The sequence below is a fragment of the Diabrotica virgifera genome, chromosome 10, assembly GCF_917563875.1.
Source record: "Diabrotica virgifera virgifera chromosome 10, PGI_DIABVI_V3a".
NCBI lineage: Eukaryota > Metazoa > Arthropoda > Insecta > Coleoptera > Chrysomelidae > Diabrotica > Diabrotica virgifera.
The window spans coordinates 56,130,949-56,203,037 of NC_065452.1; positions in this window are offsets into that span (position 1 = coordinate 56,130,949).

Below are 72,089 nucleotides of genomic sequence, written 5' to 3' on the forward strand. Positions count from 1 at the left end.
CTATTATACACAGGCGTTCGTTCATTATGTCCAAACTAGTAAACCTCTAATTTTTACCATGCAACTCTCAATATTTACATTATCTCTCCCTAGGTGCAAAATGTCAGTATATGAAGCACAAATATATGCAAGCCACTAATTGCTAAATCTATCATTATATCGCTAATACCTACAATACATATCAGATAAATTCTTTCGCTAAGTCCAAACCACCGAAATTTCTCATATTATTTTCAAACCAGATTTAGAGTTCAAATCAGTTGGAGAATACAAATTTTTGTTTTAAAGTACGTTTTAAATGTGATCTCAAATAAAATCCCATGCACAAAACAAATTGAATTCATCGATATGAAAAAGAACTTAAAGAATGACAAAGACAAAAAATATATCTAAAAGGAAGATATCTAATAGAAATAGGTCGCAAATTTTCAAAGCAAAAGTCTTTTTGTATAATTAGAGTAATCCGATTGAGAAAATTACTTATTAGGGGTATACACAAGTTAATAATAAGCAAAAAATCGAACTTCTATTGATCCAATCGAAAAAATCAAATACATTTGTACTATGAGAATGATCTCCGAAAGGGAAATCGATAGGTCAAAATAAACTCATTTTAAAGTAAAAATGTGACTTATTCACAATAAAAATAATAAATCTTAAATTTTCTTGCGCTCCTTATTGTTTTACGAAAGATACAAAAAAAACACGAAAAATACACGATACGTAGGTAGAAACTAATGGCATTCTTAAGTATGACTTAATCATTCTTTCGAATGTTTTTAGTACGCATGACTCTAAGAATTTACCCTGGTATGATTCTGGTTTCGAAGGATCTTTGGACGGTTTTAAAATAATTCGAACTAAATATATTCTTACCAACCATCTGGAAACTTAAGGTGTGTGTCGATATAATTATTTATTTGCACTAACGCCATTACTACAATCGGAAATTTTCTTAATCATTCTATAAGTACAGTATTTTAATTGCATTTTAAACAGGTTTCTAATTCATTTATGGAAAAATTAGAATTAGAATCAGAATCAGATTAGAACTTTCATATTGTGATACATTTGTCTATGGAAGAAAATAATACGGTATGTACAAGATACAAAATTCAAGCATTGGAAAAGCCATACAAGAGGCACACCAAATTCAAAAATCTTGACTATTTAGTCTAAACATGAATTAAAATTTCTAGTTCTATCTTCTAGCTTCTCATCCAGCTTGAAATAGGATATTAGTATTCATATTTATTATTTCAAATATTTTAAGATATCGTGTCTTTTGTTGTAGGTATACTGTCACATTTTCAATACATATTACCCAATTTTTACTTACCCATCATCGAGTTAATTTATAAATGCAATAAGTAACTCCTTAAGATATTATGCTTTCAAAAAACGATACCAACCAATCTCCTTCATATTGGCTAGTTTCAAATGTATTTCTACAATTACACCATTATTTACCGAAATATTTTAAAGCAGTGTTGACAACGTCTAAAAAACTGTACATAATTTGGTACATAAATATCAAAAATGATGATCAAAATTGCTTTTATTGGATGATTATTAGCTCTCTTTATCCAACTAAAATAAAATAAATAAAGAACTTACATCGTCATATCCATATACTGTTTTGAAAACCGAGGACTTTGAAGCTCCAATAAGTCATAACTCGAAGTTTGAAATAGTAAATAGTATATCAGTGAATGTTTATGCTTTGGAATTAAATCAAGTTGAGGAAAAATAATTTTACGAATTAGTGCCTGCTTGCCTAAACAAAACAAACTTGATAGACATGTAAATTTGAATCTTATTCAGGATAAATATTTTCTAAAGTTAAATGATTACCTACGAATCTCATCGTAGTGACGATGGAAATATTGAAATAAAATATCATTACTGCTGGAAAAAAAAGGTGTCTAGGTTGTTACACTATATAACCAAAAAAAAAAACTAATTCACCCAGATTTATTGGAAAAATTTACTGTTTCACCGTATCATTAAAATCTTACAAAAAAAGAAATATCGAATTAAATAAACAATACATAATAGAACTAAGAAGTAAATTACGAATATCAGAGTGTATGAGATACGAAATAAACATCTTACAAGCAAAACTATCGATACAACAAATACATATTATATACATTATTCACCTGAAAATTTTAAAGTAATGTTGGCTGAATGTCCAAGAAACTGAGTATATTTAGCCTCTTTTACAATATTTCTGAAAAACTTCAACGAATTTGTCTATTTAGCGAAAAAAAAAATCTAATTCACGCAGTTTTATCGGAAAACTTTGCTATTTACCATTTTTATTCACTGTCTTTTTAATCTGTTGAGTAACATCTTTAATTTATTTTGATTTTTAAGAAGTTTTCTAACCTCCTCTAATTACGATTTTTTGTAGAATTTGGACTAGTTGTATTGAATTATGATAGGTATGTGTATCTGATCACGCAATAATTTCAAAGAGACATTCTTTGTAGCTTAGTATAAATTGGTCTTTTAATACTAAAATATTATAAAAAATAATAGAGTAAAGCAATACAGGAGACTTAAAAAAGGTTTAAAATCTCTTGAAATCTTGTTTATTTAGTCTAAACATGAATTAAAATTTACATTGTTCATACCTATTATTTCAAGATTTTTAAGATCGTTTCTAATTATCCATCATCCAGTTAATTTATAAATTATGAAATAGGTATCACTATGATATATTATGCAGCAATAACTATGTTTTCAAAAACTATACCAACCAATCTCTTTCATTCTGACTATTTTCCGATGTATTTATACAATTACAACATTATTTACTTAAAAAGTTTAAAGCAATGTTGGCTGAATGTCCAAAAAACTGAGTATATTTAGCCTATTTTACAATATTTCTGAAAAACTTCAACGAATTTGTCTATTTACCGAAAAAAAAAATCTAATTCACACAGTTTTATTGGAAAAATTTACTATTTCACCATTTTATTCACTGTCTTTTTAATCTGTTGAGTAACATCTTTAATTTATTTTGATTTTTATGAAGTTGTCTAACCTCGTGTAATTACGATTTTTTTGTAGAATTTGGATTGGTTTTATAGGATTATGATAGGTATGTGTATCTGATAACACAATAATTCCAAAGAGACATTCGTTGTAGCTTAGTGTAAATTGGTCTTCTAATACTAAAACATTATAAAACATAATAGATTAAAGCAACACAGGAGACTTAAAAAAGTGTTAAAATCTCATGGCACAAAAAAGAAAATGTCTCGAGTGTGAATTTAAAAATGGAGTTACTACAAAAAAGAAGATGGTACATACCTTTGAATATTAAAAAATATTTGAAAAATTTTAATTTTTTTGTAGATTGTGTAGTTAATACTAAAAATTAGTAAGGAAATAAAAATGATTATAAATTAAAAAAATCTTCGACGTTTGTTCTTAGAGCATGTGAAACATTAATAATTACCAAAAAATTTCAGTAGGTACCTTTAAATATTAAAAGTATTTGAAAAATTTTAATTTTTGTAGATTGTGTAGTTAATACTAAAAAATTAGTATGGAAATAAAAATAAATATCAATTAAAAAAAATCTTCAGCGTTTGTTCTTAGAGCGTAGTTCGAGTATGCCCGAACTTTCCCGATCCCCAATATATCTACTTCTTCTTCTTGTAGTGGTCATCCATTTTGGATGTTGACGATTATCCTAGAGATATATACTTTGCATACTAATGCACTGAAAAGATTTGTAGTTGTTGTGCTGCACCACATATATAGATTTTTTAGCCAGAAAATCCTTCACCTTCCTGGTTTTCTTCTACTTTTCTCTGTAAAATTAGTTGCAGCAGTTCATATCTTCGCTCTTTCTTACAATGTGTCGGATGTATTCGATTTTAACTGTTTTATTGTGGGTACCAGCTCTTTTTCTTTTTTAATTCTTAATAAAATAATCTAATTAGTTACGTGATCGGAATAAGATATATACAAAAATAAGAAAAAATGTTTTATTTCTTTGGAATAAAATAAAAAAGCCAAGTTGGTTTATTGGTTTAAAGTATTGCAGTGCAGGGGATTTGAACCTATGATCCAACACTTACTTATTTTCAATGCAATGTAACAAAGTCTTAAATCACTCGACCAACGTGGCTTTGGAACTTTGCTCTAAAAAACAACGATGATATTCACATGTTATGACATTCCTATTGACAATAAAAAGAAATAAAATGTTTTCCAAATAATATTTTATTCAAAATACTGTTATTTAGAGTGTGAGCTTTATGATTATAAATAAAAAAATCTTTGACGTTTGTTCTTAGAGCATGTGAAACATTAATAATTACCAAAAAATTACGGTACCTTTAAATATTAAAAGTATTTGAAAAATTTTAATTTTTTGTAGATTGTGTAGTTAATACCAAAAATTAGTGTGGAAATAAAAATAAATATCAACTAAAAAAAAATTTTCAGCGTTTGTTCTTAGAGCGTAGTTCGAGTATGCCCGAACTTTCCCGATTTCCCAATATTAGCTGTGAGTTTTGGCATAGGATACCCATATAAAAAGCATGGAAAACGGAAAGTTTCAGCGTTTGTTCTTAGAGCGTAGTTCGAGTATGCCCGAACTTTCCCGATTTCCCAATATTAGCTGTGAGTTTTGACATAGGATACCCATATAAAAAGCATGGAAAACGGAACAAACGCTGAAACTTTCCGTTTTCCATGCTTTTTATATGGGTATCCTATGCCAAAACTCACAGCTAATATTGGGAAATCGGGAAAGTTCGGGCATACTCGAACTACGCTCTAAGAACAAACGCTGAAAATTTTTTTTTAGTTGATATTTATTTTTATTTCCACACTAATTTTTGGTATTAACTACACAATCTACAAAAAATTAAAATTTTTCAAATACTTTTAATATTTAAAGGTACCGTAATTTTTTGGTAATTATTAATGTTTCACATGCTCTAAGAACAAACGTCAAAGATTTTTTTATTTATAATCATAAAGCTCACACTCTAAATAACAGTATTTTGAATAAAATATTATTTGGAAAACATTTTATTTCTTTTTATTGTCAATAGGAATGTCATAACATGTGAATATCATCGTTGTTTTTTAGAGCAAAGTTCCAAAGCCACGTTGGTCGAGTGATTTAAGACTTTGTTACATTGCATTGAAAATAAGTAAGTGTTGGATCATAGGTTCAAATCCCCTGCACTGCAATACTTTAAACCAATAAACCAACTTGGCTTTTTTATTTTATTCCAAAGAAATAAAACATTTTTTCTTATTTTTGTATATATCTTATTCCGATCACGTAACTAATTAGATTATTTTATTAAGAATTAAAAAAGAAAAAGAGCTGGTACCCACAATAAAACAGTTAAAATCGAATACATCCGACACATTGTAAGAAAGAGCGAAGATATGAACTGCTGCAACTAATTTTACAGAGAAAAGTAGAAGAAAACCAGGAAGGTGAAGGATTTTCTGGCTAAAAAATCTATATATGTGGTGCAGCACAACAACTACAAATCTTTTCAGTGCATTAGTATGCAAAGTATATATCTCTAGGATAATCGTCAACATCCAAAATGGATGACCACTACAAGAAGAAGAAGTAGATATATTGGGGATCGGGAAAGTTCAGGCATACTCGAACTACGCTCTAAGAACAAACGCTGAAGATTTTTTTTAATTGATATTTATTTTTATTTCCATACTAATTTTTTAGTATTAACTACACAATCTACAAAAATTAAAATTTTTCAAATACTTTTAATATTTAAAGGTACCTACTGAAATTTTTTGGTAATTATTAATGTTTCACATGCTCTAAGAACAAACGTCGAAGATTTTTTTAATTTATAATCATTTTTATTTCCTTACTAATTTTTAGTATTAACTACACAATCTACAAAAAAATTAAAATTTTTCAAATATTTTTTAATATTCAAAGGTATGTACCATCTTCTTTTTTGTAGTAACTCCATTTTTAAATTCACACTCGAGACATTTTCTTTTTTGTGCCATGAGATTTTAACACTTTTTTAAGTCTCCTGTGTTGCTTTAATCTATTATGTTTTATAATGTTTTAGTATTAGAAGACCAATTTACACTAAGCTACAACGAATGTCTCTTTGGAATTATTGTGTTATCAGATACACATACCTATCATAATCCTATAAAACCAATCCAAATTCTACAAAAAAATCGTAATTACACGAGGTTAGACAACTTCATAAAAATCAAAATAAATTAAAGATGTTACTCAACAGATTAAAAAGACAGTGAATAAAATGGTGAAATAGTAAATTTTTCCAATAAAACTGTGTGAATTAGATTTTTTTTTTCGGTAAATAGACAAATTCGTTGAAGTTTTTCAGAAATATTGTAAAATAGGCTAAATATACTCAGTTTTTTGGACATTCAGCCAACATTGCTTTAAACTTTTTAAGTAAATAATGTTGTAATTGTATAAATACATCGGAAAATAGTCAGAATGAAAGAGATTGGTTGGTATAGTTTTTGAAAACATAGTTATTGCTGCATAATATATCATAGTGATACCTATTTCATAATTTATAAATTAACTGGATGATGGATAATTAGAAACGATCTTAAAAATCTTGAAATAATAGGTATGAACAATGTAAATTTTAATTCATGTTTAGACTAAATAAACAAGATTTCAAGAGATTTTAAACCTTTTTTAAGTCTCCTGTATTGCTTTACTCTATTATTTTTTATAATATTTTAGTATTAAAAGACCAATTTATACTAAGCTACAAAGAATGTCTCTTTGAAATTATTGCGTGATCAGATACACATACCTATCATAATTCAATACAACTAGTCCAAATTCTACAAAAAATCGTAATTAGAGGAGGTTAGAAAACTTCTTAAAAATCAAAATAAATTAAAGATGTTACTCAACAGATTAAAAAGACAGTGAATAAAAATGGTAAATAGCAAAGTTTTCCGATAAAACTGCGTGAATTAGATTTTTTTTTTCGCTAAATAGACAAATTCGTTGAAGTTTTTCAGAAATATTGTAAAAGAGGCTAAATATACTCAGTTTCTTGGACATTCAGCCAACATTACTTTAAAATTTTCAGGTGAATAATGTATATAATATGTATTTGTTGTATCGATAGTTTTGCTTGTAAGATGTTTATTTCGTATCTCATACACTCTGATATTCGTAATTTACTTCTTAGTTCTATTATGTATTGTTTATTTAATTCGATATTTCTTTTTTTGTAAGATTTTAATGATACGGTGAAACAGTAAATTTTTCCAATAAATCTGGGTGAATTAGTTTTTTTTTTTGGTTATATAGTGTAACAACCTAGACACCTTTTTTTTCCAGCAGTAATGATATTTTATTTCAATATTTCCATCGTCACTACGATGAGATTCGTAGGTAATCATTTAACTTTAGAAAATATTTATCCTGAATAAGATTCAAATTTACATGTCTATCAAGTTTGTTTTGTTTAGGCAAGCAGGCACTAATTCGTAAAATTATTTTTCCTCAACTTGATTTAATTCCAAAGCATAAACATTCACTGATATACTATTTACTATTTCAAACTTCGAGTTATGACTTATTGGAGCTTCAAAGTCCTCGGTTTTCAAAACAGTATATGGATATGACGATGTAAGTTCTTTATTTATTTTATTTTAGTTGGATAAAGAGAGCTAATAATCATCCAATAAAAGCAATTTTGATCATCATTTTTGATATTTATGTACCAAATTATGTACAGTTTTTTAGACGTTGTCAACACTGCTTTAAAATATTTCGGTAAATAATGGTGTAATTGTAGAAATACATTTGAAACTAGCCAATATGAAGGAGATTGGTTGGTATCGTTTTTTGAAAGCATAATATCTTAAGGAGTTACTTATTGCATTTATAAATTAACTCGATGATGGGTAAGTAAAAATTGGGTAATATGTATTGAAAATGTGACAGTATACCTACAACAAAAGACACGATATCTTAAAATATTTGAAATAATAAATATGAATACTAATATCCTATTTCAAGCTGGATGAGAAGCTAGAAGATAGAACTAGAAATTTTAATTCATGTTTAGACTAAATAGTCAAGATTTTTGAATTTGGTGTGCCTCTTGTATGGCTTTTCCAATGCTTGAATTTTGTATCTTGTACATACCGTATTATTTTCTTCCATAGACAAATGTATCACAATATGAAAGTTCTAATCTGATTCTGATTCTAATTCTAATTTTTCCATAAATGAATTAGAAACCTGTTTAAAATGCAATTAAAATAATGTACTTATAGAATGATTAAGAAAATTTCCGATTGTAGTAATGGCGTTAGTGCAAATAAATAATTATATCGACACACACCTTAAGTTTCCAGATGGTTGGTAAGAATATATTTAGTTCGAATTATTTTAAAACCGTCCAAAGATCCTTCGAAACCAGAATCATACCAGGGTAAATTCTTAGAGTCATGCGTACTAAAAACATTCGAAAGAATGATTAAGTCATACTTAAGAATGCCATTAGTTTCTACCTACGTATCGTGTATTTTTCGTGTTTTTTTTGTATCTTTCGTAAAACAATAAGGAGCGCAAGAAAATTTAAGATTTATTATTTTTATTGTGAATAAGTCACATTTTTACTTTAAAATGAGTTTATTTTGACCTATCGATTTCCCTTTCGGAGATCATTCTCATAGTACAAATGTATTTGATTTTTTCGATTGGATCAATAGAAGTTCGATTTTTTGCTTATTATTAACTTGTGTATACCCCTAATAAGTAATTTTCTCAATCGGATTACTCTAATTATACAAAAAGACTTTTGCTTTGAAAATTTGCGACCTATTTCTATTAGATATCTTCCTTTTAGATATATTTTTTGTCTTTGTCATTCTTTAAGTTCTTTTTCATATCGATGAATTCAATTTGTTTTGTGCATGGGATTTTATTTGAGATCACATTTAAAACGTACTTTAAAACAAAAATTTGTATTCTCCAACTGATTTGAACTCTAAATCTGGTTTGAAAATAATATGAGAAATTTCGGTGGTTTGGACTTAGCGAAAGAATTTATCTGATATGTATTGTAGGTATTAGCGATATAATGATAGATTTAGCAATTAGTGGCTTGCATATATTTGTGCTTCATATACTGACATTTTGCACCTAGGGAGAGATAATGTAAATATTGAGAGTTGCATGGTAAAAATTAGAGGTTTACTAGTTTGGACATAATGAACGAACGCCTGTGTATAATAGTGTACGAAAGATTTGGATGTTTCTCAGTAAAAACGAAAATACTACAGCTCTTTTGACATGCTGATGTATTTGATTTTTATGCCTGAGTAGAACTCTAAATCTGGTTTGCATACAGAGTGAGTTTTATGTATGGAAACACTCAATTATCTCGGAAACGGCTTGCAAGATTTTTATAGATTTTGGTGGGTAAGAATTTTCTGAGGCGGTCTATATTATAGTGACAATGAAATGTTGTCAGATTTTCCGTTTTTCTGGAAATCCAATGAACTTCCGTATTTCTAATAGAACACGAAGTCGTTATTTGCGTTTTGAAGTCCTAAAGAAATACTGATTATTTTTCATGTTATTTTCCCTATACCTAAATGCCATAATTTCGAAGTTATTGCTACATTTATAAAAAAAATTTAAACAAATTATAAAAACCAATAGTATACAAAAGTATACGACACGATAGTATATTGACGTTTGTTCTTAGAGCATGTGAAACATTAATAATTACCAAAAAATTACGGTACCTTTAAATATTAAAAGTATTTGAAAAATTTTAATTTTTTGTAGATTGTGTAGTTAATACCAAAAATTAGTGTGGAAATAAAAATAAATATCAACTAAAAAAAAATTTTCAGCGTTTGTTCTTAGAGCGTAGTTCGAGTATGCCCGAACTTTCCCGATTTCCCAATATTAGCTGTGAGTTTTGGCATAGGATACCCATATAAAAAGCATGGAAAACGGAAAGTTTCAGCGTTTGTTCCGTTTTCCATGCTTTTTATATGGGTATCCTATGTCAAAACTCACAGCTAATATTGGGAAATCGGGAAAGTTCGGGCATACTCGAACTACGCTCTAAGAACAAACGCTGAAACTTTCCGTTTTCCATGCTTTTTATATGGGTATCCTATGCCAAAACTCACAGCTAATATTGGGAAATCGGGAAAGTTCGGGCATACTCGAACTACGCTCTAAGAACAAACGCTGAAAATTTTTTTTTAGTTGATATTTATTTTTATTTCCACACTAATTTTTGGTATTAACTACACAATCTACAAAAAATTAAAATTTTTCAAATACTTTTAATATTTAAAGGTACCGTAATTTTTTGGTAATTATTAATGTTTCACATGCTCTAAGAACAAACGTCAAAGATTTTTTTATTTATAATCATAAAGCTCACACTCTAAATAACAGTATTTTGAATAAAATATTATTTGGAAAACATTTTATTTCTTTTTATTGTCAATAGGAATGTCATAACATGTGAATATCATCGTTGTTTTTTAGAGCAAAGTTCCAAAGCCACGTTGGTCGAGTGATTTAAGACTTTGTTACATTGCATTGAAAATAAGTAAGTGTTGGATCATAGGTTCAAATCCCCTGCACTGCAATACTTTAAACCAATAAACCAACTTGGCTTTTTTATTTTATTCCAAAGAAATAAAACATTTTTTCTTATTTTTGTATATATCTTATTCCGATCACGTAACTAATTAGATTATTTTATTAAGAATTAAAAAAGAAAAAGAGCTGGTACCCACAATAAAACAGTTAAAATCGAATACATCCGACACATTGTAAGAAAGAGCGAAGATATGAACTGCTGCAACTAATTTTACAGAGAAAAGTAGAAGAAAACCAGGAAGGTGAAGGATTTTCTGGCTAAAAAATCTATATATGTGGTGCAGCACAACAACTACAAATCTTTTCAGTGCATTAGTATGCAAAGTATATATCTCTAGGATAATCGTCAACATCCAAAATGGATGACCACTACAAGAAGAAGAAGTAGATATATTGGGGATCGGGAAAGTTCGGGCATACTCGAACTACGCTCTAAGAACAAACGCTGAAGATTTTTTTTAATTGATATTTATTTTTATTTCCATACTAATTTTTTAGTATTAACTACACAATCTACAAAAATTAAAATTTTTCAAATACTTTTAATATTTAAAGGTACCTACTGAAATTTTTTGGTAATTATTAATGTTTCACATGCTCTAAGAACAAACGTCGAAGATTTTTTTAATTTATAATCATTTTTATTTCCTTACTAATTTTTAGTATTAACTACACAATCTACAAAAAAATTAAAATTTTTCAAATATTTTTTAATATTCAAAGGTATGTACCATCTTCTTTTTTGTAGTAACTCCATTTTTAAATTCACACTCGAGACATTTTCTTTTTTGTGCCATGAGATTTTAACACTTTTTTAAGTCTCCTGTGTTGCTTTAATCTATTATGTTTTATAATGTTTTAGTATTAGAAGACCAATTTACACTAAGCTACAACGAATGTCTCTTTGGAATTATTGTGTTATCAGATACACATACCTATCATAATCCTATAAAACCAATCCAAATTCTACAAAAAAATCGTAATTACACGAGGTTAGACAACTTCATAAAAATCAAAATAAATTAAAGATGTTACTCAACAGATTAAAAAGACAGTGAATAAAATGGTGAAATAGTAAATTTTTCCAATAAAACTGTGTGAATTAGATTTTTTTTTTCGGTAAATAGACAAATTCGTTGAAGTTTTTCAGAAATATTGTAAAATAGGCTAAATATACTCAGTTTTTTGGACATTCAGCCAACATTGCTTTAAACTTTTTAAGTAAATAATGTTGTAATTGTATAAATACATCGGAAAATAGTCAGAATGAAAGAGATTGGTTGGTATAGTTTTTGAAAACATAGTTATTGCTGCATAATATATCATAGTGATACCTATTTCATAATTTATAAATTAACTGGATGATGGATAATTAGAAACGATCTTAAAAATCTTGAAATAATAGGTATGAACAATGTAAATTTTAATTCATGTTTAGACTAAATAAACAAGATTTCAAGAGATTTTAAACCTTTTTTAAGTCTCCTGTATTGCTTTACTCTATTATTTTTTATAATATTTTAGTATTAAAAGACCAATTTATACTAAGCTACAAAGAATGTCTCTTTGAAATTATTGCGTGATCAGATACACATACCTATCATAATTCAATACAACTAGTCCAAATTCTACAAAAAATCGTAATTAGAGGAGGTTAGAAAACTTCTTAAAAATCAAAATAAATTAAAGATGTTACTCAACAGATTAAAAAGACAGTGAATAAAAATGGTAAATAGCAAAGTTTTCCGATAAAACTGCGTGAATTAGATTTTTTTTTTTGGTAAATAGACAAATTCTTTGAAGTTTTTCAGAAATATTGTAAAAGAGGCTAAATATACTCAGTTTCTTGGACATTCAGCCAACATTACTTTAAAATTTTCAGGTGAATAATGTATATAATATGTATTTGTTGTATCGATAGTTTTGCTTGTAAGATGTTTATTTCGTATCTCATACACTCTGATATTCGTAATTTACTTCTTAGTTCTATTATGTATTGTTTATTTAATTCGATATTTCTTTTTTTGTAAGATTTTAATGATACGGTGAAACAGTAAATTTTTCCAATAAATCTGGGTGAATTAGTTTTTTTTTTTGGTTATATAGTGTAACAACCTAGACACCTTTTTTTTCCAGCAGTAATGATATTTTATTTCAATATTTCCATCGTCACTACGATGAGATTCGTAGGTAATCATTTAACTTTAGAAAATATTTATCCTGAATAAGATTCAAATTTACATGTCTATCAAGTTTGTTTTGTTTAGGCAAGCAGGCACTAATTCGTAAAATTATTTTTCCTCAACTTGATTTAATTCCAAAGCATAAACATTCACTGATATACTATTTACTATTTCAAACTTCGAGTTATGACTTATTGGAGCTTCAAAGTCCTCGGTTTTCAAAACAGTATATGGATATGACGATGTAAGTTCTTTATTTATTTTATTTTAGTTGGATAAAGAGAGCTAATAATCATCCAATAAAAGCAATTTTGATCATCATTTTTGATATTTATGTACCAAATTATGTACAGTTTTTTAGACGTTGTCAACACTGCTTTAAAATATTTCGGTAAATAATGGTGTAATTGTAGAAATACATTTGAAACTAGCCAATATGAAGGAGATTGGTTGGTATCGTTTTTTGAAAGCATAATATCTTAAGGAGTTACTTATTGCATTTATAAATTAACTCGATGATGGGTAAGTAAAAATTGGGTAATATGTATTGAAAATGTGACAGTATACCTACAACAAAAGACACGATATCTTAAAATATTTGAAATAATAAATATGAATACTAATATCCTATTTCAAGCTGGATGAGAAGCTAGAAGATAGAACTAGAAATTTTAATTCATGTTTAGACTAAATAGTCAAGATTTTTGAATTTGGTGTGCCTCTTGTATGGCTTTTCCAATGCTTGAATTTTGTATCTTGTACATACCGTATTATTTTCTTCCATAGACAAATGTATCACAATATGAAAGTTCTAATCTGATTCTGATTCTAATTCTAATTTTTCCATAAATGAATTAGAAACCTGTTTAAAATGCAATTAAAATACTGTACTTATAGAATGATTAAGAAAATTTCCGATTGTAGTAATGGCGTTAGTGCAAATAAATAATTATATCGACACACACCTTAAGTTTCCAGATGGTTGGTAAGAATATATTTAGTTCGAATTATTTTAAAACCGTCCAAAGATCCTTCGAAACCAGAATCATACCAGGGTAAATTCTTAGAGTCATGCGTACTAAAAACATTCGAAAGAATGATTAAGTCATACTTAAGAATGCCATTAGTTTCTACCTACGTATCGTGTATTTTTCGTGTTTTTTTTGTATCTTTCGTAAAACAATAAGGAGCGCAAGAAAATTTAAGATTTATTATTTTTATTGTGAATAAGTCACATTTTTACTTTAAAATGAGTTTATTTTGACCTATCGATTTCCCTTTCGGAGATCATTCTCATAGTACAAATGTATTTGATTTTTTCGATTGGATCAATAGAAGTTCGATTTTTTGCTTATTATTAACTTGTGTATACCCCTAATAAGTAATTTTCTCAATCGGATTACTCTAATTATACAAAAAGACTTTTGCTTTGAAAATTTGCGACCTATTTCTATTAGATATCTTCCTTTTAGATATATTTTTTGTCTTTGTCATTCTTTAAGTTCTTTTTCATATCGATGAATTCAATTTGTTTTGTGCATGGGATTTTATTTGAGATCACATTTAAAACGTACTTTAAAACAAAAATTTGTATTCTCCAACTGATTTGAACTCTAAATCTGGTTTGAAAATAATATGAGAAATTTCGGTGGTTTGGACTTAGCGAAAGAATTTATCTGATATGTATTGTAGGTATTAGCGATATAATGATAGATTTAGCAATTAGTGGCTTGCATATATTTGTGCTTCATATACTGACATTTTGCACCTAGGGAGAGATAATGTAAATATTGAGAGTTGCATGGTAAAAATTAGAGGTTTACTAGTTTGGACATAATGAACGAACGCCTGTGTATAATAGTGTACGAAAGATTTGGATGTTTCTCAGTAAAAACGAAAATACTACAGCTCTTTTGACATGCTGATGTATTTGATTTTTATGCCTGAGTAGAACTCTAAATCTGGTTTGCATACAGAGTGAGTTTTATGTATGGAAACACTCAATTATCTCGGAAACGGCTTGCAAGATTTTTATAGATTTTGGTGGGTAAGAATTTTCTGAGGCGGTCTATATTATAGTGACAATGAAATGTTGTCAGATTTTCCGTTTTTCTGGAAATCCAATGAACTTCCGTATTTCTAATAGAACACGAAGTCGTTATTTGCGTTTTGAAGTCCTAAAGAAATACTGATTATTTTTCATGTTATTTTCCCTATACCTAAATGCCATAATTTCGAAGTTATTGCTACATTTATTAAAAAAATTTAAACAAATTATAAAAACCAATAGTATACAAAAGTATACGACACGATAGTATACGAAAAGTTTGGATGTTTCTTAGTAGAAACGAAAATACTAAAACCCTTTTGACATGCTGATGTATTTGATTTTTATGCTTGACAAGAACTCTAAATCTAGTTTGAAAATAATGTGAGAAATATCGGTGGTTTGGACTTAGCGAAAGAATTTATCTGATATGTATTTTAGGTATTAGCGATATAATGATAGATTTAGCAATTGGTGGTTTGCATATATTTGTGTTCCATTTTGATACACTGATATTTTCTAGGGAGAGATAATGTAAATATTGAGAGTTGCGTGTTAAAAATAAGAGGTTTACTAGTTTGGACATATAGAAAGAACGCCCGTGTATAATATTTTACGAAAGATTTGGATGTTTCTCAGTAGAAAAGAAAATACTAAAGCCTTTTTGACATGCTGATGTATTTGATTTTTATGCAATTGTATTTTATTGGTTGAGGTACTGTAAGTTACGATTGGACGGAAAATACGTATCTAAGACCCTTTTGACATGATGTATTTTATTTTTCTGTACTCTATTGGTTAAATCGTATCATTTTAGAATTCGTATGTCCCTATTGGACCAAGAGGACGAAGATACGTAACTAAGGTCCTTTTAACATGATGCTGTATTTGATTTTTCTGGATTAGACCAATAGGATCGAAGATACAGAACTCCTTTTTAACATTCTGCTGTATTTGATTTTTCTGTGTCTGATGGTTAAATCATTTGTATCTAATGTCTTTATGGCATAATGTTATGTTTAATTTTTCTATATTATTATATATCTCTCAGAGAGGGATGGATTGGACATATCACAAGAATGCTTCTATTATATCTTATACGTTATCAGGGGCATTAGTTACGTATTTTCAAGATACAGCCAAAAGGGCATTAGTTATATCTTCTGTTTTATTGGTCCAATCGTGACGTAAAAGTCGGGCCTCCACCACAAAACGAGACAAAAATGAGCAGAATGGACCTTAAATTTTTTAAAATTTCCCCAGCATCTGGGGAAAAATTGATTTTCTATCTAACTCTAATACACAGGCTCTTATGGGAGGCGCTGTTGCCAGATGTTGCGAAATGCCCAGTTTGTCAGTAGATCTAAGGAAATTTTTTTGTGCGCCCATACCGGTGGACACTACATACCTACAGCTTTTATTGTCTATGCCTCTCTACGTTATGCCATTTAGGCATGCCTACAACCTTTATTGTCCATGTCTCTCCTTACGTTTATGTCTCTCTACGTTAAGCCGTTTAGGTACTACATACCTAAACTTTTATTGTCTATGCCTCTCTTTTTACTTGTGTATATATACTTTTCTCAATCGAATTACTCTAAAAGACTTTTGCTTTGAAAATTTGCAATCTTTTTCTATTAAATATCTTCCTTTTAGATTTTTTTTTGTCTTTGTCAACTCAGTCGAAGTTCTTTTTCATATCGATGAATTCAATTTGTTTTATGTATGGGATTTTGAGATCATATTTAGAACGAATTATGGTAGATTCCTTCAACGTAATATCTGTATCAGGACAAATTGGAATAAAAATAGCGAATTTAACTAAAAATACTGAAATTGAATAAAAATGGTGAATTGGAATAAAAATGGCGAATTGGTGGCACCAAATGTTATGGCCGTAGATAAAATATAGTATGCAGCTCGTAACGGTTAGTTTATGGATTAAATAACATATTCGATACTCCCCACACCTTTACCGTATGACAATCTCCAATCAGACCAATGCTAATGAGATGTCACCATCGCTTACACATAAATTATGTTACGGTCGTAGATAAAATATATGCCTCTCTCTACGTTAAGCCGTTTAGGTACTACATACCTACAACTTTTATTGTCTATGCCTCTCTTTTTACTTGTGTATATATAATTTTCTCAATCGAATTACTCTAAAAGACTTTTGCTTTGAAAATTTGCAATCTTTTTCTATTAAATATCTTTCTTCTAGATTTTTTTTTATCTTTGTCATTAGGTACTACATACCTACAACTTTTATTGTCTATGCCTCTCTTTTTACTTGTGTATATATAATTTTCTCAATCGAATTAGTCTAAAAGACTTTTGCTTTGAAAATTTGCAATATTTTTCTATTAAATATCTTCCTTCTAGGTTTTTTTGTCTTCGTTAACTCAGTCGAAGTTCTTTTTCATATCGATGAATTCAATTTGTTTTATGTATGGGATTTTGAGATCATATTTAGAACGAATTATGGTAGATTCCTTCAGCGTAATATCTGTATCAAGACAAATTGGAATAAAAATAGCGAATTGGAATAAAAATGGTAAATTTAAATAAAAATTTACTAAAAATGGCGTCATGTAGCGGTTAATAGCTAAACTATGGTAGATTTCTTCGACGTAATGTCAAGGAAAATTGGAATAAAAATAGCGAATTGGAATAAAAATGGTGAATTTAAATAAAAATGGTCTAAAAATGGCGTCATCTAGCGGCTAATAGGTAAACTATGGTAGATTTCTTCGACGTAATGCCAAGGAAAATTGGAATAAAATGGTGAATTTGAATAAAAATGGTGAATTGGAATAAAAATGCCGAATATGTTGCGGTCGTAGATAAAATATAGTATGCAACTCGTTAAGCTTAGATTTCTGCACGTGATTGGTTTAAATAACATATTGTGTTATGGTCGTAGATAAAATATAGTATATGTAACATGTCGCTTTCCAACGATCCCTTTGTACGTCACGAGCCAACGCGCTCCTTTCCAATACCTCACACGTCGAACCAATAACAACGGAGATATGCTTTAGTGCCGTTTTGGCTATGCCGCCATCTTTGTTTTTTGTGTTAACGTATTCGTTACCCCCTCCCCTTTCCTATGATACCTCACATGTCACGATCGAACCAATAACAACGGAGATATGCTTTAGTGCCGTTTTGGCTATGCCGCCATCTTTGTTTTTTGTGGTAACGTATTCGTTACCCCCTCCCCTTTCCGATGATACCTCACACGTCACGATCAGACCAATAACAACGGAGATATGCTTTAGTGCCGTTTTGCCTATGATACCATCTTTGTTTTTTGTGTTAACGTATTCGTTACCCCCCTCCCCTTTCCTATGATACCTCACATGTCACGATCGAACCAATAACAACGGAGATATGCTTTAGTGCCGTTTTGGCTATGCCGCCATCTTTGTTTTTTGTGTTAACGTATTCGTTACCCCCTCCCCTTTCCGATGATACCTCACACGTCACGATCGGACCAATAACAACGGAGATATGCTTTAGTGCCCTAATGTCAAATGGAAAAATACTGAAATGGAAAAATACCGAAATGGAAAATACTGAAATGGAATAAAAATGGCGGATTGGTGGCGCCATCTAGTGGAAAATAACTACACTATTCCATCGCTGTGACGTCAGCATCTATCTCACTCTTACTCATTGGGAAGGTACTTCTCTCTCTAACACATTGATTTCCCTATCTCTATAGTCATGCCCGCTTTGGTTATCTACTCAAGTCATCCGCTGAATATGGTTTAGTTTGTAGATCGCTGTTACCTGGAGCGCTTTTGGTACCCAAGCAATAGCTCCGTAAGTTAGCATTGACAAAATGACGGTAGTGTAGATCCAGGCGTTCACCCTGAGCGAAAGGTCCCAAGTGCATCCGACCGTTCGCCGACACTCTTCGTAGGCAATATATGCCCTTTTAGCTCTATTTTTCTAACTTTTCCAAACTTTTCCGTAGGCCCTGTAGTCACATGTTGTCATTGTTTCCAAAAGGCTTCCATTCACAACTTCACCTATGGTCTTTACCGGTCGAAAATGGAGGGGAAAGAACATATCTCTTTCCACATTAAATGCGCTTTTTAAAATGAAGTTGAACGAGGCAGAAATCTGATTTTTTAGATATCGAAATTGAATTTTTTTATTTTATGATACATTTAACTGGTTAGCCCAATAAAATAAAATCAAAATGTAGTTCCGTACAGTTTGGAATAAATTTTTTATCAAAACTTAGGTCAAGACAAAAGATATTTTCAAGAAAGTATGATTCATATGAGGGGATCATTGTTTATATAATTAAAAATGGGTATTTTTTGCACAAAATTTACTTGTTTATCTGCTGCGGCAATTCATGTTTTTATTAAGATTTTAACAACTTTTTTCTGCAATGCTTAATAAACATTCTTTTATATAAGACTTACTAAATTAAATTTGACCCTTAGTTTATTAAATAATTGTAAATCAAAATTGAAAAAAGAATTCCTAAAGAACAGTAATCTGAATTTATCAGAGTAAACGTAAAACTTACAGTAAATGCAATAAAAAATGCAAAAATCTGATGCTAATAAACAAGCCCAAGCATTACTTCTGACTAAATTTTGTTTTTATGGTGACGCGATCATTTAAAAACGAATTTTTATTTTTACAAATGAACGTCTCTTATGAATCATGTTTACTTTCTCCTTATTAAACCACTATAAACTGAAAATATTTAGAAAACACACAAAATGCAAGTTTCTCCTATAATAGAACTAGGTTTTATTAGAACAGGTAATTTTGGCTCTATGACATAAGGATTTAATGATTTTGTTTTTGATTTGACACCTTAACCTCATATCCAATATCCTACTTTGAGATTAAAACATTCGGGAAAGGTAGGACGTTGTTATTATATTCCTTTTATTTTGGTAAATGCTATTTTCTTCTTTTCGGGTTATAATATTCAGGAGTCCAATGAGTCTGATCCATGAGGCCATATTGAGAACATAATATATATCATCTACCTACATCAAATCTTCATACATATCTTCCTGATACTGTGGGTTCCAAATTTTGTTTACAAATAATATTTTTTTGAAATTTTCCCATAAAGATATTCCCTAAAAATCCCTTTCAATCCAAATCGATAGAAATAGGGGAAATAGGGGAAAAATTGATCGATGATTGATGTTGGCACAGTAAACAAATACTGGAAAGAAACAGGAAAATAAGAAATGAATTTGTTCCAATTAAATAATAATAATAATAATAATATTTATTTAGGAATAACAATAAAGATTTACAAAAAATAAAAAGCATAATGAGTACTACCTAAATAAACATAAATAACTCACTGAAGTTGAGCTACCTTGTTTATATATTATTAATATACATACAAAAGTAGCACCCCTTGTGCGTGAGACTTAAAAATATAATATATTAACTTACAATATAAACAAAAACAAAAAATATTTAACAATTGTATAAATGTATACAGTTATATGGGAATTTATAAAAATACTAAAAACTCTAACATTAAATAAGAAAAAAATAAAAATATACTAATTTTACTATATGTAATTTGTGATATAAATGTGTCCATCAATTCAAGGAATGTTGCAGTTGATAATAAAAATCTCTATAGATGTAAACTTTATTTTCGATATTTATTTCATACTTAAGTTTATTTATTAGAATTGTCCATTAATAAGTTCTTCGCAAAATTTTGTTGATTTGCTCCCAATCCATTGTTTAATTTCATATTTATATCTATGTTTTTTATAATTTTTAAATTGTTTTAAATTATCCGGTAGTAAATTGTACAATTTGGGCCCTATGTAACCAACATATTTTTGGAGGATGGATTTATTACATTTTGGTAGAATTGCATTATGTTTTATATATTTAGTTTGATGGGCATGACTGTTAAAATTTAATATTATCTTTTTTTCATGTATATGTATAAGGGCTTTATAGCAGAATAATTTACGTACAGTTAAAAATTTACTTTCGTTATATAACAGCTCACTAGAATATCTTAAATTTTTCCCGTATATAATTCTAATTATCCATTTCTGAATAATATTTATAGAATGTAAGTAATTATTGCGTATTCCACCCCATCCTAAAAGACCATATGTGAGTTGAGATTGTATAAGTGCATAATAAATAATTCGTAAATGAGTTATTCCTAAAAATTGTTTTAAATATTTAAATCTTGATAAGAGTCCTCTTAATTTATTTACTATATTATTTGCTTGGGTGTTCCATCGTAAATGCTTATCAATTATTATACCTAGATATTTAATTTCGTATGTATGTGGAATTTAATTTTTTGCATCAATTTTTAACGGGCCAAGATTTGGAAGGTTATTAACATATGATGTAAATGGCATATATTTTGTTTTTTCTACATTTAAGGTAAGTTTATTAAACTGAAACCACTTTTGAATTGTAGCAAAATCTGTTTCAGCTTTTTGTTTTAAGTTATTCCATGTATTTGCATCATAGAAAATAGCTGTGTTATCTGCAAAACTTATTATCTTACCTGTGATATTTAGTCTAAATAGATCATTAATATAAATATTAAAGAGAATTGGCCCCAAGACTGTTCCCTGTGGTACTCCGTAAGATATAATTCTTCCTTTACCGATTTCTCCATCTATAGAAACATGTTGTTGTCTATTTAGCAGATAACTTTCTAGGATGTTATATGCAAGTCCTCTTATACCATATTTTTGAAGTTTATTCAGCAGTATTTTATGTGAAACCGTATCAAATGCCTTTGCTAAATCGACAAATATACAAAGAGATGGTTTTGCATTATCAAGAGCTTTGTAGATGTTAGCTGTTAGAGTACAGATTGCATCTTCCGTTGATTTTCCATTTCATCATATAAATGATTATATTGATAAAGTTTTTAAGCATAACGTAGCATGAAAATAACGAAGACAATTTAAAAAAAAATAAACAAACAACTGGTTTTGTATTTTTTTTTAAATAAAATAATCTCAAGATACGTTACCATTAATAACAGCTAACGTTGAGATAATCTGACTGAGCCTCTATATCTGGGATTGATAATATTCACTGGAATAAATTTGTCCGGTCATATGTTTACACTTCCAGCCTTAGAATGTCCCTTAGGATGAATACGACCGCTTACGGATGATACGTTTTCAACTGATATTAGATAAATTTACATATTTCAGTTCAACTTCTCGCAGTTTTCAAACTTTTTTGCGCCACTTCGAATCAAACTTTCCAGTTTATAACTTTTTTTTAAGAAAATGAAGTTAAGATAGGGTGAGAAGTGTATAAAGCTGTGTTTATACTGGAAGTAGGTACATCCGGAAACTTAATTTTCCTGTTTAGGAAAAATACTTAACGTTTTTTATTTTCAGAAAAATTTTATTAAATAAAACCTGTATAATGTATTCGAATATCGCCCCAGTATTTGACTGTTTCCTTGTAAGTGCTTAATTGTTTAGTATACTTGGCTAATTATTTACGTTTTTTAAGTGCATTTAATAGGGACAGATTTCCCCTCATTATTTTTAATGCATAATTTGTTCTTTTTCTTCTTCCTCTTTATAAGCAATTCCAGTGGCGTACTGAGCATGGTTTTGTGGGTTCCGCGGAACCAGGGCCCGGACCCCGCAGGGGCTCGCTATACGCCCTTTTTGCTTCTTTTGTTTCAAATTTGTTTGGGACATGTTGAATTACACAAGCTCACACTACAAAATTGCTTAATACATTTTAATTTTTGTGTAGGTATCTATAAATAAAAACAAAAAATATATATTCATCAAAAAATTTGAAAACCTTTATTAAGAAATACAGAGAACGCGATTGTAAGATTCCTTCGTTTTGGCTGCTAAATAAAGCCCTTGTCTAAACACTTGTTTAGAATAACCGCCGGTGCCTGCCTAAATAAGTGCTAACACAAACACTTTTGTATTTTTTATATTAGCACGATCTATGCGTTTGTAAACTGCAAAGTTACAGTAATTCGGGAACAGATCATTGCAAGTTTTATACGCTGGATCATAAAAATAATCCCAAGACGCTCGGTGTTCCTTTTGTTCGTATTTATAGAACCCTCATAACACTGCATAAATATAGACAATTATAGTGGTAAGGATAATAACGGTAGGATTAACATTAATTTACTGCTTTAATAGTCCATTCACTCTCGGTAAAATATTGCAAAACCTTCAAACCAACAAAATTTAAAAAAGGGCTTGGATAGACATGAAATTTGGCATACACATAGCTAATATGTCAAAGAAAAAAAGTGATATTGTGCCGATGTGTGCTTTTGTCCAGGGGGTGACTTTCGCCCCTTCTCGGGGTGAAAAAATATGCGTTTAAAATAAGTCCTGAATTGGATGAACTAACTAATAACTCCAAGCAACTTTTTTTCTATACTGTTTTTTCACTAAGTCATTACTTTCGAGTTATTTTCGAGTGAAAATGTAAGTAAGTTACTATCAAAGTGATGTTGGTCCCTTTTCTTTTGTTAGTAACAAAAAACGTGAAAATAACCCTCTAATTAGGATACGAAATAAAATTAATCGTTACCGCTTCACAAATTACTTTACTTATGTATTTTTTATAAGATCTGTAAGATTCATTGGTTCATAGGCTCCTTGGTTTATATTTTTGAAAAGGCTGTAGTTAAATGGGCTAAACGAGTCACTAATCACGAGTGTATACAAATTTTGAATAGCCATACCTTAACCAATTTTTGTCTTCAGGAAAACAAAAAGCCCAAAATATATACAATAGCAAAACCTATATTTTTTTACTACTTGAGATTTATGGTATCACCAATCATTTTTAACTTATTAAAAAAAATTTCATAATTAAAAAAACAATCTTTACTCAACCAATTTTTTTCAAAAATGAGAACCGACAAAACTTACAGATGTTATAAACACTACATAGTTAAGTCAAGTAACTTGTGAAGCGGTAACGATTAGTTTCATTTGAGATGCTAATTAGGTGGTGATTTTTACGATTTTTTTACCAAGAAAAGGGACCGACTTTGTTTTGAGCGTACCTTGTTTACATTTGATGCTAGAAACTAAAAAAAAACCAGAAATTCAGCTTTTTTAAACACTTTTAAAAAAGGTGTGATGAGTTAAAATATTCGATTTGGAATTTGACGAATAAGAACCTACTTTTCATTACCTGCGACTCTGCTCCTAATGGGTCTACAGAGGACTTTTTGAGTTATTTCCGAAAACCGTCTAGAAACGTAGTTTTTTTGTTGAAAAATGAAAATATGTTTCACACGCAAATAACTCAAAAAGTATTGATTTAGTGAAAACAATCTATGGAACTAAAGTTGCTTAGAATTAGTTAGTTTATCCAATTCCGGACTTATCTTGAACCTGTGACAAAATCACACATCGGCACAATATCACTTTTTTTCTTTGACATTTCAGCTGTTTTTGCCAAATTTCATGTCAATCTAAACGGTTCTTTTAAATTTGGAGCAAAAACCGTGAGTAAATTGAAATATACATTAGCTTGAGTTTTTATAAAAAATGTAAGATACATTTTATGATTATTATTATTATTATTATTATACATAAGCAAGGGCAGAGGGACAAGTCCCTATTATGTCCAAAAATAAAGAAATTACATAACTAACCTACTAGTAGATACAATATAAAACAAAAAAAAGATATAATTTTTGTTTACATAAAAAAAAATAAAATAGTTCAGCTATAATAAGAAACGGTCAAGTCTGTTTTTAAACGTGTTAGTAGAGGGGACCGTGACAATGTTATCACTAAGGTTATTCCAACTCTCGAACACTCTATTTGGTAGGAAGTTCTGCCTTGATCTCGTAGAAAAGTTCTCTTTTTTAAGTTTGAACTGGTGACCTCTGGGGCGTTCATCTTGGTTTATGGTAAACATTTCGTCGAGATTTCCGAAACTGAATTTTAATATTTTAAAAGTGGTTATTAAGTCTCCACGTTGTCGACGAAGTTCGAAGGAAGTTAGATTGGCCATACTAAGTCTCTCTGCATAGGAGGGTCTTCTCAGTCCCAATGGAATTCGAGTTGCTTTTCTTTGGACGTTTTCCAACAATGTTTTGTCTCGAACCAAATCAGGATGCCACGTTGGACCAGCGTATTCAAGAATCGGTCTTACGTAAATAGTGTAAAGTTTACAGAATGACTGCATTGAAACTCTCGCAAAACACCTCCGAATAAGATATAGTCTGGAGTTCGCACGTTTACAAATAGAAGTAATGTGGTCGGACCACGTTAGACTGCTGTTTACGATAACACCAAGGTCGTTATACGAGAACACTGAATCTAATGGTCGCCCGTTAACAAAATACGGCACAAGTGGGTTATTTTTACCAATTCTAAGCACTACACATTTTTCCGCGTTTAAGGGTAGTAACCATTGGGAACACCAAGTAAAGATAAAGTCCAAGTCCTTTGGAGGGTTAACTGGTTTGTCATAGGATTGGCATATATTTTTGTGTCATCAGCATAGAACGATATTTTACTGGAAACATAATAAGGAACATCGCTGGTATAAACCGCAAAAAGCAGAGGTCCGAGGACAGAACCCTGAGGCACTCCACTTTCCACTAACCTGTCCTGTGAGAAAGATTCGCCAACTCTAACTTTGTAATGTCGATCTGTCAGGAAATCATCTATCCAACGAAGTAAAGTACCGCGAACTCCGAAATGTTCTAGCTTATGTAGAAGTCTGCGCTTAGGGACATGGTCAAAGGCTTTAGAGAAGTCTAGATAAACAACGTCGACCGGCTGCGAACTGTTAAGGGATAGCGTCCAGTCGTTAACACAATGTAGGATATTGGTTAGAGTAGAGCGGCCAGACACAAATCCATGTTGTTGTGTTGGAATGACATATTCCTGGAGAAGGAATTTAGTCATCTCCTCGGAAATAATGGCTTCCATGACCTTACCAACTACTGACAGCAAGCTAATCGGACGATAATTGTTGGGATCGAGTTTGTTGCCTTTTTTAAAAATAGGGGTGACGGATGCTAATTTCCAACTAGGAGGTAAGGAATTCTGGGTAAAAGAAGTCTGCATAATTAACGTTAAAGGTATTGCAAGCGTGTCTGCGCATCTTTTTAACATTTTTGGTGTTAAACCATCTAAACCAGGTGAAGCGACTGTGCGAAGTTTCATTAAATGTTGTTTGACATGATCCACTTTAAATTCGACTTGCTCTAAGGATGCGCCGACACGGTTACACCTAATAGGAGGTAGATGGCCATCATTCGATTCTTTAGTAAAAACCTGTGAAAATGCTAAGGAGAGCATAAAAGAGCATAAAGTCTGATTAGGTTTTTGTAGTAAAGGTATGGACACTTTAGATGTCAATGAGGATCTTATATATTTGTAAACTTTTTTAATGTTACCGCTTTCAATAACACTTGTTTCAAAATTACGTCTTAAAGTTTTTAGAAATGTTTGTAAGTTATTTGAAAATCTGCGGTGGTTTTGAAAATCGCTGTAAAGCCCGGTCTGTTTAAATTTCCGCCAGAGATGTCGTTTGTGATTAATTTTTTCTGTTGCCGTTTGATTAATCCACGGTTTAAGATTGTTTTTAAAAGTCTTACGGATGGTAGTATTTTTAGAAATTATACTGTGGACGGTATCGAGAAATGCACTCCACATTGATGAAGGGTCGTTTAAGTCAGCAAAAAACAAATTCCAGTTGATTTGAGAGAATTCAGCGTCGACTTCAGAAAAATCTGTTGTGGTGTATGTTACAATATTATTTTTGCGGGGTAGAATTTGATTGAATTGGATGTGAGCCGTTATAACTGCATGATCTGACTTTCCTATAGGAGAGCTGATTTCGAGAGATGAAATCAGCTGTTCGTCGTTAATAAGCACCAGATCTAAAGTAGATGGTTGGTTATTAGTTCTAAATCTGGTAGGTTCTGTAATGAGCTGTATTAAGTTCGAATTTACTACAAAACTTTTAAATAAATTATGAGAGTTTTCGGTGTCAGATAACGAAGTTATTGGCCAGGTGATCTCCGGAAAATTAAAATCTCCAGTAATAATGAGATTATCGAGAGATGATAGTTCTTCAAGTTTAGTAAACATAATATTATCGTGTGCAAGTACTGTAAGAGGTGGACGGTATATACAGACTAAATTAAGGCAAAATGGATTTTTAGTAATAGACACGTGAATAGCATCTATTCCAGGAATATCTAATGGGTTAATGTTAATTTTGAAAGTTGTGGTAATAATATTAGATAAATAAATGCATACACCACCACCGACACGATTTTCTCTGTCTTTACGATAAATTGTATATCCATTGATGTTAACAGAAGAATCAGGAATTGAGGGTTTAAGCCAGGATTCAGCAATACAAATAATGTGTGGCTGAAGAAGTTGCACTGTGCATACAAATTCATCAAATTTTGCGGAAAGTGAATCTAAATTCGTATATAGAAATATCCAATCATTAAATCTATCGGTAGAAAAATTATGAACGAAATTTCGTGATGCTGGGAGTGCCATTAATGTATTTAATTGTTAAGTCATGTTCACCGTTATTTTTGCGAATTTCTAGTTCATTTCGGAGTTCTTTTAAGCGTGTTTGTTGGATGGGCGTCTTATCGTCAATTATTGAGAATTTTTCCGTGGCTTTGTTTTCCAAAAGTTTTGCTTTATTTCTCAAAATATCTTTAACGTGGTATTCCGAACTCATTACTACCTTTATCATTCGGGGAAAGCGTTGGTTCGCTTTGCCGACTCTGTAGAAAGTGATTTGCTTTTTCTGACAGCCAACAGTTTCCAAGACAAGGTTAATCTTATTTGCGTCGTCATCTTTTCTGCGTTGTGCATCCCCAGAGGAAGATTCTGGAACGCCTCTGATTAGAATATTCTTCGCACGTGTCATGCGATCTACAGCTTCGTTTGCAATATTATCCGTGAATTCGGTAGACTTAAACAAATGAATTTGGCTGAGCTTATTATTTAACTCAGTTATTTTACTTTCAAAATCATTAATTTTCGTACGAATTTCCATTTTAAAGTCCAGCAAAAGATCTTTTATTTCCGAAAAATTAGAGATATTTGAGCTGCAAGAATTACATAGGATACTTATCCCACGAATTTTCTGTCGAGTAACGCGATCGTCGGAAGAAAGATCCGTGCATGTGATATGTATTTGTCGCTTACAACCATCGCACTGAAGTTTACGGTCAGCTGTTGCTATGTTTTTGGAGCAGTTAGAACAAACTGAGGTAGAAGGCATGATCGGGTTTTTTACTGGTATGTAATTAGTATAGTTTGTTTTATTATTAATAAATTGTGAAATGGTACTCACAGTTGTTTATGTTCACTGTAATTGCACTTTTTTTTACACAAAATTTTTTACAACCACTAATGACTATTGGTATATGGAACTGGTATGCAAAATTTCTTTGCGAAATTATTATTATTTACAGCGTAATCTTGAAAATTACTAGGAGCACAAAAATGTACGTGTGTCGTTAATCTACTAGCGGAGACTCATGATATATGATATATACATGATATATGATATATGACGATCTATATTCAATGCTTATTAAAAACTTTTGATAGGTATACATTGTGTGATTTTATTTGGCAGGCGGGCCCGCATCCAAATTGGCGGATTGATACCTCTATGTCTATGGAAGTTTGTCACTCCATCTTTTGCGCGGTCGGCCGATACTTCTTCTACCGATTGGTGATTTATCTCTTGCTATTTTGACCACACGTGTCTCTGGAGGATAAAGTTGTCGTACGTCTTTAGTTGGGTATAATTTCTTATTTATCCATCCACATACTGCGCAAATCGTTATGGACTACCTTAATACTGTAGAAATTCCCTTTTTGGATTGGCCCATGGTACAAAGACGCCAGGTACGATAGCCGGAATAACCAAAATTCGGATGAGTTCGCGCATGACGTCACAATGAGGGTGATTTTAAATATTCCTCATTTAAAACATTAGATCTCGGAGCACAATTATTCTTAAATTGGTCATAAAGAGTCATTTTAATAGATTAATATAATTTCTGTTTAACTATTTAGGATTTATTGAAATGTAGGTGTTTTATTATTTTGATTTAAAAAATTAATTAACAATACAATGAACAAAAATACATCTCTAAAATAAATTTGTGATGTATATTCAAAATTTTTTTTGTATTCGTCGCTTTTTAAATAAATTTTACGAGCTTGTTTTTGATTGGCTTGTCTTATTTGGGGCCAGTGTTAATTAGGGGATCGAGCCATGGTCGTACATATAAAAATTTGTAGGGGGGCTAGACTTGAAGATGTTGCACATTACATTTTGTATACTTTGGATGACAATATATAGTTTAAACCACTCGAAAAGCCATGGGGGGCCACGCCCCCCTACCCATATCTATGAGAGCCTATGTATCGAGCCTTCATTTAGTTGCACGTAAACAGATGAAAATAATTGATTATTAATGGTGTGAAACAAAATCACAAAACAAATAAAACACAAGATTAAGTTACAATTTTCTTTCATTTTCTCTTACTTCTCATATTTTCTTAAAGTGTTAGGTTAAATTTCTTAATCCTAAAATACATGCGCGACTGAAAAAACAGGTGTCTGGTTTTGTAATCACATTCAATCTTTTCAGACAAATCAACAAGTCTTTGCAAATAATTTTTCCCTGACTTTAACTGAAGTCCAGACCCATTAAAATTATTAAATATAGTATTCAGTTGATGCATTTTTACCACCAATCCTTCTGGAGGTTTCCTTAGGCCCCCTTTGGAAACTTGGTCAATCCACGTGTAAGTGGAAGATATTTAATTACCCTATTTTTACCTGTAGCGGTTTAAACAAAAAAACTGCCATTTTTGACCCTTATTTGTTAATAACTAAATTTCCCTTATGAACTGTCACGGGCATTTTTGTATTTATAATGTATTAGGTACATAGTACCCAAAAAACCCATTTGCAACCTGGCTGCTCAAGTGTCCCGACAAAAATCTTATTTCTGTGGACTAAAATGGCAGCAAGTATATACATACATGTGGCAGTATCTAAATAGGTATTTATGTCAGAATTTTCTTTTGCGATATGGCAAAATTTGATGAATAAATAATTATTACTTTGGTCTTCAATATAAAACACTTACCACAGCAATTTTGAAATTTGAACTATTTAGCATAGGAAAAGTATTGATTAGGGTATATACCGACAAATATAGCGTAAATTGTAATTAAGAAAACTGGATATAATTTATATAGAATATTAAATCATCAATATTATACATAATTATATAGTTATCCATCTTTAAATTTCAATCATTTCTATAAAATTCAATAATTTGTCGACCGAATGAAATTTCAAAACTAATTTGTCCATTATTTATTTATTAACGGCAACCATTTACAAAAGTTTTAAGAAAGCTCTACTTTATAAACAATAAATTTTAAACTATCAAACATCTCAGAATAATAAACTACAACAAACTAATTTTAAGATACCCTTCAGTTGTTTTTTAAATAAACTAATTTCGTAGACAATACATTAAGGGGTAAATAATAATTATTTCACACTAACAAGCCTACTAATCAACTTAAATCTCACAAAAATCTCCCCAAAAGCTAAAAAATCGATAAAACTCCCATATAAACATATGTATTCCAACAGCGGCTACTCTCATTGTGACGTCGACAGAACGCGATCAGCTGATAGTCGCATGCGCAATATCGTACCTGGCGTCTTTGTACCATGGGATTGGCCCACTTGTAGTCCTGACGTGAATCCATTAGAAAATTTATTTCCATTATGAAAAATGATTAAAAAAAAAGAATCTATTGCCAAAAACGATTCAATAACTTGAATGAAGAATGGGATCATGTACCTACCGTAAGAACAGATTCAGCAATTTATTGCAAATATGCCTAGGCTTATTGTAATCTTCCGAAGATATACCAATACTCGACACTAAATTTAAACAACAGTTATTTGTGGGCAATTAAAATTTTATTTTTCCTTTTATTTAGTTTATCGAACAATGTTAATTTTTTTTGCGTTACTTATTACTTTCTTTTGGGTTACTTATTATTCCTATTATTATTTTTGTAGTATTTTAAATAAATAAAGATTTCTATTAATAATGTTTACTTCCTCCCCATTTATAGTCTAAGAGCTAGTGAACCCTCCGACTAACGGTCGTCCTCTAAGGCTAGAAATTTTTCTAGTGATAATTCATAGCACACCAAGGCTAAAAACCATGACCTGGCAGGCATCAGCCGTGCACGTGTATCTACCAGGTGAATCGAAAAGTGCAAATTTAGGGGGTAAAATAAACTTTCTCCTGTAAAGTTTAAATTTAAGTATGTGTTTGAGTAAGTCATTTAGAAGAAATGTGTACAATGACAGGCGATTCTGAAGAGCATAAGACCTTGCCAGGCGAGGGGAAAGATTAGGGGTTTTTCCTAAAATTATCTTTTTTGCATCGAACAAAGTTTTTTTAGGTTGTTTGAATCATTTCAAACAGAAAAGGTCTTTAGTAACTTTTCCCTTAGGTTAATAGTTTTTGTTATATAAGCGATTAAATATTTTGAAAATTGCGAAATCGTCAATTTTTAACTATAAATCGGACATTTAACTAAAAATGTCAATGTTGCCAAGGTAGGTAGATATTCTTTAAACATTTATTGATCAAATCCCGAAGAATTTTTTGCAATTCAATATCGAAAACCCCTTTGTTTTTTAATTGCTAATACTAGTACATATAAATGAGGACGTTTGAGTTTGCATAAATTCATTATCTCGAGAATCGGCAAATTTGAAGAGAAATAATCGGACAGGTCGATTTTTATTTTTAAATTAGGACTTTTTGGCATATATATATAATACTAGTGACGTCATCCATCTGGGCATGATGACGTAATCGATGATTTTTTTAAAGGAGAGTAGGGGTTGTGTGATTGCTCATTTGAAAGGTTATTTAATTTTCTATGTAGTAATATAAACATTAACATAATTATTTGTACATGGTGTACAAAAAAATTTTTTTAGTAAATTAATTTAGACAAAAAAAAGAAAAAATTTTTTTGTACACCCTGTATAAATAATTATGTTAATGTTTATATTACTAAATAAAAAATTAAATAACCTTTCAAATGAGCTATCACACAACCCCTACTCTCATTTAAAAAAATCATCGATTACGTCATCACGCCCAGAAGGATGACGTCATTAGTATTATATATATGCCAAAAAGTCCTAATTTAAAAATAAAAATCGACCTGTCTGAGGATTTCTCTTCAAATTTGCCCATTCTCGAGATAATGAATTTATGCAAATTCAAACGTCCTCATTTTTTATACTACAGTGTCGCCCCCGCTTGGTTAGCAATTAAAAAACAAAGGGGTTTTCGATATTGTATTGCAAAAATTTCTTCGGGATTTGATCAACAAATGTTTAAAGAATATCTACCTACCTTGGCAACATTGAAATTATTAGTTAAATGTCCGATTTAGGGTTAAAAATGGCCGATTTCGCAATTTTCAAAATTTTTAATCGCTTAATAACAAAACTATTAACTTAGAGAAAAATCACCAAAGACAAAGACCTTTTCTGTTTGGAATGATTCAAAAAACCTAAAAAAACTTTGTTCGATGCAAAAAAAATAATTTTAGGAAAAACCCATAATTTTTCACCTCGCTTGGCAAGGTCTTATGCTCTTCGGAATCGCCTGTCATTGTACACATTTCTTCTAAATGACTTACTCAAACACATACTTAAATTTAAACTTTACAGGAGAAAGTTTATTTTACCCCCTAAATTTGCACTTTTCGATTCATCTGGTAGATAAACGTGCACGGCTGATGCCTGCCAGGTCATGGTTTTTAGCCTTGGTGTGCTATGAATTATCACTAGACAAATTTCTAGCCTTACAGGTAGGGATGGGAAAAACCTACCGGTTTAAACCTAAAACCGGTTTTTTTACTTAGCAATAACCGGTTTTACCGGTTGTTTTTTTGTCCCGGTTATAACCGGTTTTTTCTTTTTAAAGTAAAAACCGGTTATTAGGTTTTTACGGTGATTAGGATTAGGTTAGGTATTATTTTGGATCCTAATCATAAGTGATATTCTCAAGTAATTATTCCAAACAAAACCATAATTCAAATTTTATTTTATTTTATAAAATACAGAAGCAAACTAAAAGTGCACACTGACATCAGCCAGAAACAATTATTAAGTTTTATTATAATATTTCCTTGAAAAGGTATTTGTATTCATAATATTTACATAAGTGATCTGTTTGAATTAGATGCAAACATCATCTATTTTTCACACTTAACTCTTGACATTGAAAGTGGGTGAATGACTTTTTCTGATTACCAAAAATAATGCTCTGAATATGAATATTGAATTACTGATTACGAATACGAATCTCCAAGAATTTCGCTACGTTTTCAAAACGATACACTCATACAGGAAGTATTAAATGAGTTAAAATGTACCTATTCTACAAATATACAAACGTGTTAAAAGTAATACATGTTCTTTTGATAGTATAATGCTAATTTTGATCATATTGGTATCGAGTCGAATGGAGTATCGCAAACTAAAGTGTATTGTAAATGTAACTTTGTAACCTATTTAACTAAAAAAAACCGAAAACCGGTTTTTCCAAAAACCGGTTTTTTTGGCCAGTTAAAACCGCCAGGTTAAACCGTAAGAAAAAAAAACCGGTATAACCGAAAACCGGTGTTTTGTCAAAAACCGCCATCCCTACTTACAGGACGACCGTTAGTCGGAGGGTTCACTAGCTCTTAGACTATTAAACCACTTAACAAGTACATCATTTAAAATACAGAAAAAAATTAAAATGTCCGAAACTTGTTGGCCAGGAGTATATTTTTAGTGGAAACTTTACTTCGAAAATGGAAGTGGAAATAGAAACCTAAAAATAAACATATTTTAATTGTAATTTCCAATAAAAATAGAAAGAAGTACATTAAAATATGTTCTTATTTAAATGCGACACGACACATAATATAAGTGAAATACAAAGAACTTCTCTAGAACTGTGTCATTGTAAGTTCAAAGCATATAAATATATTTGTGTAGAGGAAATAAATTTATTCTAACTCAAATTTACATGCTTTTACAACTGCAACTGGGTATGTGTCGGTATGTACGTTGTAAATGAAGTGAGAAAATAGTTGAATTTGCATGTGGGAAATTCAATATCAGTACACACACTGCAAAAAAATAAGAGTTGCAACATTGCACATTATAGAATTTAATGAATATTTTTCATATGTACAATTTTTTGGTTGAATTTATTTCAAATTTGTCAATCGTGCATTTTAACTGAGTGCTGTAAATAGTTGATTTATTCAAGTGTACGTGTACAGACCTTTACGATGCAAACGAATCAGTAGAAATGATACACAAAATCTTTATCAAGGTATGGGCCGACGAGGAGCTACCAAAGGAATGGAAAAAGGGTGTAATCATTGAGATGCCAAAAAGGGGCGATATAAGTAAATGCGAGAATGGGCGAGCAATAACACTGCTGAGTGCCACATCCAAAATAATGTCCAAGATCATACTGAATGAATAGACTGAAGCCAGAGCTTGACAAAACACTAAGGGCCGGTATTTCAATAGCTACTTAAGCTTTTGCTTAGCTAAGCCTGTGTCAAAAGTTAAGGAGAAGCTTAAGCTGGGTGCCGTATTTCCATCTTTCTCTTAACTAAACTGATGCTCAGCTGTAAAATTAATTGGTTTGGTACCTCTGAATACGTCAAAGTGCTGTTCTGAGGTAAAAACCACTACTGTTGACATTTAATTTTATCTTGTCAACTGTATCAATGTTATTTTTACTTCACTTAATTTTGTGTACATGGTACATGTGTTTTTAGTTTATTGTCTATATTTTCTCTGGTTATATTTTTATTGTTATTTTGCATAAGCAATAGATCTGTCTTTGTAATTTTGTTTATTGGATATATTCCTTAAAATGTCAAATTGGAATGTAAGTTTATTTTTGTAAAACAAATATTCCTACCAAGCATTGTAGAAATAAACAATTTTCATGTGCCTACACCTTCCAAAAGTAGTAAGAATTTTAATAATCGTTATTACGATTAATAAATTAATAGATTATTATTTAATAATCCAATAATAACGTTATTACTTAAAAGTTGGTTTTCAAAACAACTCTATAATTAATAATCTATAGAAATAACCTCAAAAAACAGAAAACAAATTTTAAGCAAAGGCTTAAACCAACTCCCGCGCGAGCTTAAAATTATTTGGTTTAAGCCTAGGCTTAAGCCTCAAATTGAAGTGGAAATACAGGCATCTAAGCTTAAGCAAAGGCTTAAAGTAAGCTTTGGCTTAAGTGAGGTTGGAAATACCGGCCCTTAGAAGCAACCAAGAAGGCTTTCGAGCCAAACGGTCGACTATCGATCACATTTGTATTCTAATAGTGATCTTGGAACAAGCTAGTGAACGACAAAGAAATATAAATGATATAATGTTTATTGATTTTGAAAATGCCTTCGATAGTATAAAGAAAGAGAGCAAATGTGGAAGATTCTGAAACTATATGGGCTACTGATCAAATACATATTAACCTGATCTGATTATTCTACAAGGGATATAGAGCTACACTTGAACATGCGGAAGAAATGGTAGAAGATGTGGAGTTAAACAGGGATGCGTACTGTCCCCAACACCATTACCAATCATAACGGATTGGATCATAAAAAAAAGTGAGCGATAAAAAACAGAAATTAGGCGGAATGCAGAATTAGATGCAAGCATAAGCAGTTGGAGGACTTAGAATTCGCAGATGACATTTTGTTTTCTAACCAAACATCGCAACCACATGCAGAAGAAGATCGCCAAGTTTGCAAAATACTCTAGTACCTACTACTAATTTTAATGAAAATGTTTTATCTCGCTTACTTATGTAATATTTACAATTCATTTAAAAAGTTGACCTGGATATTGCTCTGGATTAAGTATTTTCTATGGGAAATAAGCCACAATTTTACTAAAAAATGAATTTATTTACGTTTCGAAGCTTATTATTAATTAATTTATTATTTATTATTTTATTAATAAATAAATTTAAATTTATTTATTAATGAATTATTAAAAAAAAATTTATTTTATTTTAAAAAAATAAAATAATTTATTAATTATTTTTAAAAATTTTATTAAATTTTATAAAACCATTTGCAAATAATAATGACACATTTATAAAAAATACACAACATTTTTTAAACAAATTATTGAATTTAATCCAAATAATATTTTAGTAAGTTTTGACATAAACAGTTTATTTACAAATGTGCCATTTGATAAAACTTTAAACATAATTAAAACGAAGTTAGAAAATGATAATACATTGACAACTAGGACAAAACTAAATGTATCAGCTATAATGGAGTTTTTGACATTATGTACCTACTAATAATACCTATTTTCAACTAAATAATGAATTCTATAAACAAAATTTTGGTCTAGCAATGGGCTCTCCTTTATCTCCACTATTGGCTAATATATTTATGGAGGATTTCGAAACTAATATCATTTCTAAACAAAATTTAAAACCCACAGTATGGTGGAGATATGTAGATGATGTGTTTTCAATATGGCCTCATAGATCAGAATTGTTGGATACATTCCTGAATATTATAAACGATCAAGAAGAGACAATTAAATTTACAATGGAAAAAGAATACAATAACACTTTGCCTTTCCTCGATGTTTTAGTCTCAAAGAAGGATACTGGATATCAGACACAAGTGTACAGAAAACCAACACACACCAACAGATATCTCAATTACAAGTCAAATCACAACATCAACGTTAAAAAGGGAATCATTAAATCCTTATATGATAGAGCCAAAATTACTTGTTCTATCGAAAATTCATTTTTAGAAGAAAAACAATTGTTAACATCTGTTTTAATAAAAAATGATTATCCTTTATCGTTTATAAATAAGGAATTGACAAGATTGGATCGAATGGAACAGAACAACTACTTAGAACGGGATCCTAAAACATTCACAAGAAATAATACGAGGAAAATAACAATACCATATATAAAAGGACTATCCGAGAAACTTAAAACAATAGGAAATAAATTCAACATTTCAACAACATTCAAAACAACAAACACATTGAGATCTACTCTATCTAAAACTAAACCTAACAATGAACAAGAAAGAACAAAGAATTGCATTTATTAAATACCTTGTGAATGCGAACAATTTTATTTAGGTGAAACATCAAGACCACTAAACGTTAGAATAAGTGAACATCAGTCTTATATTAAAAATAGAGAATTTGATAGATCATAAATATATCAACACGCATGGGATAATGAACATAGAGTTCAGTGGAGAGATTCAAGTATAGTCCTGAAAGAATCAGATAGTAAAAAGAAAAATCAAAGAAGCGGCTCTAATTATGCAAAATGAAACCAAAATTGTGTCGCAAATTCCTCGGTAGAATGCAGTAGGATGTGGTTACCCATACTGAAAGAGGAAGTCGATAGAAAGAAAATACCACGATTAGTAAGTCAATAACATATCGAGTACAAATTTTATATTTTAGTATTATTTATTCTATATCTATGTATTATTAATATTATTTATAATTTAAACATATTAAAGTCAGAATTTGGTATTAGTTTTTTGAAGGTAAATTAAATGTAAGACCAAATACTTACGATGTCGGGATAGTATCACGAGGTTTTTTCCTGGTTTTCCCTCGTGATTTACTATGGAATCTCTAACGCGAGAATTTTACTGTCATCGTTGCATTTGGTTGTCTTTTTAACGACAGATCACATGCTATGATTTTTTTGCGACGGATATTCTTAGAGTTGGGATTGATTTCATGTAATCGAATGACCTATCTTTTAGTAAAGTCGTCCCAGGAACGCAACTCATAAATATTGGCGATATCATTTTAAAGTCTTCTACTTTAAAATGTATAATATACGTCTGAATTGCCAATATAAATGAGTCAGATTAAATAAATTATTAGAAGAATTTTTTTTACTTAGCAACAACATTTTTGTTTATTTTAATAGTATTTTGTATTTTGACAACGAAACCCGATTTGGGCTTCGAAACGTTAATAAATTCATTTTTTAGTAAAATTGTGGCTTATTTCCCATAGAAAATACTTAATTATAAAAATGCCACAAGGAAATAGCTTCAGAACAACATTAATCTGGATTATAATTATTATGGGTTAACTTTCTAAATTGATTAAAATTGATGAAAAGGGGAGTGATGCACCTTAAGAAATGTACAAAAACGATGCTTTGCAGCATTTGACATAATTTTACGGCATTAAAATAGCAAGTTTACATTTTTCTAATATTTTTTTAATCAATCAGCGCGTAGTGATAGAATTGACAGAATAACTAACGAGCAATACATGGTGATATATACTATTTTAAATAAAATGTCATTCTTTGTATCTAGCGTTAGTAATAATCTTCCATGTCAGTTTCTATTTTAAACAAATGCATAGTTTTTTTTTTGGGTACAATTCATCAATTTCATCTCCACATGTTAAAAATCGCCAACTCGTTGTTATAAAACTGAATACGAATGGCTATTAATTGACAGTTATTAAAAACTTCAATATTTATAAAAACATATTCCCCACATTTGATGCTTTTTAATAAATCTAATTTTTACTCGTATATACATTAAATATATGCAAAAAACTGAAATAAAACTGCAAAACCAAATCTTTTGGTAAAGTACAGTATAAATACACTAAAACTGGGTATAGTTCTGCAAGCAAACTAAGAGAGTCATAACGCGCTTTGTGCTTCTTTTGATTCTAATTTGTTTGGGACATGTTGAACTACACAAGTACACACTACGAAATGGCTTAATAAATTTTAATTTTTGTGTAGGTATTTATAAACAAAAAAAAAAATATCTATTCACCAAAAAATTGGAAAATTTTTATTAAGAAATACAGAGAACACGATCGCGATTGTAAGGTTCCTTCGTTTTAACTGCTAAACAAAGCCTTTGTCTCAACACTTGTTTAGAATAACCGCCGGTGCCTGCCAAATACGTGCTAACAGAAACACTTTTTGTATTTTTTATATTAGCACGATCTATGAGTAAGAGTTGTAACTGCAACGTTAAAGTAATTCGGGAACAGATAGTCAATGCAAGTTTTATACGCAGGGTCATAAAAATAATCCCAAGACGCTCGATGTTCCTTTTGTTCATGTTTATAACACCCTCATAACACTGCATAAATATAGACAATTATAGTGGTAAGGATAATAACGGTAGGATTAATATTAATTTACTGCTTTAATAGTCCATTCACTCCCAGTAAAATATTGCAAAACCTTTAAATCAACAAAATTTAAAGAACGGCTTGGATAGACATGAAATTTGGCATACATATAGCTAATATGTCAAAGAAAAAATGTGATATTGTGCTGATGTGTGCTTTTGCCCAGGGGGTGACTTTCACCCTTCTCGGGGTGAAAAAATATACGTTCAAAATAAGTCCTGAATTGGATGAACTAACTAATAATTATTATAAGCAACTTTTTTTCTATAGTGTTTTTTCACTAAGTCATTAATTTTCGAGTTATTTGCGAGTGAAAATGTAAGTAAGTTACGATCAAAATAATGTTGGTCCCTTTTTTTGTTAGTAACAAAAATCATGAAAATCACCCTCTAATTAGGATGCGAAATGAAATTAACCGTTACCGCTTCACACATTACTTTACTTATGGATATTTTATAAGATGGGCTAAACAAGTCACTAATCACGAGTGTATACAAATTTTGAATAGCCATACCCTAACCAATTTTTATCTTCAGGAAAACAAAAAGTTCAAAATATTTACAATAGCAAAACCTATATTTTTTTACTACTTGAGATTTTTGGTATCAGCAATCATTTTTAAGTTATTTAAAAAACATTTTTCATAATTAAAAAAAAAACAGTCTTTACTCAACCAATTTTTTTCAAAAATGAGAACCGATAAAACTTCAGATGAAATATAAACAGTACATAGATAAGTCAAGTAACTTGTGAAGCTGTAACGATTAGTTTCATTTGAGATGCTAGTTAGGTGGTGATCTTTACGATTTTTTTTGCCAAGAAAAGGGACCAACTTTGTTTTGAGCGTACCTTGTTTACTTTTGATATTAGAAACTTAAAAGAAAAAACAGAAATTCAGTTTTTTAAATACTTTAAAAAAGGTGTGATGAGTTAAAATATTCTATGTATTTGGAATTTGACGAATAAGAACCTACTTTTCATTACCTGCGACTCTGTTCCTACTGGGTCTACAGAGAACTTTTTGAGTTATTTCCGAAAACCGTCTAGAAAGGTAGTTTTTTTGTTGAATAATGAGAATATTCACTCGCAAATAACTCAAAACGTATTGACTTAGTGAAAACAATATATGGGACTAAAGTTGCTTAGAATTAGTTAGTTTATCCAATTCCGGACTTATTTTGAACGTGTGACAAAATCACACATCGGCACAATATCACTTTTTTTCTTTGACATTTTAGCTATCTTTATACCAAATTTCATGTCAATTCAAACGGTTCTTTAAAATTTGGAGCAAAAACCGTGAGTAAAATGAACTATAAATTAGCTTTAGTTTTTATAAAAAAATGTATGATACATTTTATGATCTATGACGATCTATATTCAATGTTTATTAAAAATTTACAATGTGTTATTGGGCAGGCGGGCCCGCATCCCAACTGGAGCCAGGGTGTCGTAAATAAGTGTGTGGTTACTGCCTTCTAGGTCCCAATTAATTAAAACTCTATTGTTTGGTTCAAATACATTGTATTTACAATCACCTCCATCAGACTAACCATAACAACGTGTTTACATTTAACAGTAACGACCTACTACAACAATAATAATAATGATTATGATATCATCGGGCGTTTACTTATATATTAGAATGAACTTTGCAACCTCACGCGTCGGCCTTGGTCAAGGGCGGACAATTTATGATATGCTTTACTTTCAATCAAACATCTTTTGTACAGGGTGATATTATAATACCACACCTCCCCGTTTTGTTAAAATTACATATTTTTAAAATGAGATTGATTGTCCATCATCGCCTTTTAGGAGATAGACCTTATATTACCTATATAGTTAAAAAAATCCTATTCTACACAAAAGTTCATATTTTCCCTATACTAAACTGGTATTTTATAACCTATCACTGATTCACGTACTTTCACGTCGTGTCTTTTCGTGCTTTTTTTTCGTTCACTAATTCACTTCATCAAAAAAGTGTCCACAGTGAATGAAATTGATCCTAACTTTTAAATAGTCTTTTAGTGCCTATAAGCCGTAACTAATCTAATTGTAATAAAATCTCGAATTTAATACTTCCTAAGCTAAGCTAAATATTACCTAAACTTCTATTAAATGGTATATAAAAAAGAATTTAACGTTACTTTACTATTTCATCTTATTATTTCAGTCTTATTTTGATTTATTTATATACGCCTTACTAACTTTAAAATATTGTACCTATAATAACAATGTAATCTCTCTAAAAAACTTCTAATGTGTCTCTAAAAACTCTCTTGTACAGGGTGATATTATAATACCACAAGGGCCCGCTGATCTATCAGTACGCCACTGGCTTGAAGTGAAGCTATACGACGGAGGTGCAAAATGGACACCATAAATAACTGGGTAAAAACAGAAGAGTAGAATGTAGCGACCACATAAGCCGACTGGCAACAAATATAGTAGTAAGGATGGCGAGAGACGGTTCCCCAATAAGAAGACGATCAGTGGGAAGACCGCGAGAACGATGGAATGACAACCAGCGCCGGATTAACCATTAGGCGGACTAGGCGGCCGCCTAGGGCCCGGGCACTTGATGGGGCCCGCATCCCGCTCAAATGCATTAATTAATATTGAAATATTTAAGCAGTAATTTAAAAAAATGTAAAATGTTAAATAAATCAAATAGGGCTAACTGAGACAAAAAAAAAGAGAATGGTTAATTTATGATTTCCAATCAAACTCAGTTTTTTTTCTTCTGTCAAATATCAGGAAAATACAACCGACTTCAAGGCAAATTAAGCAGTTATCTTCAAAGCTATGTTTATATTCCATGTTCTAATCATTTCCTCAATTTGGTAATCAATGTTGCAAGCAAATTTTGCTTAAAAGCTGGTAATTATTTTGGTATCGTACGTTTTTTTTTCAATTTCTACCCATCGATGGGCCTTAAAGTCCATTCACTCACAGTAAAATATTGCAAAACCTCCGGATTTTAAAAAACCTTTGGATTTGAAAGAAGAGCTTGGATTGACATGAAATTTGGTATACGCTTAGCTAACATGTCAAAGAAAAAAGTGATATTGTGCCGATGTGTTTTTGCTCTAAGGTTGAGTACACCCCTTCTCGGGGGCGAAAAAATATACCGTCAAAATACGTCCGGAAGTGGATAAACACACTAATTTTAAGCAACTTTTGTTCAATAGAGTTTTTCATCAAGTCAATACATTTGGAGTTATTTGCAGGTGAATATGTTCATTTTTCAACAAATAAACACGTTTTTAGACGGCTTTTCGCAAAAAACTCAAAAAGTAAGTAAGTATTTTGTGTGCAGTCTGTAGACCCAGTAGAAGCAGAGTTGTAGCTTATGAAAAGTATTCTTATTCGTCAAATTCCAAATCGATTATTTCAACGTGAAATAATAAAAAAAATGAAGCACTTTTCATGGAAAGCTCATCATAACTTTTTTAAATGTTTAAAAATGCATTATTCTTGTTTTATAAAAAAGTTTCTAGCATAAAAAGTAAGCAAGATACGCTCAGAATAAAATTGGTCCCTTTTTTGGGTAAAAAAACTGATAAAAATAACCCCCTAATTAGCATCCCAAATGAAATTAATTCTTACCGCTTCACAAGCTTGTTTACTTATGTATTGTTTATATGCTCTTTAAGTTTTATCGGTATAAAGTGCTTATTTATAAAAGGGCTGTTGTAGGAAGGCCTTGAACAACTCATTAATCACGAGTGTATGCAATTTTTTTTATTTAGCTTAATGCCTCGACAACTAATGGGATTTTTCCAATCAGGTACCTAGTGTAATGTGTAGTGTGTGTGTTGAGTAAATGTCTTGTTACTTAGCAAAGTCGACGTCATTGTTTTTGCAAAGAGACGCTAATTGTATCCGAACGTCTGCGGTCCCTCCGGTGAGTACCGATCCCACAAGGATAGAAACTATTTTCATTTATTAATTTTTAATAAATGAAAAATTCTATACCCAGGGTATGCAAATTTTGAACAGTCATATCTTAACCAATTTTTATCCTCCAAAAAAAATCTGAAATAGAAAAACAAAACCTACATTTTTTTTACTCTTTAAGATTTTTGGTATCACTAATAATTTTTAAGTTATTTTGAAAAGAAAGACATTTTTTTTTCAAAATTTCAAAAAATTTGTTTTACTTTAAATCCCAATATTTTGAAATATAAGTACTGTGAACCAGTGAAAGTTACAGATTTTATAAACAGTATATGTATAAGTACAAACTAGGGGTGATTTTCAAGATTTTTTTTGTCAAAAAAAGGAATCACCATTGTTTTGAGCTTTACTTTTGATACTAGAAATTGTTTAAAAAAAATACAAATAAAGCTTTTTCACTTTAAAATAGTTGTGATGAGTTTTCACCGAAAAGTGCTTCAATTTTTTGTTATTTACGTTGAAATATTTGATTTGGAATTGGTCGAATAAGAATCTTATTTTCATTAACTCTAGCTCTGCTTATACTGGATCTACATACTTCATACATACACTATTTATTTTACTTTTAATATTTTTAATATTTTAATATTTTATATTAAATTTTTTTAGATAAAATACTTAATTTTGGAGTTGTTGAAAAAGGAACATATTCACTCGCAAATAACTCAAAAAGTATTGATTTAGTAAAAAAACTCTATAGAACAAAAGTTACTTAGAATCAACCAGTTTATTCATTTCCGCACTTATTCTGAATGTATGATTTTCACCCCCGAAGGGGTGGCACTCATACCCAGGGCACATCATTGTGCCGATATTATCGGCACAATATCAACAATACACCTTTTTTTCTTTGGCATATTAGCTATGGACTATTAGTGAGAAGTTGTTGCGAAATGTCGGTTAAAAGACTTGTATACTAGATGGTCAGATTTGATGCTGTTAAAGCAGTACAAATGTTATTATGATATAGGAAAATGAATACCTAAGTAAAATAGCTCTTTTAATCATTATGTGGTACAACATTTTAGAACGTTTTAGTGCTTCTAGTAAACATTAAGAGATCCGACTATAAATTTATCAGATACAGTTATTTTACTTCAATCTTTGGCAAAGTAATAGAAGTAAAAAAAGAAAGATGATCTTTTTACATTGTCGTAATTTATTTTTGGAGTAACTTCTTCCAAAACCACATACATATCTGTAAATTTGTTTTAAGTAAATGGTCGCTATAAAGGGGCCTAATTTTTATGGCCGCCTAGGGCCCCATGTTGCCTTAAACCGTCACTGATGACAACTTACTGGAGGCACATTAAAAAACAGCAGAGTCATGTCTATACAGAAAGAAAGAGAAGAAGAGAATTAAAAAATAAATTACACAATCACATTTACGGCACAGACTACACAGACAAACTTACACAAAATAGCACATAAAAACAGTCTAATAGACTGTAGTAGAGTAATAACACCACCCTCCAAATTTTTCAACCACATATCTGCTGTGGCGTACAAGATATAGGCCAAGTATGTCAATTTTTTTAAAGGAAATACATCTTCCCAGAATTTTTTAAAAGTAATCTTCTTTAAAAACGATTTCTGAAGTGGAAATCGAAACTTCAAACATTAGTTAAATAAAAATGTAATTTTCGTTAGGCCAATAATTGTGGCTTAGTCCCATATAAACATAATACTTAAATATAATCCGTCTAGAAAGTATCCGGAAAAAAGAAAGCAGAATTATAATTTTATGGTATTTATTTCTATCACTTGAAATATAAAATTTCAACAATAACTTATCTCTCATTTACTTATACAACCTCCATTTAAATCTAAATACCTAACTAAACGTCCAGATACACCAGAAACTAGGCCAAGGCCATAATTTTCGGTAATGCTGTTCCAGGCCTGTAAAACTGACCGAATCAAACCTTCTTTATCTCGTGGCGCTACTCGTTCCACTTCAATCTTCATCAGGCCACATATTATGTTTTCAATGGGGCTAAGATCTGGAGATGCTGCTGGCCACAGAATTGTTGTTAATTCGTGTTCTTGCATCCAAGCTTGAGTATAAGCAGAAGTATGGCATCTTGCATTATCTTGCTGAAAACGCCCCCCGTCTGGACATAAAACATGAGCCGTTTCAAGAAGAAAACCATTTAGGATGTCACAATATTTCGCACTATCAACAGTACCATTAACTATACAGAGAGGTGTAGCACCACGCTGAGATATTGCTCCCCAAACCATTATTTTAGTGGAAAATTTGGAAATTTGAACTATAATATTTTCTCTTGATAGGACCTTTAGATGATTTGCACCAAGCTGGAAACAACTTTCATCGGATATAAAGACATTATTAAAATTATCTTCTCGAAAACTTTGACAAAAATCTATTCTTCGTTGCCTTTGCAGAGGTGTCATTGTAGGGATTTTTTTTATTCCTTGATATGTAGCCTTGCTTTTTCAGTGACATGCTTACAGTTTCTGGGCACACTTTTGTTCTTCGTTGATTTCCAAATCTGTTCGCTAATTTTCAAAACCCTAGGCGCGGATTTTGTCGTTCTAAAGCCACTAAAGCATTTAAGTTGTTTCCGCGAATCTTTCGCGGTCTACCCGAAACTGGTCTATGTCTCATATCTATGCCATTTTTTATCCTCTTTATTGTCTCATACACTGCACTTTTTCCGAGTTCAGTCAATTGCACTAATTTTTTAACGTTTCGGACACCCTTTCTATACAAATATTTCACCACTTTTCTTTTTTCTACTTGCGACATTATTTCACAAATCTTAAGTCTGTTTACAAACAACGATATTTGACAAATGGTGTTGTCATGCGATATTGTCCATAACCTACTATCGGCACAACCTACTTGATGCATACAAAAAGAAAATCTATTAAAATTAGGAAAAATATAAAATTCCGGATACTTTCTAGACGGACTATATTTATATTAAATAAATAATCTCTTTGCTATTATAAAATAGACTAAAACATCCCTCCAACCTCCAAGTAACCACTTATAAACACTTTCATGTCCCTCTGTTAGAAAGTAAACGGTTGGGATTCTGTAATTTTATATATGTCTTTGATGCTCCATTTAGACCAGTCGTTGCAATATCCGCAAGTTCATTATGAACTTCTTTACAATTTCCGCACCCCTTTTTCTCGCTTCTGGACCGTATTAAAACATCTAACTAGAAAGGATGTTAGCACAATCCAGACTTTTGATGTAGCTCTGGACAAAATATACAGAGAAATGATAAGAGTAGTAAGTATGTGATTAGAGTTTAATCTTAAAATGTCTACAGTATTAATAAATAAAGCATACACTACAAAGAGTCACTTAAATGTTTATTTTGTGGAGAACACTTTAATGCTAAAAACACACATTCAGGCTCTAGAATAACTACCATTAAGGGTCTTCTTCTTGTAGTTCCTTATACTATCGGAGGTTGGATATCATCACAGCTATCCGTAGCTTATTGGCGGCTGCTCTGAAAAGATCTAAGATCTACTGAGCTGCAACTATACCACTCACTTAAGTTTCTTATCCAGGAAATTCTTCTTGTACATATGGACCTTTTACCCTTAATTTGACCCTGCATTCTGAGCCTTAATATATCATATTTTGCACCTCAGCTAATGGGTCCTAAATACTCCAGCTTTCTTATTTTGATGCTCTTTATCACCTCGCAATCCTTTTGCAGCCTTCTTAACACTTCTGCATTTGTAACTCATTGGATTCATGGTATTTTCAAAGTCCTTCTATAGCACCATATCTCAAATGCTTCCAACTTCTTTGTATTGTCTACTTTTAGTGTCCCGCTTTTCATTTCATACCACAAAGTCGAGAACATGTAGCATCTTAAGGCTCTTGTTTTCAGCTCCAGAGGAAGGTCTCAATTAACGACAGTTTCCCAGATATTTGTAGTTATTCACACTCAAAAAAATTTAGTTCGTAATATTGATTAACAGTGATTACTGAATAGTATTTCGTTGTCACAACAATTTAATTTGTTGTTTCAACGAACTTTTAGACATTAACGAATGTATTTGGTTATTGTCACAATGATTGAATAATAATTGTGAGAATAACTAGAGTACATTAATCAATACCACTCAATTTATTCAGCCAATAACTTAGTTTCGTATATTTAATAAATAATGTTAATTCTGGCAGCAACTCACTTGCTTGATTTCGTAGATGACAAGCAATTACCTTGGTTTATCGTGACAACGTACAGATTTCATTAAAACAATATACAAATATTGTTAATATAGAGTAATATATGATTATTGAATAGATGTAAATTGATTGTTGTGACAACGAATGCATTAGTCAATCTACTACTGCATTTAATACCCACAATCAATGCGTTCATTGTGATAATAATCGTAGTTGTTGAGACAATAAATGTTTTGCTTGACCATTTGAAAGTTAACGGCTTTTCATTATCGTGATACCACTAGCTTTTCTCTCTTACCGAAGTGCCGAATAATAATTGCATTTCGTTTTCAAGTGTAGTCTGTAGTAGAAGGAAGTTTTTGTGTGTCTATTATCGTGAAATTTCGGTCGAATTCTTTTTAAATGTATTCATTTTTTTCGAATCCTGAGAAAACTAATTATTATTTGTGAAAATTTAAATGCAAAATAAAACATTACAGTATTATCGAGGGTCTGAAGTCCCTGAGAACCTCTATAATGATTATTTTAATAAGTCAGAGGGGCGCAAAAGAGAAAATTTAGTATGATTTTTAATTTCGAATAGGCATACCATTCAACAGAAACTTTTTGTTTATTCTAAGGGACTTTCTGCTCTCGGTAATAATGTAATATTTTATTCTGCGTTTAAATTTTTCAAAAATACTTATTAGTTTTCTCAGAATTCCAAAAAAAATGTATGCGTTTAAAAAGAATTCGATCGAAATTTTTGCCCCTGCGCTCTCAAAAAGGATTAAAGTGTATACATTTTTGGAATCACTATTTCAAACGCTTTTAAATAAGCTGCCACATGACGTACTTTCCCATTAAAAAAAATCAAAGTTACGCCGCGCCTGTCACCTGAAGAGGGATCGTGTAAAGTTCGAAACATTGATGTTATAATATACTTTGATTATTTTAAAAATCGACCTGTCCGAGCGTTTTGCTTATGTGCTAAAAATAAATAAGTTAATAAGGGGGTGGGGGGAGTGTAACACTTATTCCAGTACACTGTATAAGTGAAATCATATGAAAAATCACACAGTGTAAAATCCTTTAGGTTAAGGACAAAAAAGGGGGATTTAAAAAATTATTATTAATCAATTAATATCATACATTGGGCTATTGCATTCAGTAATTATTAATGTAAAATACGTTCATAGTAGGAATGAACGAAACTGATTGTAAGAATGAATAAAATTGCTTGTAAGAAAAACCGTATTTATTGTGGGAATAAACGGAATTAATTGTAACAATAAACGGAAATAATTGTAGAAATACACGAAATACGTTAGGAGAAATACCACTGTTATCGACACAACGAATAGTCTTCGTCGGTCAATTAACGACGTTGTTGTTTCAATAAATAATGTTCGTTGACTCAGTGAACAGAGTTCGTAATATCAATAAATAGTGTTCGTTGACTCGGTGAACAGAGTTCGTAATACCAATAAAGTGATCTTTTGGTATACATAATAAATGTTCATCCATTCAATAAACGTAATACATTGGCTCAACGAACGAAAACAATGAATTTATGAACATCGTTTTGTTGTCCCAATAAAACCAAGAATTGGACAAATTTTAAGTAGGTATTGCGTTTGTTGTCTGAATTAACATTTTTATTGATATTACGTACCTTTTTCGTTGAGTGCACTCTTTCTACTTGTTTTCCCTCGATATCTAGCCTTCCAACTGAATGTTGCTTAGAAATAAGCATAAACTTGGTTTTCTTAACGTTCTTTTTTAGACCACATTTTATACTGACTTGACCTAATCTATTTACTAATCGTTGCAGTGCTTCTAGACTGTCTGCAAAGCGGTGTCGTCTGTGAATCTTATGTTGTTTAAGATTTTTCCGTTTATTGCTATACAAATAGATTCGCTGTACAAATTCAATAACAACGGAGACAACAAGCAACCTTGTCTAACACCTTTTTTGATTTCTGTGGTTTCCGTTTCGACATTTTTGATTTTAACTTTTGCTTTTTGATTCCAGTACAGATTGATAATAACCATTATATCTGGTGAGAACAATAGTGACGAAACTTCAAAATGAACATTTAGAGATTCGTATGTGAAGTTTTAATGAAACTGCTAAACAGTATAACTGACTAATAGGTAATCATTTTGTCGAATTCTTCTAATAATATGCTTTCTAGATATGTAAACCAATTAGTAGAAGTAATTATATTTGAAGAAAAGATGGATATTGTATTTGTTTTTGATTTTTTTTTCTGCGTTACGCCATTATTGCATTATCGAGGATGTTTAATTTGATGTTTCGCCACTATACTTTACTGCTACTATACTACAACAGTTTGGTTTCCGTTTTAAATAATTAAAAAATTTACTTTTAAAAATAAATTAAACGCATCAAATAAAATATTTTATTGTACACACCACTTATTCGCAAAATGAAACTAAAGTACAATAGAAAAATAACAAAATAAGATTTTAAGTAATAATTATGAAAACGATAAACATGATAAAAGATAAAAAGTAAGCAAAAGAACCATGAATAATAAAATTAAATTCATCATTTCACTCACTTCGTATTTCAAACTACTAAAGAAATGATTGTGGGTAGAAGGAATTGATTTATTTTTTAAGACTTCTTTTTAGAAATGAATATTGGTTCTCGATAGTGTGGAATTAAACAATACTGATCCAAAGTGGATAGACGCTTGTTCTACACCTTGGTTGCGGGGTATGCCTCTCAGACGAAAGGAGGGGAAACTTATATGCAAGCGAAAGTTGGTAACAATGCATTTATAGCAGAATACTCAAACCATATGTTTCAGTATTATATACTTTATAAAAATAAATTATAATAAATAACGGAAATTACAGAATAAATTACGGAATTAATTATAATAAATAAATAAAAAATAAATGGGACGGTAAACAATCCTCATTTTTTAATATGTTATTCCTTACCAAAAAACCTTTAATTTAAGCACAAATAATAAAAAATCGTAAATTTGGGTCAAAAGTTATTAACTTTTGAGGATTTCCCATAAGAGCCCATGTTAAAACTTAACTTTGACCCTTAATAGTAATTAAACGGCACGGTAAAACAATTTTTAAAAAATCAAGTCTTAGTTTTTTGAAGTAAACTATAACATACTAAAATTTCATGCAAATCCTGAATTCTTTGCCGAAAGTGTAGAACGTCGTTAATACATCAAAATATTTGACAAATTCACAATACCATAAAGACTTGTAGGCGCCCTCTAGTAATAAGGAAATTAAATAATTGTTAGCCGATATTGCACATAAAAGAGGGCATATTTAGATGGACTTAACTCAAAAACGTCGATTTTCGTGTTTCGCCACTATTGTTCTCACTAGAACAATTTCCTTAATAAGCCACACACTTAAGATATTCCTCAAAATAATACATGAAAGACTATATAGAAAGAAGATACAGATGACCCCCAGCTTGGATTCAAAGGAGGACTAGGAACGAGAAGGCTTTGTTCGCTTTTAAAGTTCTTGCGCAAAGACGACTAGGTATGAACCACTATCTCTATGTCTGCTTTATAGATGATCAAAACGACAACATTTGATAGAGTACATCACAAACTCGTAGAACTTTTAAAAGAACAAAAAGTGAACAATCGAGATATTATCGAGATATTATCTCGATATTCGATATTATTCGAGATATTATCTCGATTGTTCACATTTTTTTCTTTTAAAAGTTCTACGAGTTTCTGATGTCGTACTCTCTCGAAAGCCTTTTGATAATCTATAAAGCAGACATAGAGATAGTGGTTCATACCTAGTCGTCTTTGCGCGAGGACTTTAAAAGCGAACAAAGCCTTCTCGTTTCTAGTACTCCTTTGAATCCAAGCTGGGGGTCATCTGTATCTTCTTTCTATACCTATAGTCTTTCATGTATTATTTTGAGGAATATCTTAAGTGTGTGGCTTATTAAGGAAATTGTTATGTACTTCAATCTGTCGCATGTACTGACTTTGGTAGTGTTACAAACGTGGACAGCAACCAAACCTGGGGTATTGCTCCTGTTGTATATACCTTGTTGAATAAATCTAATACCATTAAGGGTAAGGATCTTTTATTAACTGTCAAAGAACATAGGTATCCGATATATGGATCACTATCAACTGGTAGACCAACCTATTGGCCTACAGAAAGAAACAAGGCCCTGACCTAATAGACTGCTTTATCATTAAGAATATATCAGCTAATTCTTATATTATGGTAACAAAAATTATAAGAAAATAATTTTGTAGTAATACAGACTTTGTGTACAATGGTTTTTTGAATATAAAATAAATATTAAAATAAAACGTAAACAAAAGTAGTACAATTATTTTGAAAATATTTTTCTTTGTTCGAAGATGTTAATTTCAAGGATATATTTTAGAAGTTTCCCATAGGGTGCAATTCGGTTAAGTTTCTCTCGCATCCTGGAACGTTATCTATCTTTCCCGTAGGATCTGTTATGCTACTTTTTAGAACATAAAATAACTTTGGGATCATTTTATATGCGATTTCCTTCATTCGTTTGCCAAAGATTAATCTCGCTCCAAATAGACGAAACGTAGATAGAACCGGGTTTCCTATCTTGATGGAAAGATTGATAACTGAAAGCTTTTGCATTTTTAGTCAAGCGTCTATGAAAAAAAAAATGAATACATGAATGTTAATTTGGAATAAATAAATATCAGTCGGAAAGTGTTTGTAGTATTGGAATTTCCGATATGTAAATCACCGGTTGACCCCAGTTAAAACATTTTATTTAATGATTTGGATACCAAATAGATCAGAAATAGCTTTCCACTCACTTAGATTTGATAAAAAGGGATTAAAATAATAATGTGCTATGTAGGTATAACTCTGAAAATATTTACAACGAAAGAGAAAGTTTCATTGGAGTAATGCTAATGACATTGCTCCATTAATAGAGAGATACTTTTCTTAATAGGAAACATCAGATTAAGGATGCAGCAGACTTTCGTCAGGCTCGAGAAGGAAACAGAGAAGGTGGGGCTCCTAATCAATGAAAACAAAACTAAATATACAGGGTGTTAGTAAATAAGTATGAAAAACCATAAGAGGTAATTCTACATGAAAAAATAATGGCAGTTTGCTCTATAAACATATGTCTAAAAATGCTTCCTGTCCAAGATACGGGGTGTTAAAATTTTTATTTCAAACTGCAAATTTTTTTATTGTCGTTTGAGCTATGGAAACTAAATTTGGTGGGTTTAAAGATGTAGTTATTGCGCATTTTTTGACATAGGTACCTACAAATAACAATTTTGTGTTTATCATTGGCGCGCCTACGGGTAATGGTCTGAATTTTTTTAAAGAAAAAATAGTACGCCACTGAGATATTTCAAATTAAAAATTATTTTTGTATTCCACGCTTAATTTACGAAAAAGATCCTTTTATGTCTTCTTTTCATATGGTGCACCGTTTTTTTGCAAAAAAATTAAACATCTTTACGCGCATTTTTCATTTCTTAATACATTATCAAGAACTCTCCAATATAATAATACCAAGGTAGAACAATAACAGAAAATATTGCTAAAAAGATTTTAACTATGTACAAGGCTACAACAAATGTTCAAAATTACCTCCTTTAAAGGTGACAGAGTAATTTTATATTCACCATTGGCGCGCGTACGGGTAATGGTCTGAATTTTTTAAACAAAAAAATATTACGCCACTCAGATATGTCAAATTAAAAATCATTTTTGAATTCCTCGTTCAATTTACGACAAAAGATCTTTCTTGTCTTTTTTCATATGAGGCGTCGGTTTTATGCAAAAAATAAAACATCTTAACGTTTACAAAGTATTTGAAATAAAAGTTTCTATGCATATGGAATCTACCTGGAATAATTTGTAAGCGTTAAGATGTTTTATTGTTTTTTATAAAAACGGCGCCGCATGTGAAAAAAGGCTAGAATAATTTTTTGTCGTAAAATGAACGAGGAATTCAAAATATATTTTTAATTTCACTTATTTCAGTGGCGTACTGTTTTTTTCTTTAAAAAAATTCAGACCACTACCCGTACGGGCGCCAATGGTGAATATAAAATTATTTTGTCACCTTTAAAGGAGGTAATTTTCAACATTTGTTGTAGTTAACATTGCACCTAGTTAAAATATTTTTAGTAATATTTTCCGTTATTGTTCCACTTAGTATTATATTGGAGAGTTCTTGATAATGTATTAAGAAATGAAAAATACGCGCGAAGATGTTTTATTTTTTCATAGAAAAACGGTGCACTTTATAAAAAACGCTGGACGGAAGGGCCGCCCTAGAACTTTATTCGTACCGATCTATTATCGTACTAGATACTGGCATTCTATAAAAATAACAAAGTTACTCGCTATTTTGATATTTTAGACACACATTGTACACTTGAAAATATTTTATGATTCTACGCATCATTAATTCCTGCATTTGAGAAAATGTTCGATGCCATATTTCGGGGACACACTATAGATGTATAGATTATTGCATAAATCAATAGAATATTATGGTAGGGGAGCCCAAGCGGGGATTTTTGCAGTTACTCAAGCGCGTCAGATTATTACATGGGGAGAAACCTTGTACCCTGAAAATGTACCTCTACCATATATTGGTTCTTAATGCACGGGAGTTCGTTAAGGGAGGGCCGAAAAAAAATATCCCTAGAAAAACTCTAAATCGTCAGATTAAGATAAGGTAAGTTAAGTACATGCAAAACAGTGTATATTTCAAAAATCTGACGATTTGAGCGGGGCGTAAGGAAATGGATGAGTCCCAAAATTTCACAAGAAAAAAGCGAATATTTCGCGAAATGAATGACAGATCGAAAAACTAAAAAATACGTACTTAATATTTTTCAAAAATCTATCGAATGATACCAAACACGACTTCTCACGGAGAGGGGTGGGGAGTAAACTTAATATTTTAAATACGAATTTTGAAATACGAAATATTTCGCGAAATGAACATCAGATAGAAAAACTAAAAAATACACTTATTCAATATTTTTGAAAAATCTATCGAATGGCACCAAACACGACCCCCCACGAAGGTGGGGTGGGGGTTACTTTAAAATCTTAAATGGAGCCCCAATTTTTTATTGCAAATTTGGATTCCTTACATAAAAATAAGTAACTTTTATTCGAAACATTTTTTCGAATTATGGATAGATGGCGTTATAATCTAAAAAACGATTGTTGGAAGTGGAAAATTAAATTTAAAATAAACTTTACTTAACTTTTTTTGGTTTTAGGACATACTCTTCACAACCCAATAAGTCCGCAAAGCGCTCGAGTGACTGCAGATTTAGCATACTTTGCTCCCCTACCATCATAGTCATACTTTCATTTCAAATTAGTTCATTTTTCTGAGAAATTAATAGTTTACAATATTTGCATTTCATTATATTTCTATTATGCCAGTCAAAGCGCGAGATTAAGAACAAGATATTACCTCCGAATTCTATCATACTGCATGGATTTTAATGAAATTTTGGGAGTAGCCCAATCTCCTAATTCAAAGTCTATCCTATATACTATGGCGCTTTTATCATGGAAGCGGTTCCCACCACTTCTCGGAGGTGGAACATTTTTATTTTCGAATTACATGGAGAAAAATGAAGAATTTTAAGAAAATTTAAAAATGCATTCTATAATTTGATCACATTTTTTACAAAAACTATTCATTTTAAACCCGTTCAACTTTTTGAAAGTAGAAATAACACTGTATTAAAAGGTATTGCAGAAGAAAAACAATGCATTTAAATTCTGGTGGATGAGGGGTTAAATGTATGTACTTCTCATTTTTCCTTAAAGCACATTAGTCATATATTTTTTTGTACCATATCTCGCTTAGTTTGAATTTAACCGACATTTAACGGTGCTCATTTTAAAGGCCTTTTCAAACACTACAAAAGGCGTCGGTAGCATTATACACCTAAAACCTACCGTTCCTCTGTTATTTCAAGTTGAATACACCAATTTGAGCATGCACCAAAAGACAAACTCTTTTCACCTACCATATCTCTTTTTGTGTTATAAATAGAACATTTACGAAGGAACGAATCTCTTTGTTATTTATAATCTAAAAAATGTTTTATAATATGGTGTTTTTAGTTCGATGCATAGTTTTTAAGGTATTCACAAAAAATCGTCCGAAAAGGTGTCATTTTTCAATGAAAATGGCCAATTTTCTACTACGCATAACTCAAAAAGTATTCAGTTCTCAAAAAAAAGTATAAACCAGTTTTTGCTTAGAAATAGGTTCTCTAGCCACTTCCGTGCTTATTTTGACCAACAAATTTTCCACCCTCTTGAAGGGGTGGGAACCGCCCCAAGATAAAAGCGCCATAGAATATAGGGTAGATTTTGATTCTTGAGCTATTCCCTACTTACTGTGAAAATATCAAGTATATCGATGTAGTAGGATGGAATTCGGAGCCAAATACCCTCATTGACTACCCTAATAATGCTCTGCTACTATCGCGTTGAGAGAGGACACACACAAGATTATAGCAAAATTTCTATTTACTGTAACTTTTCGAGTTTTTGAGCTACAGCAACGAGTTTTATGTCATGGGAAAGGTAATTTTGCATTCTTTCAAAATATGTAAAAATACACGTATCTAAAAAAATTAAAGATTTTTATTTCAGTTCCGGTTCAACCGGAAGCCATATTTTGGTAAAATTTATTGAGATAATAGATAATAAAGTACCATATGCGTCTGCAAAATTTCAAGTTTTAGTTTCTATTACAAAGGAAGTTACGGACACTCGAATATTTTTTTATAAAAAATTCATAACTCCCCTCTTACGGGGAGTTAAGACATCTAACTAATGTCATTCAACTTACCGATAGGATATCAAAAAAATTTCAAAAAATAAACAAATTCTTTGAAGCCATTTTTGAGAAAATCTAGTTCAAAATTATGTCAAATTTTGACCCCTTAACTATAGGCAATCCATAACTTTTTCTGAAAAACAATAATATTCTTCTTATATCCCCATTTTTAGGCTATATAAAGACTTTTTTAAATTAAACTTCTCTTAAACAAGTTCTTAGATAGGTAGGGAAATGTGTCGGGTGGGCGGTCGGCCATGTTGGCCGCCATTTTGAATTTGGAAATGTAATGTCAAATTCCGTATTTCTATTTACCTATCGATGAGCTAACTTAGGGTTGAATTTCATTCGTTTCGGTCAAAATTTGCAAAAATGGGCCCTAAATAACCCCCCTATTTCGGCCCCCCTTTGAGAGGTTTTTTTTAAAGCTTAGTTTCTCGACAAAATTCTCTTAAACTTACTCATACCGAATTTCATCAAAATCGGTCCGGTAGCTTTTGCTTAGTGGTGGCGACATACATACAGACGTACGTACATACGTACGTACAGACTTCCGACATGTTTTTTATTTGCTTTTTAGACTCAAAACTTTTTAGGGGGTCTCAAAACGTCAAAAAAAAGTGAAATCTGAAAAAAATTTTTTGCACGATGCTATAACTTTATCTATTATACTATGTATACTACGTATGTAATACGATAAAGTAAAAAGACAAGAAAAGTTCTTTTTCATAAATTAAACGTGAAATACAAAAATAATTTTTAATTGGAAATATCTCAGTGGCGTACGATTTTTTTCTTTAAAAAAATTCAAACCATTACCCTTAGGCGCGCCACTGATGAATACAAAATTTTTATTTGTTTGCCAAAAAATGCGCAATAACTAGCTCTTAAAACCTACCAAATTTAATTTTCATAGCTCAACCGGTTTTAGAGCAATAACAAAATTTGCAATTCGAAATAAAAATTTTAACACCCCGTATCTCGGAAAGGAAGCATTTGCGGATATATGTTGATAGAGCAAACTGCCATTATTTTTTCATGTAAAATTACCTCTTAAAGTTTTTCATACTTATTCACTAACACACTGTATACAGGGTGTTTGGTAATGAATGGGCCATAGCTTAACCTGAGATTCCTGAGGTTAAAGTAGGTTGATTTAAGCTAACTTACCTTAGTACAAAAGTTGATAATAACCGAAATACAGGGTGTCAAAGTTAAAGTTTTATTTTATTTATTTTTGAATATTTCCTGACAGGCATGGGACAACAACACAAACTTTGGTAACTGGTGCAGGTACTGTACACCCTACTAAATAAAGTTAAAAAAACATTTCTGGCTACTACCAGAAACGTACGACAGGGGAACGTGAATGGTTGACCCATCCCAAATTCTACGCCACTGGGGGAATTGCTAATTTAATGCAATTTTTTGATTCTCCAATACTTTCTATGTAAATAATATATTCTTCATTCGTAACGATAAAGCTATTAGTTTTCGAGATATTTGAACCTCAAAACGAAGGAGCATAATATATTAATCAAAATAAGTGTGCCTTTTCATTTTTAACTTCAAATATTTCGAAAACTAATGACTTTATCTTTACGAATGAAGAGAATATTATTTGAATAGAAGGTATTGGAGAACCTGTAAATTATGCTAAAATAGCAGTTTCATCAGTGGCGTAGAATTTGGGAAGAGTCAACCATCCACTTTCCCCTGTCGTACGCCTCTGGCAGTAGCCAGAAACCATTATTTAACATAATTTAGTAGGGTGTAGAGTGCCTACATTTTCTGCCCGGTATGACACGGATATGTCAAATTGTTTTAAAGTATTCTTTTTTTTAATAATATATTCTTTATTTAAAACTTTAAGAAATATATGTGCCTGGTACTATAAAACTATTTGACATATCCTTATGATACGTGGAAAAAAGTGTAGGTACTGTACACACTACTAAATTATGTTAAATAATCATTTCTGGTCAATACAAGAGGCGTACGACCGGGGAAAGTGAATAATTGACCCTTCCCAAATTCCACGCCACTGATGAAACTGCTATTTTAGCACAATTTTTGCATTCTCCGATACTTTATATGCAAATAATATACTCTCCATTCGTAACGATAAAGTCATTAGTTTTCGAGATATTTGAAGTTAAAAATGAAAAGGCACACTTATTTTGATTAATGTATTATGCTCCTTCGTTTTTAGTTTCAAATATCTCGGAAACTAATGGCTTTATCGTTACGAATGAAGAGTATGTTATTTACAGAGAAAGTATTGGAGTATCCAAAAATTGCACTAAAATAGAAATACAGCCAGTGCAGTACAATTTGGGAAGGGTCAACCATTCACGTTCCCCCGTCGTACGCCTCTAGTAGTAGCTAGAAACGTTTGTTTAACATAGTTTAGTAGGGTGTACAGTACCAGTACCACTTACCAAATTTCATGTTGTTGTCTCATGCCTGTCAGGAAATATTCAAAAATAAATAAAATAAAAGTTTAATTTTGACACCCTGTATTTCGATTATCAACTTTTGTACTAAAGTAAGTTAGCTTAAATCGACCTATTTTAACCTCAGAAATCTAAGGTTAAGCTATGGCCCATTCTTTACCAAACACCATGTATGTATATGAATTTTAGGAATAAAAGGCAGATATCGAGCACTGAATTTTATTTTAATCTTCCCCTTTAGTGGGATTCAAATGAACAATCACAAATGACTAAAGACTGGATTATATGCAAAATGCATATGCATATATATGCTGCATATTTCTCATGTTTTTCATAAATGCATATGCCTTGCATATTTGGAGATTTAAGAGCATATAAATGCATATTTTGATGGGAATTTACTCTACCCCATTTAAAAATAAGGTATATATTAGTAACATCAACATCCATTAAAATAAAATGTGAAAGTAAATATTTTGCTGTTAAGCTCCTTTGTTGTTGTACCCATAAACATAATGGGCGTTATTTATAGCTGCAGGTATCATTATCCGGATATTTAAGATTTATAGACTTCTCAGAATTTACAAATTACCTAAGTAAATACCGATTATATTTTGAATAACATTACAAATATTACCTGTACTTTCTGCTGGTGTCGGCCAACTATGAATTATTCTGGGAAAACCAACCAAAACGAAATTTTAAGCATTTTAAGGGTAGGATAGATTATTTTATTTTATGAATGGTTAGTCTTAAATCAATCGCCGATTATTCAACTTTTGTGATTGCAAGTTATTGACTATACTGTGTAAAAAAATCATTTTATTATTATTGTGAAAATGCCTAAAGTAGCAAGGGAAAAATCAAGTCTTCTCAGAAGTTGGATTGGAAGTAACAATCATCTAAAAGTTATCGACAGTGAAAGTATGTTTTGCACCATTTGTGATAAAAAGGTAAGTTCTCCACTTCAATAGATTTTTAAACTTATCAAACTTCTTTGCACATCTATGTGTCTGTCTATTCTAAAATGACAAACCGTCCCATTTCTTCAAAAACTGTTTTTTAAAGTTCGCAACGGTTTGGCTTATACAGAGCGAGGTGTTGAGAGTGGCCCACCCTGTATACTACGGTACACTGACTGTACTTTATTGTTTGACGATTTCAATTTCACTTTGAGAAATAAAAAAAAATTGGGGGAGGTTTAAAAAGTTTGATCATTTTAATGTAGGTATCTATTTACGAAAACATCTAAAACATCATTATCATTATATTCCAGATTCCATGTCAAAAGAAATTCCAAGTAGTTCAACACATAAAAACTTCACTTCACCAAACTAAGCTATCAAAAAATGATAATAAACCTCGCCAGCAGATTCTACAGAACAGTTTGCAGATTCAGAATACGTCAGTTGGGCAAGAAACCTTTGCAAAGGATTTATGCCATTTTTTTTTGAACTGCAATATCCCTCTGCACAAGTTAGAACATAAATCGTGTCAAAACTTTTTAAAAACTTATTGCAAGATTAAAGATAAACCAGCTCAAATACCAAGTTCTTCAACTCTTCGGAAAAAATATGTCAGTGCATGTTACAAAGATGTGATGACGAGTATTAAAAATCAGTTAAAAGCCGAATATCTTTGGATTTCCGTCGACGAAACAACGGATACAAAGGGTCGACAAATTGCGAATCTAATTGTTGGAGTTCTTAACGACTCTGGCGATTTTAAAAACTCATACTTAATTAGTGTAAAATGTTTGGAAAAAACAAACTATGCTACAATAGCTAGATTTGTTAACGAATCCCTAACAAATTTTTTTTTACCTGATCAAGTACCATTTGAAAAAATATTATTAATGCTTAGTGATGCCGCCTCATATATGATGAAAGCTGCATCCAATCTTAAAATCTTTTTCCCTAATTTAATTCACTGTACATGTTTGGCGCACGGCCTAAACAGAGTTGCAGAGAAAGTTAGAATTGAATTTCCCAATGTAAACACCTTAATAAATAATGTAAAAAAAGTATTTCTGAAAGCACCACTACGTGTACAGGTATATAGGGAGATGCTTCCCGATATTCCTTTACCACCAGAACCAGTATTAACCAGATGGGGAACTTGGCTTAAAAGTGCTATATTTTTATCTGAACACTACGACGACATCAAAAGCGTTATTTCAAGTTTTGATCCGACTTGTACCGCTATTGATAACTGTCAAAATATTTTTAAAGAAAAGTCTATTAAAAATCAATTGTTGTATATAAAATCGAATTTCGATATCATTGAAAGTTCAATTACAAAATTAGAGGCTCAAAATTTATGTCTTCACAATAGTATGTCTATTGTTGATTCGGTTAAACAGAAAATAACAAATCTGAATGGGGAAATTGGAGTAAAAATTAAAGATAAACTTGATGACGTTTTAAATAAAAATGAGGGTTTCACTTTATTGCGTTCAATAAATAATATAATCAATTTTGGAAACTTCGATGAAAATATTAATATGGATCCGTCTCTAATAGCAAAGTTTAAATATGCCCCAATTACATCTTGTGACGTTGAGAGATCTTTTTCTGCCTATAAACAAATATTAACAGATAGAAGACATAATATTAGTTTAGAAAATATGAATCAATATATGATTATTTATTGTAACAATAAAAATATGTAAATTTGTTTTATTGTACTCTTTTTATAATATTAGTTTAGAAAATATGAATCAATATTGTAACAATAAAAATATGTACATTTATTTTATTGTACTCTTATTTATCTTGTGGTCAAAATAAAATATTTTGCCGTTTTATTTGTCACAAAACCTGAAGTTAAAAAAATATATTAAGAAATAATAATACAATTTGGTTTAAATTCAAACCTATTTATTTATTTTTATTATTTTTTATTTATTTATGTATTTAACGTAAACCATAAAATTATTCATATAAAAATAAGTGCATATATAAATGCATATTTGCATGTTAATTGTGCATATTCAGCTTGTTTTAAAATGCATATTGCATGCATATTTTAGACATTTTTTAGTGCATATTTTCCAGTCTCTACAAATGACTTATCAACAAAACAACTTATCTGGTTCGAACATATACAAAGAATGGATGAACAACGAATAAATATCAAAGGAAATACTAAAATGGCAACCAGACGGAAAGAGAAAACGAGGTAGATTGACAAAAAGTTGGAGCGAAGGAATAGACAAACAAGCTGAGAGAAAGGGCCATAGAAGAGAACCTATGGAACCTATGGCGATTGAAATTCAGAAAACGACGAAGAACGTTTTAAACCGACATTAATTGAGTTCTAGCCCATTTCGATGTATAATCCTTGTTATTTCCAAAAACAAAAAAAAATACACGGATGGTGTATTGTGTTAACTGTACTACTTTACAGGGTTGAAGCATGGACCCTGACAGAATCGCTTTTGAAGAACCTAGAAACACTTAGATGTGGGTCTACCGCCGTTTTCTGAAGATCAGTTGGGTGGAAAGAGGCACAAACGAAAGGGTTTTGCAACGTTTGAATAAAAGTTGTGAAGTAGCGAACACGGTTAAAAAACGTAAATTGGAATACTTCGGTCATATAATGCGTCACCCAGAAAAATATGACATACTGCACCTTGTCATGCAAAGTAAAGTAATGGGAAAAAGAAGTGTGGGCCGCCATACAACTTCTTGGCTTAAAAACCTACACCGATGATTTGGGAAAACTAACACTGAACTATTTCGAGCGGCTGTAAATAAGACAATGCTTGTTAATGGACTGGGCAACATGAGAGCCAATTATCGACAAACGGTCTCGGCACCTTAAGAAGAAAGTAGGTACTAATATTTAATGTAATTTTCTTTTTCCATTTTAATGTATTAGACCAATTAAGTTAGTAAAAAATAAGCCGTTTTTCGACATAATTAAAAAGACGAGGTTTGACAGTTGAAATGTGTAGTATGAGATATTTCAAAAAGACTACCATCTTTGGATTCATCAATTTTTTAGTGGAACATTTTTTAAATAAACAATCAAAACGTCAAACTTAGTTTTTTGCTCATAACTTAAAAACTTGTATATTTAGAAATTTCACGTCCACAGGTAACTTTTTCAGAAAAAAAAGATACATCGAATGAGATACACCAAATTAAAATCGGTTAATAAACAAAGAAGTTATTGCAAAACGGACGACAAAATCACTGTTTTTGAATATTGTTAATAACAATTTTATTGTTTATTAAAATATGTTTAAATATACCTAAACTTGAGGGCATTATGGTGTTTGAATGGTGTGCAAAAACTGTTAAATAGTTTTTGTAAAATTTAATTTGTTTATAAAATTTTTTGAAAAACGAGCTAAGTTCTGAGGCTGGTCCAGTTAATATGGCTGAATATATCTCAATAATCAGGGACTCATTTCCTTCGCTAAGATGTATAATAATACCCTATGAAAAAAAAAGTAAAAAAAATTACATGTACGTACACAAAATTATTTGTTAATAAATAGCAGTTTTTAAGCTTATAAGCAATTACAATAATTTCGTAGAAATTAGATCAAATTAAATGGCAATAAAAAATACTGAAAGATGGTTAAAATACACAACTTCTAAAAAAAATTTTTAGGTCCTAGGACCCTTGGGGTCTGAGATAGCCCCCTTTTTTGAAAAAATCACTGTTACGTTAATTAACAACACTAAGATCTGAAATTAACTAATCTTTTATAAGAAAAGTCAAAGTTTTTAACAAAGTTTTTTGCAAGAAAAAATGTTGAAAATTGTTTAAACAGTATTGTTATAAAGAAAGAGTATTTTGCGTTCCGATTAATGTAAAAAAAATGATGGGCGCAGCCGAATGAGAATAAATTCGCGGACTAGCATTCGCTAGCGCTAGACCGTTGCAGCCCATTTTTAACATTGACAGTATACCGGATTTGAAGCTTAATATTATATTTATATATTTTGGTAGAAACTTGAATTTTATGAATATTATTATGTTGCACATTTATTTAGTAAAATTATATTTTAAATAAATAAATTTAAAAAATAACAATAAAAAGGCCACAAAGTCAAAATATGCAACAGAAAAAAAGTTACGCGACCTTATAGACGTGATGACCTCAAAAACAGTGATTTGCTCCCCCCAAAAAAAAACGCTCATTTCTCGAGATATCAACCACGGTGTGGTGAAAGGCTAATTTTGGAGTTGGCTAATAAAGGAGTTTTATTTTGAATTTTAGATGGGGAAACATTGTCAAAATCGCAATTTTACCCTAAAAATGAAAAAAAAAATGAAATCACGTTTTTCTTAAAATTAAAAGTTACACCACTTTTTTTCTATAAAACATTTTGTTCTCTGTACTCTAGATTTTAACTTAAAATTAATTAAACAGCTAAATTTCAAATTTTGTTACTCAACTTTTGCGATTAAACTTTGCAATTCAAGAATCTGCACCTTTTACTTCAAACAATTTATAACTTTCTTTATGGCAAGACAGAAATATTGAAGCAGGTCCCATTGTCTTCAGAAAGGTGAGAAATATAATAATATACTATAAAAATATCAGAAAGAAATATTACAATGAAACAGAGTTGTAGCAAATTAAACTCAAAAAAACGTGATTTTTTTTTATTTTTAGGGTAAAGTTGCGATTTTAATGTTTCACCACGTAAAATTCAAAACAACCCTAATTTTAGTTTTCAGCACCATAAAAAATATAAAGTATGACCAAAATTAGTATCAGTATCTCGAGAAATAAGCTTTTTTGGGGTGTGCCGCTCGTCTATAAAGTCACATAACATTTTTCCTATTGCATATTTTAAATTAACTTTTTTTGGGAAACTTCTTCATGAATTATATTTTATTTCTGTGTTAATTAAAATTATAAACTAAAAAGTTTGTCATTCAACTTTTTTAAGTAATCATGAAACTAACGAAATCTGACGACAAAATGTTTAAAAATTAACAACTTCTCTTTTAACGTGTTGAGTCATTTTGGACAAATCTCATTTTTATTTAAATGTTTCAAAGATAGCACAGTAAAATTTTCAAAAGGAAATATTTACAGCGACCAAAAATACAGTGCGTTAAAATTGAAAAATCATCAAAATTTATTTGTCGCATTTTTGCATAAAATTTGATTTTTGAACATGTTCCATTAATTCTAGAAAAAAATTAACTCCATATTCGGATTCAGAGACCTCGAAAACATAAGGAATGACGAAAATTTGTCATTCACCTTAAAGTGGATTTTTGTGGTCGGGATAACGTAATTTTAATAGTTGCTGCCGCATGCCGGTCACCAACCGCGCCCACTATTCAGTCAGTCGACTACGCCCGCTATTTTTTACTTTAGTCGGAACGCAAAATACTCTGTGTTTATAACACTCCTATTTAAACAATTTTTAACATTTTTTCTTACTAAAAACTTTGTTCAAAACTTTGACTTTTCTTATAAAAGATTGGTTAATTTCAGCTCTTAGTGTTGTTAATTAACGTAACAGTGATTTTTTAAAAAAAAAGGGGCTATCTCAGACCCCAAGGGTCGTAGGACCTAAATTTTTTTTTTGAAAGTTGTGTATTTTAATTAGCTCTCCGTATTTTTTATTGCCATTTAATTTGATCTAATTTCTACGAAATTATTGTAATTGTTTATAAGCTTAAAAACTGCTATTTATTAACAAATAATTTTGTGTACGTATATGTAATTTTTTTTTACTTTTTTTTTATAAGCTGTTAGTATACATCTTAACGAAGGAAATGAGCCCCAGATTATTGAGATACATTCAGCCATATTAACTGGACCAGCCTCAGAAATTAGATCGTTTTTCAAAAAATTTTATAAACAAATTCAATTTTACGAAAACTATTTAACAGATCTGGACCATTTTTTGCACACCATTCAAACACCAGAGTGCCCTCAATTTTGGGTATATTAAAACGTATTTTAACAAACAATAAAATTGTTATTAACTATATTCAAAAACAGTGATTTTGTCATCCGTTTTGCAATAACTTTTTTTTTATTTACCGATTTTTATTTAGCGTATCTCATTCGATGTATCTTTTTTTTCTGAGAAAGTTACCTGTGGACGTCAAATTTCTAAATAAACAAGTTTTTAAGTTATGAGTAAAAAACTAAGTTTGACGTTTTGATTGTTTATTTAAAGAATGTTCCACTAAAAAATTGATGAATCCAAAGATGGTAGTCTTTTTGTAATATCTTGTACTACACATTTCAACTGTCAAACCTCGTCTTTTCCGTTATGTCTAGTAAAAACCTAAATTGATTGGCCTATATCTCTGTATTCTAGTAACGAAATGTACTAAAATTATATTTAATTAATTACTAACCTACCCTGTAAACATACGTTAATTTTAATACCGAACTATACAATTTTACACAAAAAATTCTAAAAACAAGTGTGGATGTGATACGTGTTAAATTATAAACCAGATTGAAATAGCTGTATTGAATATTAATAAAATAGTTGGCATCACGTTTATTCGTGGTTGGTTTTTACGTTTGTTTATAAAAAAAAAATATGAAAACAACACAGTGAAATTATTTTTTTCAAACAAAACATATATGAATTCGAATTAGTTAAACAAAAATTGTAAAAATATAGAAATATACAACAATCAATTAAAAATGAAGTTTAGAGCATGATCGTTTATTTGTTTTTAAATGTTTAGTTTTATAATATTTTTTAATTTAAAAAATGTGAAATTGTACGTTTAGCACAGCACTTACAGCGTTAAAAACCTTGTCCACCCTCATTTGATTCTTTGTGAAGACTCTGTCAAAGTAGTTTCAATTTCTGCAAATTCCTTAATTTATATAATAGTTATGCGATAAAATAACCGTTGATCTACCCAAAACGGACGCCTATGACCGGTACTAGAAATTTGCAATTGATGAACTCGATTTATCTCTGGAACATGAAAATAGGTGTACCAGTTTTCATTTTTCTAAATAGAAGTGCTCTGAAGGTACTTAAGAATAATTACAAGACGCCATTTTTAAAGCGCCCTAGCTCTCTTAGGAAGCATTTTAGGACGAGGTGAATTAGATTAAATTTTCTTGAAATTCTCTAGATGCTTAAACACGGAGGAAAAAAATTGCAGAACGAATAACTAACCTTTTTTAAGAATAAATAAAATAAATTTCGACCAAGAGTCAGGATTCTGTTAACCGAGATACGATAGTATCAAGCGGCCCCGCTAGGAGGAGCTTCTCCAACAATGCGTCTCAGAATACCTTAAGAACACTTGGTCATTTTGTACTCTAAACCGAGTAAAGCATGAAAAAGAAAAAGAAAATAATCGTTTTCGTTTTGATTCAATTCGAGTCTCTTGCCATCCTCTGACACAGTGTTTCTGGGTCTCTACCCTTTATCGAAGAGGCTATTGCAAGTAGACTGAAAGATGGCAAGAGACTCGAATTGAATCAAAACGAAAACGATTATTTTCTTTTTCTTTTTTAAGAATATTATAGAAGAACAGAGAATACCGAGTGAATGGAAAAATAGCATAACAATACCCATTTTCAAAAAGGAAGAGAGAACACATCCAGAAAATTATAGGGGCATACCACTACTTAACAGCACCACAGATTATCATAACATTTTATGTTAATTTGTGACAGCACACTCAAAGCATTCACAAAAACTATACTGGAAAAAATGGCCAAAACTATAACCATATGCACGGGAAGAACAACAAGGTTGGAAAAATAGATCTACCATTGATATATTGTTATCAGACAGATCACCATTAGTGCAATATTTGTTATCAGACATTTTTATTTAACCTTTATCAAACTGCATATATGTGTTTCGTCGATATGACCAAGGCTTTTGACATAGTGCGATTAAAGGACGTTTTAAAAATAATGGGAGAAAAAGGGCTGAACCACAGGCTAATTAAACTAGTACGCGATAATAACAAACAATGTAAAACAAAATAAAAAAAAATAAGAGTAGGATATTTGACATCAGAAGACATACTTATAAACATAGGAATCCGTCAAGGCGATTCACTGAGCCCTTTCATATTTAATTTAGTAATGGATACAATTTAAACCTTCCCAGAACAGCTGGAATTAAGATGGTTAACACATTCTTTAGAGACTTTTGCTACGCTGACGATGCTGTCCTTATCGCTGATTCTGAAGACAATCATTAAAGGCTACTGCATGCATTTAATAAGAAAGTTAAGAAACAAAATACGCTCATCAACACCGAGAAGACAAAGTGCCTAATAATCTCCAAGGAACCAATAAGATGCAAATTGAAAATTGACTCCAAAACTATGGAACAGGTGAATCACTTCAAATATCTTGGAGCAGAAATAACACGCTGTGGAAATCTCTCAAAAGAGATCAGAGAAAAAAACAATGAAAGCAGCTAGAATCTCGGGATGCCTGAAAGAAATCGTATAGAAGAACAATTATCTAAATACTGAAAGCAATGTCAAAATATATAAAACAACAAGCAGACACAAATAGAACGTTACAAATGATAGAACAGTTGAAATGAAAACACTAAGAACTACACAAAGCAAAACTCTACGTGACAGAATAAGAAGTGAAGACATCAGACAAAACTGTTAAATATAGGAGATAGGAAGATGGGTTAGACAGAGACAAAGATATTGGATCAAACATACATAGAGAATCGAAGACAGCAGACTCGTTAAAAGCGCAAAAACTAATAACCCAGTAAAGTAAAAGACCACAGGGAAGACCACCAAAACGATGGCGAGAATGCTGGACCTCATCGTCCGGGGAAGACTTGATGGCAATGAACAGGCAGTAGCTTACTAGCATGAGCGATTATGCTATAATGAAGAAGAGAAGAAGTTATCTAAGGAATCACTGGGCTTTGTTTGTTAGGAGAATTTCTGAACAACCTGTATAATATCTAACTAATATTGATGGTATAAGAAAAATTTCAGTGACCGTAATATATATGTTTCGGCTTGTCGGCAGTGAACACTTTTGACCAGTGACTCGAATTTTACAGTATATTAGACACTAAGACATCTCTATACCCTTAAAAGTTTTTCAATGAAACTTTTACGAGACGTAGAGCGTAGAATTACTAAATGGACTACATTGGCAACTTTGAGGTCAATTTTAAATTAGGTAATTCAATATAGGATTTTTATGTTAAAGTTACTTCAAAAAAAGTTGGGAGTATAAAGACCAGAGCAGATATATTTTGATGGGGATGTGAGAGACATTCTGAGTTTTGCACAAAAACTTTATAATTTAATAACAAATTTGATTTAACAAAAATAACAAAAAATTTAATAACAAATTTGACGTCGGAAATGCGCAAAGATTTGAAAGAAATTAAAAATGATTTTCAAGAATATAAAGAAACACTGAAAATTTTCAGAGAAGAAAATATAGAATTAAAGAAAGAAATTAAAGAACTGAAGATAAAAGTTGAAAATTTGGAAAAATTGGAAGAAAAAGTCGAAAACTTTGAAAAATACAGGAAGAAAAATAGCATAATTGCAAGTGGATTTAAAATACGGGACAATGAAGATGAAGCGCAAGAAGAAATAAAAAAAATTGTCGAAAACAAGATACAAGTTGTCATTAAAGCGAAAAAATTGACAAAAATAAACGAAACAATGTGCATACTAAAACTGAACAATCGAGAAAAAGCAGACGTAATGAAAAATAAACACAAACTAAGACACGTCAAAGGCCAAAAAATATTTATACGACATGATTTAACAGAACAAGAGAACAAAATCCAGAAAAGCCTACAAGAAATAGCAAAAGATAAAAGAAACCAGAACAAAAAGGTAGTAATTGGGTACCAGAAATTAATTATAAATGGCGAAAAATTTATATGGAATAAAAAGAAAAATACGATAGAAAGTACGAAGACTCTTAATGATAATCCAAAAAACTAATGGAACATATACAGGACGGAAACATGGAGACGACCAGCATAAGAAAGGGAAAACGAAATATGATAAAAGGAAGAACGAGCACATGGAAAATTCGAACATAGAATATACGAAGTATTTACGGAAAAGAACACGATTTAATAGAGGAATTTGACAAGCACAATTAGATATATTAACAGTATCGGAAACAGAGAAAAAAGGCAAAGGCGAAATTAAACTTAATAAAGGTCATTTGATGATATATAGTGGAGTGGAGAGTAAACAAAGAGCTGCAGCCGGAATAGGATGCATAATACATGAAAAACTAATAAATAATGTAAACACGTGGGAGGCAATTAACGAAAGAATAGTAAAAGTAGAACTAACAGGCATAAACGGAGAAAACTGGACAATATTAGCTGTATACGGACCAAGCGAAGACGAGAATTCAGCAATAAAAGATAAATTTTGGGATAAACTAACAAGAATTACAGAAGAATGCAAAGGAAGATTATTAATTGCTGGAGACTTCAACAGCAGAGTTGGTAAACAAGATCACAAATATAACACAGTAATAGGTACATATGGGGAAGATACGAGGAACTATAACGGCAAGAGATTGCTTGAATACTGTCAACTACATAATCTAATAATAACTAACACACTCTTCGAACATAAAAATATCCACAAATACACACGGGAAGTTATATACAGAGGAGAAAAATTAATAATCGATTATGTAATAGTGGAAAAGGACTATAGGGCAAACATTACCGACACCAAAGTAAGAAGAGGTGCAGAAATCCATAGTGATCACTATCTGGTGGTAACAAAAATTAAACAACAAATTATGAAGAAAGAGGAGCAGAAAATAAATAAAGAAAGAAAAGTACAATTTGAATCAATAAGATCTTACAAGTTGACAGAAGAAAATGTGAGAACTAAATATGAAGAAATAATAAATCGAGAAATTGAAAAAAGGCTATTAATAATGAGAGATGCAGATGTGGATCAGTTATGGAATAGTATAAAAGAAATTATTATTGAGGCATCCAAGGAGGCTTGCGGCGTAAGTAGAACAACTAGTAACAGGAAACAGACATCATGGTGGAATGAACAAATTAAATCAGAAACAAAGGAAAAGAAAAGAAGATGGAAAATATACCTATCAAACAAAACAACTGAAACGTATGAAAAATATAAAGAACAACGAAAAATAGTCAAAAATACGATAAAAGATGCAAAAGAAGAAAGTTGGAAACAATTCGGGGAAAAACTAGAATCAGATAGTAAAAGTAACCAAAAGCTGTTTTATAAGACCATGAAAACGTTAAGAAGGGGAAAAATACAGCTCAATTGCAATTAGAGACGAAACAGGAAACATTTTGACACAAGAAGAAGAAATAATGGAAATAAGGAAAAGGTATTTTCAAGAACTATTATCAACCGAAAACGAAACACCACAGTATACCATTAACAGGGCAAATACCGGAGAAACCATAGAAGAAACGCAAGGCACTGCAATAACATGGGAAGAATTTACACAAGGACTGGCAAAAATGGAAAGTCACCAGGGCATGATAAAATAACAACGGAGATGCTCAAATATATGGGAGTACAAGGACAACACATATTATTACAATTAATAAACAAGATATGGAAAGCTGAAAGAATACCAGAAGAATGGAAGATCTCGTTGACACTACCCATATTTAAATCTGGAGATAAAAAGGAATGCAAAAACTATACAGGCATAATGCTCTTGTGCTCGGCGATGAAACTGTACGAACAAATATTACAAGAAAAGCTGACAAAGATAATAATCGATACAACATTAGCAGAATCTCAAAGTGGCTTTAGAAAAGGAAGAAGTGTGCAAGATCACATCTTCACTATTAAACAGATAATTGAGAAAACGAAACTCAGAAGAGGAAAAGCATATTTTGCGTTTATCGACTTACAAAAAGCGTTTGATCTTGTTCTTCGGCAAAAAGTATGGGCGCTCCTGGAACAAAGAGGAATAACAACCAAACTAAGGAAGAATATTAAATGTCTATATAAAAATACGACGAATTGTGTTATAACTAGAAACCTCAAGTCAGAAAATTTTATAACAAAAGATGGGCTAAGACAGGGAGGAGGACTAAGTCAAACATTGTTTACGTTGTTTATGGACGAAATAATTAAAAAATGTAGTCAGAGAACAAAACACTTATTTGGTGGATACAAAAATTTGCAACCGACCGAAATATCAGAATGTGCTTTTGCAGATGACATCGTTATAATGGCAGCAAAAGAAAAGGACCTACAAGAAAACTTACAAACGTGGAATGAAATATTAGAAGAAAATGGCATGAAACTAAACTTAACAAAAACAAAAGTAATGGTAGTAGCAGAAACTAAAGAAAACGTTAGTATTCAGATCAATGG